At 32.6% G+C, this 72,089-nt stretch overlaps 1 long non-coding RNA gene and 2 pseudogenes across 5 annotated transcripts; 1 reads left to right on the top strand and 2 right to left on the bottom strand.

Moving 5' to 3' along the window:
• Positions 1-14,112: 14,112 nt before the first annotated feature.
• LOC111315201 (SCY1-like protein 2 A) lies at positions 14,113-56,265 on the top strand (annotated as a pseudogene). The gene is made up of 11 exons (XR_016330585.1): positions 14,113-14,209; positions 25,515-25,531; positions 42,833-42,930; positions 49,099-49,281; positions 52,177-52,303; positions 53,464-53,525; positions 53,650-53,761; positions 54,131-54,243; positions 54,606-54,854; positions 55,050-55,303; positions 55,368-56,265. The product of XR_016330585.1 is annotated as an SCY1-like protein 2 A (transcript).
• Positions 56,266-56,696: 431 nt separating this feature from the next.
• LOC149513192 (uncharacterized) lies at positions 56,697-58,931 on the bottom strand. 4 transcript variants are annotated; one of them, XR_016330819.1, is made up of 5 exons: positions 58,760-58,931; positions 58,575-58,644; positions 58,208-58,257; positions 57,816-58,062; positions 56,697-57,722 (listed from the first exon to the last, which is right to left on the bottom strand). It is a non-coding gene; the product is annotated as an uncharacterized LOC149513192 (long non-coding RNA). The 4 variants fall into 4 exon arrangements; XR_016330817.1 differs by having other exon boundaries at positions 58,557-58,644; positions 58,760-58,930; XR_016330820.1 differs by lacking the exon at positions 58,208-58,257 and having other exon boundaries at positions 58,760-58,925.
• Positions 58,932-67,296: 8,365 nt separating this feature from the next.
• LOC111315202 (mannan endo-1,4-beta-mannosidase 5-like) lies at positions 67,297-68,932 on the bottom strand (annotated as a pseudogene).
• Positions 68,933-72,089: the final 3,157 nt, after the last annotated feature.

Here is a 72,089-nt window from a genome sequence, read left to right as displayed (position 1 = left end):
TTGGATTTATTCCTAAAAAGCTTTAAACTGATCTTTACCGCTCAAAATATAAAACTCTGAATCATAAATCTATTGACAAAGTTTCAACTCAATCGGATCATGGATTGACTTTCGTTCAACCAACTCTCCCTTCTCCTTTTTCTATCTTTTTTTTTTTTGGCTTTTCTTTTTTCTTTTCTTAGTTTATGACACCACCTTAAAATAGTCCCGCCTTTTTTTATTAAATAGCTAGGGCTTTATGTAAAAAGAAAGACCAAAGTCCATGGCTTTTGATTTGTCTTAAACCAATTACATAGGGCTAGACCCTATTTTCCTAACAATCTCCCCCTCTAGCCTCATTAGGAGGAGATTTATCATTATAGCAGTTTAAATTGGAACTTACCTTAGCCAAGGAACTCATTCAAACTAAGTTACTACAGAGCTCAAACTTCTTCTTAAAAAGTATCTTAGTCAACATATCTACTACATTCTTATAAGATGGACTTTTTTCAATAGCATATGTTGTTCCTCAATCACTAAACGTAACTAGTGATATCTAACATCAATATGCTTCATTCTAGCATGGCACATGGTACATGACATTCTTACTCAAATCTAAAGCACTCTGACTATTACAAAATATCATGTACTCTTTTTTATTCAACCCCAATTTAAGAAGAAAATATTTCATCAAAAGCATTTCTTTACTTGTTTCAATTGTAGTAATATACTCAGCCTCTGTGCTTGACAAAGCAATACACTTCTATAACTTAGACTGCCAAGACACAGCTCCTATTGTAAAAGTGAACAAATAGCTTGAAGTAGATTTCCTACCATCAAGATCACTTGCTATGTCAGTATCGGTAAACCTTTCTAGAACTGATTGTGAAACTCTATAACTCAAGCATATTTTTGAAGTGCCCCTCAAATCCAGTAAACCTTTCCTAGATTAGAAAAAAATCTACTGAGTAATGTCAAGCCATATACAAACTATAAGATACATTAAAAAATCGACTGCAGAAGAATAAGGAATACTAGACATAGCTAGTTGCTCTTTCTTAGACACTGGATAAGATTTTTTACTCAAATGAAAATGGTTGGTAAATGGACTGCTAACTGATTTAGCATATTGTATATTGAATCTACTAAGCACCCATTCAACATATTTTTCTTGTGACAATCACAGCTTTTCAACTTTTTTATCTCGAATAATTTTTATACCAAGAACCTGCTTTGTTGAACCTAAATCCTTCATGTCAAAGGACTTAGACAATTGTTCTTTTTAACTTGCGAACCATACCAACATCTTGTCCCACAATTAACATATTATCAACATATAATAAGAAAATAATCAAATTACCATTAAAATTTTTTTTGACATACATACAATGATCCACTGTCATTCTTTTATAGCTATGGCTCACCATAAAAGAATCAAACTTTTTATACCACTGTCGCATAGCTTGTTTTAAGCCATACAAGCTTTTTTTCAATTTGCAAACTAAGTGCTTTTCTCTTTTATTTCAAAACTCTCAGGCTGATTCATATAAATATCTTCCTGTAAGTCACTATGCAAGAATATAGTCTTAACAGCAAGTTGCTTAAACTCAATATTCAAACTAGCTACTAATCTTAATACCATTCGAATGGAACTCATCTTCACAACTAGAGAAAATATCTCATCAAAATCAATGCTTGGTTTTTGAGAAAAACTTTTTACCATCAATTAAGCTTTGTACCTCACTAGTTTGTCACCATCCTTTTTCAACTTGAACATCCATTTATTTTTTAACAACCTCTTCCCTTTCGAAAGTTTAACAAGATTATATGTACCATTTTTTTGCAATGACTCTATCTTTTCTTTGATTGCTTTTAACTAATGCTCTCTATCCAAAGTAGCTTGTACATCTTGAAAGCTTTCTAGCTCTCTCTCACTAGTAACTAAAATAAAATCTGAACTTGGATATCTAGTAGATGGTTTGTGCTCTCTAGTAGATCTTCTAAACTGAAACTCTACACCACCTAATGCTAAAGGTAGCTTTTCATGCTAAACACTCTTTGGTGGAGAGAATTGTTCTTCATACTCAAAATTGATTGCATCTGGCTTATCACTAACTGTGGCTAGCTCATTCATATCCCTAAGTTTTGTTTCTTACTCATTTTCACCACCTATGGCTCTTTCCTATGGAACCCTTATCAATGTTGAAACATCACACTCAATACTAACCCATGTAGTTTTCTCATTTTTCTCAAGATCTGCTATGATTTCTTTTTCATGAAAGACCACATCTCTACTTCTAACTATCTTTCTCTTCACTAGATTCTATATCCTGTAGCCAAATTCTTCATCACCATATCTTACAAACACATACTATATGGCTTTATTGTTAAGCTTTGATATCTGTTCTTTTGGCATATGCATGAATGCTTTGCACCTAAAAATTTTTAAGTGAGACTATGAAGTATTTTTTCTTGTCCAAACTCCTTCTGAAATGTCAAAGCCCAAAGAAATTGTCAACATATATCTAACTTTTTTTATAATGGTGCGATTCATCCTTTCAGCTACACCATTATGCTATGGTGTGCCAGGTTCTATCAACTCATACCTGATCTCATGCTTTAAATAGTACTATTCAAAGTATTTGGCTATGTATTCCCTACCATTATCAGTTTGAATACACTTCAAGGGTAACCCTATCATCCTTTTCACCATGATATAAAATTTATGAAAATACTGTAGTACCTAACTTTTGTATTTCAACATATAGACTCAAATCTTACGTGAAGTATCATTAATAAAAAATATCTGCTACCACCTAATGACTCAATCTCAAGAAGACTAGATATGTCAGAATAAATCAATTCCAATCTATTTTCTTTTCTTTAAGAACTCTTACGAAAAGAAACTCTATGATGATTACCAAACAAATAATGATCACATGAATTGAGCGACATACCTTTGGTTAAGGAAATGAAAGATTACCTTGCCAAAATTTGTAACCCCTTTTCACTCATGTGTACTAGCCTTTTGTGCCACAAGTTTTTTGAAGCATCATCTTTAAAGGCATTTACCTGGTTGCCATTCAATTGCATCCATGTCTTATGCATTGTACAACATAATTTTTTCTTTGTAACTACCAAAGATCCTTTGATAAGCTTTCATTGTCCATTCTTTTGTCAACTTTCATATCCCTCATTATCATTAATAACAAGCAAGTTCATTCTCATATCCAGAATGTGTTTGACATTTCTCAAAGTCAACATGCAGCCTGTACTAGTTTATACAATAATATCACAAATCCTAACAATCTACGACACACTCTTATTTTTCATCTTGGTGCAACCAAAGTCTCCTGTTTTGTAAGTTGCAAACAATTCTCTTTTAGGAACACAATGATATGTTGCTCATATGTTAACTATCCACTTAATGCTAGGAACACTAATATGATTACAATCATCATGTGTATAAATCAAAGTAACTAAATCACTATCTAAATTCACTAATGCAACATAACCATTATCTGAACTCTTACCTTTCTTATCTTTTCGCTTTTACTTCAAGATTTTATAGTGTCATTTTATATAACCTGCTTTACCATAATGAAAACATTTTACTTTTTTTTTTACTTGGATCTATGTTTAGACTTACTATGATCTTTTGAGTTTTGACCTCTGTCGATGTTTCTACCTCAATTCTATTTGACCAGAGCTTGATTTATAGGGTTTATATCTTTTCGTCTTGCTTTTTCATTAAACATACTGTCCTTTATCATCTCCAATGTCAACTTGTAATCAGGAACTGAATTAAGAATAGTCATAATTAAAGTATTCTAACTGTCTAGCAATGAACCCAAAAGAAATAATACCTTCATTTCATCATCCATTTTAAGTTACATAGTAGTCATCCGATTAAATATATCTTGAAAATCACTCAAGTACTCTGTAATAGATCATCCATCCATGTACTATAAAGTTGTAAGCTTTTTAACAAGCATAACTTTGTTCATACCCATTTTTTCTCTCATACAATGTTGTCAATTTTTTTCAAACAGTGTGGGCATCTGTCTCTTGCGCTACATGATGGAACATGCTGATATCAACCTATTTTATGATTATAGCCAGTGTCTTTCTGCCTAACTTCTTTTATTTTTGATCTTTCATATCTATTGGTTTAGCCAAATCACCCAATATTGGCTTATACAAATCTTTGTAGTATAAATGATCTTCCATCATAGGTTTCTAAATTGAATAATTTAATTTTGTCAATTTTATCATGGAACCTTTATCACTTTTCATGATCTCAAACAAAATTTACTTATGTATTAGGCTGCTTCTGTATCGATGTCTCAAAATAACCTTTGCTTTGATACCACTTGTTGGGCCTGAAGCAATAAACACAATAATGAAGAAGCAATATGTTGTAATAACCTATGGTAATAAATAATAATCGATAATTAACAACGCAAGAAAAATAAAACACACCAAGATTTACGTAAAAAACCCTCCAGTGTTGAGGGAAAAATCATGGACCACCATAAAAATCTCCACTATCTATTTGATTATCAAATATATGGAAGAGTTTTCTTTTTTAAATGAAATAAAATGGAAGAATCCACATGTTTTATGCATGTCCATTCAATTCAAGCTATTTCCATTTTCTAGTTCTAAATAACTAGTTTTAATTTGACCATCATCTTCTGGTATGATCACTAACCAAGGTACTAGAGTACTAGTACTGATAATCAAGTCTAGCAATGGTTCAATCAAGTTAAATTTACTTATGACTACATACACTTACTCTTCAAATTAATGGTCAATTTGTCAGTTTTCATTTCCGGACCAAAATTCTTGAAAATTTTCAAAGGTCATATGAATTAGGAAAATATTCTAAAAAAATTGATATAATATATAGTTAAAAAATATAACAATTATACATCTGAAATATGTCTTATCTATTTATCAATCCAAATTTAATTTGGCAACGTAGATAGTTGGAGTGACATATCCGTAATTATTAGTATAAAGTTTTTTCTTTATGTGTTGAAATTGATAGTGAATTAATTTGGAGTTTGTACAAAAAAAATAAAAAACAAAAAAGCAATGAGTTCACACCAAAAAAATAAGGTCAAGGTAAACGCAAATGCAACAGATCTACTACTTCATTTTCCATTATCATTATCTAGTTAGATTCCCCACCAAAAAAAATTGAGTTCACACCAAAGAGGTCAGGTCAAGGTCATTGAGTAAATTCAAAGTCAGATTCTTGTTCAGTAGAGTGTTAAGATCTAGTTGTCTTTTTTTATAATACCTCGGCCTAAATGATAATTAAACTAAATTATTATTAAAGTTTATTAAATTAATTAAGATGTTAATTACTATAAAAAAAATGGTTGAGATATTTTATAAAAAAATCTAATTATTATGAAATAAAAAAATAATATAATATTCATAAAAATTATTATTTTATAAATAAATTACATTTTACTTATACATGAATATAATATTTTTATTAAATTAAGATATCACATAATAATTTTATTAACATAATATATATAATTATTAAATTAAATAAATAATAAAATATATATTTTTCATATACTTGAGATGGTATGAATATTCTAAACCCACCTCCAACTTGATCTACATATTTCAAAAAAAAAAAAAAAACGACTTAATCTTAAATTAAAAAAAAAACACACTTTTGGATCGTGACAAATCTAATCCATTAGATATATGTTATTTTTTCATCTTTATCTACATTGATTTCTTTTATAAAACTTATCTAATTAAAAAATTTTAAATTTTAAAAAAAAGAAAACAAAATAAAAAAAAAAGTCAAATAGAAGTGTAATGTGGACTTATTAAATTAAGGTATTAAATAATAAATTTATTAATGTAATACATATATAAATATAAAATTTAATAAATAATAAAATATATATTTTTATATATACCCTAGGCAAGTTAAAATACCTTAAACCTAATTTCGATTTGATCTCATTTTTAAACAAAAAAAACTTTGACTTAATCTCAAATTTAAAAAAAAATGCATAAATTAAATCGAGATGAATAAAAAATTATTGGAATACAGGTTGTTTCATTATCTCTATTTTCATTGAATTTTTATTTAAAAAATTTATCAAATAAAAAACCTGAAAAAGTAAACACAAGATAAACAAAAAAGGAGGGAAGTGTCATGTAGACATCCTCTTATGCTCTACAATCTACAATTTTAATTATATGATTATTTAAAACCTTAAAAAATTTTTAAAAAAATGAAAAAAAGGGGTGACATGAATAATCCCATTGCTCTCTTGCAAAATTAATTGTACGGATTATCTAATAAAAAATAAAAACGAAGATTGAATAATACTTTTTAATCAATAATACCAAGTAAGCCCAAGTAAAAACAATTTAAAAAATGAGACAATTTATTAAATATTTAGAAAAAAATTAAAATAGAAAATAGAAATTAAAATAAAATAAATTAAAAATTAAAAATTAAAAAAGAGAAAAAAAAAAGAAAAAAGAGAACAAAGGGATGTGACACTGATAACTCAATCATAAAATCAAAATTTACAAAAAATTATATTGACTTAAATGTTTAGGTGTTATTGATTATTACAGGGTTTACGAAAAAAGTTTTGATTTTAATTTATTTAATATTAAAATTTAAATTTTTTTAAAATTAAAGTTAAATCATTGTTAATATAAAAAATAAAAAATCATAAAAAAATAATTTTAAAATAGAAAATGTAAGAGTTTTAGAGATAAACAAGAGTTAAAAATGAAAGAAAGCTTTGGTTGAAGTTAACAAATGAGGAGTATTTGCTTAACAAATGAGGAGTATTTGCACTTTGACTTTTTCTCAATACGCTCAAAAAATTATATTAAAAATTTAATCTTTAATGAAATTATTTAAATACTTATTAGTTAATTATCTTTTTATCTTTCATATCTTTTTTCAAAAATGGATGTTGGAAAACTTTTAAAAGTTTCCATAAATGGATATTCAAAAGCTTTTAAAGGGTTTTGAGAATGGATGTTCCGAATTTCTTAAAAGTTTTTGAAAATTCATTTTCAAAAGTTTCGATTTATATTCGAATATTTTAATATGAAATTTTATGAAATTAAATACGAAATTAAATAAAAAAGTTTTTAAAAAAATTATTTACCTTTGATTTTATACTTTTTAACTTCAAATGAGTTAACTTTCTTCTAAATTTGATTTGATTAGACTTAAAATTCATTAAGATTTTTGATCGAAAAGAAAGAAAGGAGATGTGGTGTGAAAAAAAAAAAAAACAAGGAGATAGAGTGTTTGAATTTTTTTGATAAATTTGTATTTCCGTGTTAAAAGTACATGATGTGTTAAGTAATTGTTAGCTACAGATAACAACACTCCTTACAAATTTTCATCAGACACGAGTATTCAGTGTGCAACTGATGGTGTTGCCGTTTCGCTTTTCAATAAACATTCTCAGTACACTGCATCCATTTGTAATTCTCCCAACATGGTTTCGTTTCTGATTTTTTTTTTTCTTTCTTTCACCTCAATCTTTCCTTTTCTGTAATTCAATTCTTTCTTCTATACATATATATATATATATATATATGTATCTTTCATTTTTATTTCTTCCTTCTGCAAGCCAAAAACAACAAAATGTCAATCAACATGAAAACCCTAGCCCAAACTCTGGCCAAACGCTGCCGTCATCGAGAAAATCATTTAAACAACCGTGCAGGAGGTTACCAGACCCAAAGCTCTCCAGGACTATGAACTCCTTCACCAAATTGGCTCCGCAGGGCCAGGGCTTGCCTGGAAGTTGTACTCGGCCAAGGCGCGTGATGGAACGCGTCCCCATCATTACCCCACGTTTTGCGTATGAGTGCTGGACAAGAAAGTTGCTCTCGGAGGCACGCGCGCGTGCTGGGCTGTCCAAGGTGGCGGAAGATTCATTCTTCGATTTGATACAGGCGGATGTGGCGAGGCTGGTGAGGCTAAGGCATCCGGGAGTGGTTTACGTGGTGCAGGCTTTGGATGAGAATAAAAATGCCATGGTGATGGTTACGGAGCCATTGTTTAAGTCCGTGGGTAACGCGCTTGGAAATGTCGAGAATGTTGCCAAGGTTCCTAATGACCTGATACGAACCTTGAAGAAATTCCCCTGAAACCCAAGTCTAAATATCTCATGGCATTTGGCCGCTAGAGTTGTAACATCTGGCTCCATAGGAGCCTCAATAAGTTCTTGATCTTTCACAACCAAGTCAACGTGGTCATAACTAAAGTAACCAGATATAGCTCCAGAGCCATAATGAATAGAAGCAGATTTCCCATTCTTTTTATTTGCACTTGGCTCAATTGCCTTGTACTAGGAATGAACGTAACATGCAACCGAAAAGAACACCATAGCAATGAGCATCCATGTAATTCTTTAATGCAAAAATGTTAGTCTCTTCAGAGTGTCCAATATTGTTATAAAAGCCATACTTTTTATTAGATGCTCTGAGAACCTGTTGATCCTTGGACTCAAGCCTGGCAACAAGCCAGTTTTTGGGATCCAATTTCGGATTTTTCAATATAATTTTAACCAACCCCGCATTGGATACAGATACCACGGAAAACAACAGGCACGAAATGAGTAGCGACATTACAGCAAACGTTCCTATATTAACCAGCTTAAAGATCACCTGAGGAAAAGAATCTGGAACAACAAAAAACAATTTGCTAGCATTCCATTCAACCAGAACAACCTCATCAACCTGACTCTTATCAATCTTCAGGCCAATATATCTCTCAAACATCATCAAAATAGCTTGAAGATTGGTCTCGCTCTCAACCCATTCATAAACTGGTTAACTAAACAGACATCCAAATTTACACCTAAACTCTCATAAAACTCCGGATCAACTTGGCTATAAAACCCAATACTGATGGCATTACAATACATCACTATATCATTTTCCAAACTAATGTCAACTAAGGTTTCACCATCAATCCAGGTAAGTACATATAAAATGGAAGCATCTTTCATATGAACATAAACAATGGACCCTTGCGCAATGACACCAACACCTTTGCTCCTTAGTCCCATTACCAAAAGCCTAAATCGGTAGGGATCATGCATAGCAACCTCTGTATTAACTAGCTTTAATCTTGTAGCTTCTTCAAAGTCTTCCTTATCACTTGTTTCTTTAAATTGAAACTTCATTTCATCATTACTCCTCGTCTCTCTTGCCAAAGGTCTAAATCCATAATAGTCACGAACCTTAATCAAATTATGCTCAATTACAAACTTCACTGAATAACCCCTCTCCAACTTCCCATAAATATTAATCACTTGTCTAGTAGCCAATTTACTTGTACCTTCTTTTACCTCATGCTAAAATGCATAATTGATCACATAGCAAGGATGTGAATCATAAAGGTCACCAAAATTACCCACAACACCATTCTCTTCTTGAGGTTCATTGTCATCATCACTAAGGAAAGCAATATCTTCTTTTGAGACACTTTAGTTTGTTGACGCTAAATCAGAGTCATTTTTGTTTGTTGACACTAAATCAGAGCCATTTTTGTTTATTGACACTAAATCAGAGTTACGCTGAACATTATCATGTAAAGGAAATAGTGATAAGGGTTGGACAATAGTTTGAATGGTACAGGCTACATCCGGTATAGATGGTTCATAAAACCAAGACTTTAAATGTTTAACTAATATCAAAGCATGTGTCTAGGATTTTGGGAAAAATAATCTTAGTATTTTAGAGAGATCAAGCTTCAAATTGTTGATAAAGAGATTGGCAACATCTTCATAAGTTAATTGCAAAAATTCTATATAACCTTTGAAATCTTTATAAAACTCATCAATTGTTCTAGTTTGCTTCAAGTTTTTCAATCCAGACATGGGATCAAAGGCCATTTGCAATAGCTTCTTGAGCTCTTCTTTCAACTCGTTTTGCAACTTCTCAAACCGGTGTTCCATTTTTGAATCCAGCTTCTGCAATTCATCATGTAATTAAGCCACTTCTTGCTATGTTTGGCTGATGTCTTTCTGCAAGTGATTCATCACAGCGTCAGTCATGGTTCTTATAGTTGCCAGGAAAGAGGCTCGATACCATTGATACGAACCTTTAAGAAATTAACTGAGATTTCTAGAAAATAAAAAGAAAAACAAAGAATTGAAGAAGAAATTCTTAATGAGAGAATTGAAATTTGAATTTCTTAACAGAATACTATACAATACCTTTCTTCTCCCCTTTTGAACAGGTTTAGTAGACTATCACAATTGTTTACGACAATTTTGGATCACACAAGCAATCGTAAAATATAAGGGCCTTGACAAAACATGGACCTTACAAACAAGTAAAAGTAAAACAAACCCAATCCAACATACAACAACAAATCCAATCCATTAATTAATTGGGCACATAACATGACCTCAAAGGGATGGCACATGCATTACTGCCTTTTTCTTGATTGAATTTGAATTTGATTCAGTTTCAATTTTTAATTACCCAATGCTTGGTATCAATGGTTGAATCTTAAATGGTTATAGTTTTTATATTTGCAAACCAATTTGTGTACTACTATTAGGTAATACTGTGAATGTTTATTTTCAGTAAATGTAGTTCTTTATGATCATTTTTGCGAATGATAGTGGAAATGGAGTCGCTTTGTCCAATTTAGTAGATTTGCTATATATGGTGAATTGTAATTTCTACATAATTTACCAAATAAGTATTTTAAAGTTAGTTAACATACCCAATATCAATTTGGTACATAAATAAGTTAGCAATTTGCTTTCTTTTGCTTTATATCAATAGAGTTGTGGAAGTACCTGAGTTTTAATAAGAAAAGTTGCAAAAATTAAAGACTAGGCATTATGGACTAGGAGTGACAAATGTGATCAGTTTCAAGTGCTAATAGTGGGTTTGCTTGGTGATGAAACACTGTTATATTTGAGTGTAAAAAAGTGTCAGGCACTAAGGAAACAGGCTGCTAAAATTTTCTACCTTGTAGAATAATAGGGTTTAATGGAAATTTTGGGGGTTTGTTGGGAGGAATTGGTTAGAAACATGAGCAATGTTAGAGTCTCTGAAGGAGATAAGAAAGGTAGATTGCATATGAATTTCAAACGAAAGGGGAACATATGCTGAGAGATATGTTTTTTATCCTTATTGAAAGGAAATTCCAAAATCATGTATTTAAGTTCTCGAACAACTTGTCAGTATTCTATGTCATCATAAAACTCGACTAAATCTGCAATTTCAAGATAGAGATGGGGAAAGACTTACAAATATAGATTAGGTTAGGGATAAAATCTTTAATTTTTAGAAATCATAATCAACTTGTAAGAAAATAGTTAAATCATAGTATTAAGATTCTATAATCAAGGTTTGTTTAGCAAAATAGAAAATTACCAATACTTGTGGCTATCATAAACCATTTAATGAAATATTGAATCAATGATCTTAGTAACTACTGATAAGATTTGCCATTCTTCTTTCAAAGAAAAAGAAAACCCTAATTATAACCTCTAGTTTCGAAAGAGGAAAACTTTTTTTTAAAACAAGTTATTGATACACTATTATTTTAATTATGATTTTGAAGTATTATAGATTTTTATTTATTTTTTTTTTTTTTGTAAAGGCAATGGAGAAGAAAAGGAATAATCAGTTTGTTATAAAAAACTTTAAAAATTTGAAATGTACTTTTGGGAAAAATTAAGAACAATAAAGTAAGCAAAAGTTGTTAACAGTTGTTATCTAGTTAAAGCTTGTTTCCCAAACTGCCTGCAATAATGCTTACTCCTTGAGAGAATTTATATAAAAACTAAGTTTATTGATTTTGTTCGCAACTAGAATTAAAGAGACAATGGCTTCTTTAATTAAGATGAAAAACATTCACTTGCAAAGTTATTGTTTCTATGATGATTCAATCTTAAGTAAAAGTATAGATAGATCTAAGTCTTAAATGCCAAGCTCTTTTATGGTTGTTTAAATTTTAATATCTTAATAGCTACATTAATCTTTTTCATAATTAAACAAAAGGAAAAGCATAGAAATATAGTTTAAATTTCAGCTTAGGTTTTCATCATGCTTAATTGGAGTTTGGCCCTAGGTCGTTAATGTTGTATCAGACAACATTTTAGTTTTCTTTAAAAAATTGGCATATATCAGTACCAATTATTTTGGCATATTATTTTGGATTTTCGATTCAATATAAAAATATGTATAAATATATGAACTAATATACAATATTGCAAAATAAATATATAAACACATTTAACAATATCATAATAATTTCAACCAAGGTTATGTTTGGTATATAGGATAATTAACAGAATAGGATGATAATCATCCTATATTATGTTTCGTTTGTATTTAAAGAAAAGGATAGGATTGTAAGAAGGATTATTATCTTTTTGATATAGGATGATTTAATCATCTTAAAGTAAAGAGTATTATTTTTAATCCATGGGATTGAACTTATATATCCTATTATACTATTAAAATTACATCAATAATTTAAATTATATAACTTTAAGGAAGGATAATTTTGACCAATAAATAAATTATCCTATTTTAATCTTTACACACATTAAACACAAGATAGGATGATATTATTTAATCTAATCATATTTATAATATCATCTTATCTTATCTTGTGTAACAAAAATGACATAAGAGTATAAGAAATGACATACATTAAAAAATAACAAGAACTCTCAGATCATAAGAACCCCAAACTTGAATAAGCTCTATGTTTTGAATATACTTTCTCTAGTTCATAATAAAAGCATATGCTTGTTTAAGTGTAAGACAGATTATCAAACTTAATGCTTATTTTGTCACTATATCAATTGTGGGTTTTTAGAATCTCAATATTTTTGTCTATAAATTAAAATAAACCAACTCAAATTTGTCTTTAATGATATTTGAACATACAATTGTTAACTTGTTATATGAGTAATTTTCATTTTATGTAAAAATATATTTAAATAAAAATAAAGATATGAAAAAGAGATCAACCTTGGTTTTAAGATATTTAAGACTCTTAAAACTTAAAGACACAACATATTTTATAAAAAAAAGATTGAAGGAGATTTGAACTTTGGTTTGAGAAGTTTAAAACAATATAAAAGTTATAGTAAAAAAGGAATTCAACTTTTTAGAGCTTTTTAGATTTACTTTTTCATCAAATAGTCAGTGATAACATGAAAGTACAAAATATCTTTTACAACCATAATATCGGTTGAAACAACCTTTTTCATTAAAACTAGTTGAAAAACTTGAAACATATGAAAATCAGTAGGTTTTAATCAAAATCAAAACTGATACAAAAGGGTTTTCTAAATATACCATATTTTGTTAAAATTAGAACATTCCAACCAATATGATCAATAATAGAATGAAATTTACAACCATGGTTTGGCATGTATTTAATATGCCCAAATATTTAACTTCCAATCGATCTCTACCTTAATGCATCCAATAGTATGTTGGAAAGTTTGGAGGTGGCAAAGAGTAGAGTGAATGGGTAAAAAGATTAGTAGAGTGGGGTTGAGTATTAAAAACTATATTCTTTTAACTTTTCTCAAAATGGACCAAAAAAAAGGTTAAATTTGTAAGTTTATGGGCTATAACTACTGTAACTCGTTTTGAGATTATTATTAAATGACATTTTTAATGCTTTAAAGGGAATCACAAGCAAAAATCATTGAAGTGGAATACTTTCTAATCCTTTTTATTTTGGGGAATTTAAAGTGAAATTTTGAATAGTTTCACTGTTAAACAATATCTTCTCCCTTTTAAGAAAAAGTTCTCAAAATGGATAAGGGTAAAAATTTTGTCCCTTTCACTACACTCTCATTTATTTCCTCTCTATATGAATGCATTACAATAACATTGAGTGACTACTAGGTTGGAAAATGAAGCCACTTCTTTCTTTTCAATATTGGATATACATATGTCTTATATTTGGCTTGTCTTTATATAAGATTAAAAAGTTTTTCTTGAAGATTTCACTAGTAATGTTAAGTGATTGAATTATATACCATCATGTTATGTCTTCACCTTCATATCATTTCTAATTATAGTGAACTTAAAAATGTTTTTACTTTATAGGAAATGAGTTTGTTGGAGGTGAAGTATGGTGTGCTTCAAAGTGTAGAATCGTTGGATGTTTTTCATAATAATACACGTCTTATTCATCAGGCTACATCACTTGAGATTACTTCTTTACCCTTTTGTGGGAAAGCATTTATTTACAACTAGTTGTAATCTTGTAATCTGTATATTTATATTCGTATCTTTAGAATTAAGTATTTGTATTCTTAGAATCCCTAGAATTAAGTATTTGTATCCCTAGAATTAATGACAACAAATTAGCATAGATAATCCCTCAATTATAGGATCAATTTTTGGAAGATTTAATTTCCTAAATTACTCACTAGTTAGCTTTATATAAATCTAAAGTGCTTGTATAAATCTAAAGAGCAATTTTTCAATATACATTTAGTTTTATTCTTAGTTTTTCACACAATTTTATCTTTTAGTTTTTCACATAGTATCAGAGCTTTAGGCTTTTCTTGGGAAGCAAAATTCAACCTTGATTACTAACTTTTATTTTAAGCTTTACTGAACCTTATTAAGGCCTTCATAACCATTTATTTTTTTGTTCTTTAGCTTTCATTGCCAAGAGTTATTTCTAATTATATCTTAAAACTTATTTTAGTTAAAAAAAAAGATAACATTGTCAAAAATAACAAAATCTACTATCACTACTACCCAATTTGAGAAAGTTTCAACTGGTAAAACTATTAAAGTACTATAGATGTCTTGGTAACAAGAAAAGTTGAATAAAGAGAAGTTAAGAAGTTGATAAGCCTATTAAAAACCCTTAAAAAGCCTATTGAGGTATGTTTTTTGGGTAAGGTCTCAAGTTTAGGTCAAATCTTTGATTCTCATGGATTAAATTCTCACTTAAGCCTATTATGAGTTCTTGGGTCATTAACTCAAGAGCCACTAACCACATGACATATTCCTTATAAAAATTTAATACATATACCTTGTGTCCTACTAATAAAAAAATTGTTGTTGCAGATGGTTCACTTACTATAATGGCAGGATTAGGAGATATTCAAATTAATCCCTCATTTATTCTTAAAAATGTTTGTCATGATTTATCCTCCTATTGTGAATTTCAAGACCAAAGTTTAGGAAAAAAAAGTGGGCTTTCTAAGGAAAATGATTAACTATATCATTTTGAAACATCAAATAATACAATTAATATCATGAATAATTTACTTTTGTCATTTTTTTCTAAAAAATGTCCTAATAAAGACAAAATCTAGCTTTATCATTTTCGTATTAGATGTGTTTTTTTTGAAACTTTAAAAAACATGTTTCCTTATTTATTTAAAGGATTAAATGTTGAAAATTTTTATTGTAATTTTGTGAACTTGCAAAGGATAGACGTGTGTCTTTTTCAATTAGTAACAAAATAAGTTCTACTCTTTTTTACATGATTCATAGTGACATATAGGGTCCCTTTACAATTCTTAATATTTTTTGTGCATGGTGGTTTTTTTTTTTTTTTATAGATGATTGTACTAAGGTCTCTTGGATATCTTTACTTAATTCTAAATCAAATGTGAATAATGTGTTTTTAAGCTTTCAAAACATGATCCAAAATCAATTTGAAGTGAAAATCAAGAGATTTACATTTGATAATGTAAGAGACTATTTGAACCAAAGTCTATCTACCTATTTCTAAAAAGAATGGATTATATATGAGTCATCTTTTGTTAATACTCCATAGCATAATGGAATGGCAAAGAGGGAAAACAACCATTTACTAGCCACAACCTAAGCTTTACTTTTCAAGCAAACGTGCCTATATCCTATTGGGAGAAGTTATTTTCACTGCCATACACATTATAAATAGGTTACCTTCAAAAGTTTTAAGATTTAAAACTCCATAGAACTACTCTCATGAGTTATCTTTTGTTAATAATCCATAGCATAATGGAATGGCAAAGAGGGAAAACAACCATTTACTAGCCACAACCCAAGCTTTACTTTTCAAGCAAACGTGCCTATATCCTATTGGGAGAAGCTATTTTCACTGCCATACACATTATAAATAGGTTACCTTCAAAAGTTTTAAGATTTAAAACTCCATAGAACTACTCTCATAATTCTTTCCCAACTTTAATATCACAAATAACCTCACACCTAGGATATTTGGTTGTACATCATTTGTTCATGTTCACAATCATAATAACGGAAAGTTGGATCCTAAAGCAATTAAGTGTATTTTTGTAGGGTATTCATCAACTTAGAATGAGTATAAGAGTTATCATCCTTTTATCAAAAAATTTTATATGTCTGTATATGTCACTTTTGAAAAAAGTAAACCATTTTTCACTCAACTTTATCTTCAGAGAGAGATTTTATTCATAGAAGATAAGGATAAAGACTTCATTTTGTTTAACTTCTCATTTTTTTTTAAATATTTTCACCCATTAATTCTTTTGAGTCTAAATAGTAAACCATTTTTTACTCAACCTTATCTTCAGGGGAAGACTTCATTCATAGAAGATAAAGACAAAGATTTCTTTCTGCTTTACTTATCCTCTTTTTCAACATTTTCACCCATTAATTCTTCTGAGTCTAAACCTACTGTTTCCTTCTTAACATTCTTACCCATTAATTCTTTTAAGTCTAAACTTATTTCTTTTGAGTCCAATTTAAACACTGAATTTAAGTTTGAACTCATTCCAAACACAGAAGATGTGAGAAAAGATAATATTATTCTTGATTCATTGAAGAAATTATAGATGTACCAAAGAAGAAAAGTTTCAGCTTTTAAACTGATACAAGTCTAAGAACCTGATCCTAATTCTGGAAATAAGGTAACTACAATCTTTGACTCTATATCTCAAAATAAACATGAATCTCTTAAAATTATAACTAATAATTATGATTTGCCTATTACTATTAAAAAAAGAACCAGAGAATGTATTAAGCATCCACTATACCCAATCTCTAATTTTGTGTCATTTAAAAAATTCTCACCATTCCACAAAAACTTTTTTGTAAGCGTAAACACTATTTCTATTCCAATTACATTATCTGAGGTATTATCTAGTGAAAAATGGATTAAAAAATTCTCACCATCCCACAAAAACTTTTTTGTAAGCGTAAATACTATTTCTATTCCAATTACATTATCTGAGGTATTATCTAGTGAAAAATAGAGGCCTTAGAGAAAAATAAGACATGAAAACTGGTAGAATTGCCTAAAGGAAAAAATTCAATTGGGTGTAAATGGGTTTTCACTATAAAATACAAAATGAATGGTATTGTTGAAAGGTATAAGGCCAAGTTAGTAGCTAAAGGCTACACTCAAACTTTTGCTCTAGATTATCAAGAAATTTTTGCTCCAGTTGCCAAGATAAATATTGTTAGAATTTTGTTATCCTTGGCTGCAAATTACAATTGGCAGCTTCAATAATTTAATGTAAAGAATGCTTTTTTACATAGCAATTTGGAAGAAAAAATATATATGCAGTTTTTACCAAGATTTAGAGGTCATTTAAAAGCTAACAAAGTATGCAAGTTGAAAAAAGCTTTATTATATAGCTTTAAACAGTCTCTTAAAATCTGGTTTGAGAGATTTACCAAAGTGATGCTAGCAATGAGATATAAGCAGAGCTAAAGAGATCACACACTATTTATCAAACACGTGGATTTAGAGAAAGTGATAGTTCTATTATTGTATATTGATGATATTATTATAATCAGAGATGATGAAAAAGAGAAAAAATCTGTAAAATAATGTTTGGTTAGAGAATTTGAGATAAAAAAGCTAGGGAGATTGAAGCACTTTCGTGAAATTGGAGTAGCTCACTCATGGCATGGTACTTTTATCTCACAACAGAGATATGTAATAGATCTTTTGAAGGAAACTAGGAAGCTCACACTAAACCTATAAATACCCCTATAGATCCTAATCATAAACTTGGAGAAGCTAATCATTTATCTTTCACATATTAAACCTGGTATAACATATGCTATGAGTATTATCATAATGGTTTTAGAGACTGCTAAACGAATTTGAAAAACAAAAGAAATGGAGTCACACTAATCTTTTTTTACTAGGTGTGATTAGCCACCTATTAAAACTTACTTTCTTAGTAAATTAAAATTTATTAAAAAGATAATTTTTGGGTCTACTATCGTAACAATTTTGTGTCCGCCAAATGAATTTAGAAACGAAATAACAAATAACGGAGTCATCACCAATCTTTTTTGGCTAGGTGCGATTGGCCGCTTATTAAATCATATCCTTTTAATAAAATCTTAAAATTAATTAAAATTTATTAAAAAGATAATTTTAGGGTCTGCGCAACAATCTGGGTTCGGAAGTTGGTTACGTATAGAGAAGGATTAGCACCCCCACAACATCCGTTTAAAAACGGTACCAATTAACTATGTGTTATCCTTTGATTTTGATAAAAAATAGTCCTATTTTCGATGTTTGAAAAATAATTTTCTTGATTTTTTTATTAAATTTAAATTTATTTTTTATTTATTTTTATTCGAGAAAAATAAATTAAAACTTTTTTATTGAAATAACTCTTAAAATATTCTAGTACGTTGGTAACGTTAAAAGAACTATCTCTCACCTAAAGATTTCTTAGGCATCGCTTCTTAGAATACATTAGAATCTCATTTTCGAAGGCTTAAATTTAATTTTCATAAAAAACTATATCATACATGCAATGTAAAATATTATCACGTTGATGCACACATTTTATTCTTTTTTTAAAAATTTTTATTAATTTTTTATTTAATATTTATTTTTAATTTAAACTTTGAAGAAAAAGGAATTTTTACTATATTGAAGATTTTTCATAAATATTCCAATACACTGGTAATATTTTAAAAAAAATCTTATCACCTAGAGATTTCTTAAAACATTTATACTCATAATACTTTTAGAATCCCATCATCGTGTAAAATTTTATTTTTTCTTATTTTTATTACTATTATTGTTAATAAATTAGTTAATTTTTATTTAATGTTAAATAAAAGAAATTTTTTATTATATTGAAAAACTTTTTATAAATACTCCAATACACTGGTAGTATTTAAAAAAAATCTTCTCACCTAGAGATTTCATAGGCATCACTACTCGAAGTACCCTTGAATCTTATCGTCGGATAAAATTTTTTTTTTGATATTTTTTATTATTTTATAAGATTTATTTTAAAAAATTATCAAAATTTTTTATTATATTTTATTATTTATTAATTATTATTATAAAACAACAAAAATTTTTTCTAGTAAATTTTAACATTTTAACATGCATAAATATTAAAAATAATAATTAAAATAACAAAATAATATATAAAAAAAATTAAAAATTTTTTTTTTTACTTGAACCGAATCAGTCAACGGTTCAGTCAACATCCAATTTGGTCTGACGGTTCGATCTAGTTTAACGATTTGAAAACGGTTCGGTTCGATCTGGATCGGTTCAACTGGACCGGTCAAAGGGTGAAAGAGAAACGGGTCACCAGGTCAAGTGCACGAACTCTGGGTCAGGTCACGAGTTAACACACGGATCCTCAAGGCTTAAAATAATGTCGTTTTGGGCATTATTGAAACGGCGTCATTTTGGTCTTTGGTAATTTCTATAAAAGTAAAAAATTTTCTCTTTCTATCATTTTTTCCTTTCTCTCTAACTCTCTCCCATTCCCAGAGCCTTTATCTCTAGGCCGTTGGCTGGTCATAGTTCGTTGTCGGTGGTTACCGGCCAGTGGTCAAAAAAATTCAAAAAATACGAAAATGCTCCCCTCGACTCCCTGAACCTAAATCTAGCCTTCGTTTCACTTGAAATTGTCTCAAATGGTGCAGATCTAGCTTGAAAGTTTTAGCCAAAATTTTTTTTTTATGTTTGTGTGTCATTTTTTTTATGCTGGCGCTAAGTTCTCCGTTCCAGAAGACTCTATTTCTAGAATTTTTTACCTTTTTTATTTTTTTTGTAGGGTATTTTTTTGACAAAATGCTTTTTTTTTTACAGTTTTTTTTCGATTCCCTTCCATTTAGGTAAGAAGCTCTATTTATAGAGCTTTTTGGGATTCAAATTCTAGATTTTTTAAGATTTGAATCTCATATTTTCAACTGAAATCTATGCTGCCTAACGTGTCAGGTGATTGCCAGTGGTGGCGGTTGCTGAGATTATGGACTTTCGATGATGGTGCATTTAATGCACCTATACCTTAGTCAAACTGAATCGTATAAAGGAAAAAAAAAAGAAAAAAAAAAATAATACTAAAACAAAATGGTATTACAGCTACCCCTCTTTGCCTATTTCTGAGAATTAGGAATAAGGCAAAAACAAACAAACAACCATTTTGTTCGAAGAGAAGAAACATTAAGCACAAAATCTTTTTTTTTTAGGGCTTTAAAAATTCAACAACATTTTTGAAAATTTAAAATGCTCCTTTGAGTAAAGGCTCAATAACTTTTAAAAATTTAAAAAGGCTCATCTAAGCAGAGGTTCGACAATTTTAAAAATCCATCTTGAAAAAGGCTCATCTCAGTAGAGGCTCAACAACTTTAAAATTTTCATCTTGGAAAAGGTCTTTTAAGTAGAGGCTCAACAACTTTAAAAATCTCTTATGTTCTCGAAACTGAGTTCTCATATTTAAATAAGTAAATTTTTCTCTTTTGAAATCTTTTGTTTGATTATTATCTTCATCCAAGTATCAAGATCTTATTTTTCATTAGGAAATGGAAAGTCTCTGTCATTATTATAACTGCTCATAGATGCATGTACTAAGTGCTCTAAATGCAATGCATGTAATGTAATCAAAATTATTTATTGTAGTAAAAAGGTTCTCAAAGTCTCTCGCTTTTACTTCTTTTATCAAAATTCTCAACAATTGCCATATGATCAATCTGTTCTTAACATCTGATCATTGTGTTCTTCTTTAACAATCTTTTTCTTCTTCAAAAGTCTATAACATCAATGTCTTGTCATGCTTTTCTCATCTTTTTTTCATTTGCCTTTGTCAACTTCTAAAAAAGTAATGCAGAGATATTTGATATTTGTTTTTCTTTTCATCATTTTAAGTTCAAGACAAACAAAATGCAATCACACATTTCTTTCATTCATTTGTATAGTAAACAAAAATATCATATAAGGATAAAGGAATGGATAGGCATTATTTTCAAAGGAAAGATAGCATATTTTAGTAAACTGATAATAAGTGCATGGCAAAGTGCTTGAGTTGAAACAAAAGTGCCGTAAATAATGATCACAAGATAATCATGAAAAAAATATTCTCATATTTTTTTTTCTAAAACTAAATCTGATTACTTTCTTGATTCTTCAGAGTTCATCAAACTACACTTGCCCCAATGTTGTAAGTACATCCAAGTTACCTTTTTAGGTTTTCAGCTTAGATGAGTCATTATTTTTCATTTTTTGACTTTTTTTTCTTTTTTTTAAAGAAAAATATTTCTTCACAGCATCTGAATTTATTAGAGTAGGCAAATCACCTTCATCCATTTCTGTCAAAATTAATGCCCCACTAAAAAAGGCCTTTTTGACCAAGTATGGGCCCTCCTAATTTGGTGTCCATTTTTTTCGATTGTCATGTTGATTTGGAAAGATTCTTTTTAGCACTAAGTCTCCTTCCCTAAAGTGACGAGGATGAATTTTCTTATCATGTGCTCTCATCATCCTCTTTTCATATAATTGACCATGACAAAGTGCTGATAGTCTTTTCTCTTCAATGAGGTTCAACTACTCATAACAATTCTAAACCCATTCTGCTTCCTCTAACTTAACCTCTATCAGGACTTTCAATGAGGGAATTTTCACTTCAATTAGTAGCACAGCTTCTATTCCATATACCAAAGAGAATGGGGTGGCCCTAGTAAATGTTTGGACTAATAGTCTATAAGAATGCAAAGCAAAAGGTAACTTCTCATGCCAATCTTTGTAAGTATCAGTCATTTTCTCCAAGATTCTTTTGATATTCTTGTTCATAGCCTCCACTGCCCTATTCATTTTCGGATGATACGATGCAGAATTACGATGATGGATCTTGAATTGAGTGCACACTTCATTCATCATTTTACTATTCAAGTTTTTGGCATTATTAGAAATAATTGTCTCTGAAAGCCCATATCTGCATATTATCTCTTTTTTATAAACTTGCATACTGTAGATGGGTTACACTAGCATATGATGCAACTTTCACCCACTTGGTGAAGTAATCAATCATCACAAAAATGAATCTATGCTCATTCAAAGCTTTTGGAGTAATGGGACCAATGACATCCATGCCCCATATAAAAAATGGCCATGGAGGAGCCAGAACGTGTAATGCTGATGGTGGAGCATGAATCTTGTCAGCATAAATCTGACATTTATGGCATCTCCTAGCATAATCAATACAGTTGCCTTCCATCTCAACCAATAATAGCCAGCTCTCATGATTTGCTTAGCCATCATATAACCGTTTACATGTGCCTTACAGATTTCGTTATGTACTTTTTCAATAATTTTATTTGTTTCAGCTGCACTGATACACCTTAAAAGTACTTGATCTTGCCCCCTGTTATAGAAGACATATCCATCAAAGAAAAAACTCATAGCCAATCTTCTAATAATGCTCTTATCATTGTTTGTTGCATGCTCTGGGCATTGCTGGCTTTTAATGTATTATATAATGTCATGATACCATGACTTCCCATCAACTTCTTTTTCAATGCCTAAGCAATGTGCTGGTATATCCTTCATATCTTGCTTTATGGGTTAGATCTTGATATTCACATTTATTTTAATCATTGCAGCTAGAGTAGTTAGTGCATCAGTAATTTGGTTCTCCTCTCTAGGCAAATGTTCAAACTGAACTTCTTCGAATTACTTGACCAACTCAGAGATGTAATTATGGTATCATATCAACTTGGAATCGCTTGTTTCCCATTCTCCTCGTAACTGATAGATGACTAGAGCTGAATCTATAAACACATCCAACACTTTGATCTTTTTTTCAATCGTTGCTTGTAGACTCATAACACAGGCCTCATATTCAACCACATTGTTTGCACAGTTGAAATTCAACCTTGCTGTGATAGGATAATAATGTTCACTGAGCGATATTAAAATTGCCCCAATACCATGGCTTAAAGCATTAATGACTCCATCAAAATACATCCTCTAAGACTTTTCAACAAGTTTATTTTCTTCAATGGCCATCACATCTTCATTAGAAAAATCCAGTTTCATTGGCTCATAATCTTTGGTTGTGCTATCGATAAAAAACTCGGTTATTACACTTCCTTTAATAGCCTTTTGAGTTACATAAACAAAATCATATTCTAAAAGCATAACTTGCCATTGTGCTATTCTTCCTATTAGTGAAAGCTTCTCGAAGATATACTTAATAGGATCCAACTTTGCTATGAGCCAAGTAGTATGATAAAGCATGTATTGTTAGAGCCTTCGAGTTGTCCAAGCTAATGCACAACACGTCTTCTTTAATGGTGAATACTTGGACTCATAATCAGTGAATTTCTTACTCAAGTAGTAAATTGCTCGTTCTTTCTTATTAGTTTCATCTTTTTGCCTCAGCATATATCCCATTGAATTTTCATGCACTGTCAAGTACAAAATCAAAGGTTTTCTCAGGATTAGCGGCACCAACATAGGTGAATTTCACAAGTATTCTTTGATCTTATCAAAAGCTTCTTGGCATTCGTCATTCCATTCTCCTGGATCATGTTTTCTAAAAAGCTTGAAAATAAGATCACACTTGTACATGAGTTGAGAGATGAAACGAGCAATATAATTCAATCTCCCTAGAAAACCTTACACTTCTTTTAAGGTACGAGGAAGAGATAAGTTTTGGATGGCTTGTATCTTATTTGGATCAACTTCGATTCCTCTTTTATCGATCAAAAAGCCTAATAGTTTTCTTGATTTGGCACCAAATGTACATTTGACAAGATTCAACTTCAACTGAAATTTTTTCAACTTGTCAAACAGCTTTTTGAGATTGACTACATGATCCTCTCTTTCACGTGATTTTGCTGTCATATCATCTATATACACTTCTATTGTTTTATGCATTATGTCATGGAAAAGAGTTACCATTGCTCTTTGATATATAGCACCAATATTTTTCAACCCAAAAGGTATGGCTTTGTAACAAAATGTCCCCCACATGGTCACAAATATAGTTTTCTCCATATCATCTCGAGCCATCTTGATCTGATTATAACCTAAAAGCATTCCATAAAGGAAAATGTAGAGTGCCTGGCAGTATTATCCACTAGAGTATCGATATGAGGCAGAAAAAAGTTATCCTTGGGACTCACTCTATTCAGGTCTAGATAATCGACACACATTCTCACTTTTTCATCTTTTTTAAGAACTAGCACTATGTTGGCTACCCATTCAGGATATTTTACCACCTCCAAAAATCTTGCATCAAATTGCTTTTTCACTCTCTTTAATTTTCAGCAGCATCTCCGGCTTCATGCACCTTAACTTTTACTGTACTGGCTTGTATTCTAGTTTCAAAGACAATTTGTGTTTTACAATATCAGTGCTGAGTCCTGGTATATCCTAGTAAGACCACACGAACACATCTACATATTCTCGAAGTAGCTCTTCTAGCTTTTATCTTTCAGTTGGTAAAAGAGATGCACCAACTTTGACCTCTCTTTTATTTTCATCGTTCCCCAAATTCACTAATTCAATAATTTTTTAGTGGGGTTTAATTGGCTTATCTTCATGTTCTATTAATTTTAACAAATCAAGAGGTAGTGTGTAATTATTCGAATCTTCCTCATTATGAAGTTCATCAACATGAATTAAATTTTTAAAATCAAAATTGAGATTATTGCTATGATTATCTTCGTGTTCATTATTCGAGACCTTGCAAAGGGTAAGATGAAGAGTGAATTGGCACACGAAAATGGAATGACAAGAAAATGATGAAAATAGAAAATGGAAAGAAAAATGAAGATAAAAATAATAGAAGAAATATGGATGCATTTTCAAGTCTTTTATTAAAACGACAAACATAAAGACACCACATAAGATCACCCAATGCTCATAAAAGTAATTAGGGATTTAAAGTTTCACAATACATTACTTTTTAGAAGTTTTAAATATAACAGACAACTCTATAACTCTCCAGTTATTTAGCTCAAAATTTGAAGGATAAGGGTGCATGAACAGCTCTTCATCTCACTTATTTTTTTCTTCATCATCTACCATTTGAATGGTTAGCTCAAAAAATTTTTCTATGAATTTTACATTTAAGGTTATAGGCAGATCTGGGTAAATATATCCTCTCGAACGAAAAGAATCATAGAGGTATGGAATTATCATGAGCTTTGACTCTGGCTCATATCCTTCAAAATTAGCCATTCTCTTATTTTTCTTATCATTCACCATTTTCATTCTGTCCCTTCTTGTTAGCTTATATCCTAAGCTGAATCTATCTTTCTTGTCATATACTGCTAGTGGCTTTGTGATTCCTTACAGATCCTTCAGCCACATATGCTACGTTAGCGATCTCGAAGGATCTATAAGAGCATTTTAGTACTTCATCTACTGATTCCACATAAAGAGTATTTATCGGTTGAGTTACCAATAAATCTTCTTCTCTTGCCATACATATTAGCTTTCCTTCAACAATGAATTTGACTTTCTAATACAAGGAGAATGGAACTACACCCGTCATATGAATCCACGGCTTACCTAACAAGTAACTGTATGAGGAAAAAATATCCATAACTTGAAATTTCACATTGAAAGTGCATGGGCCAATCTGTAATGGCATTTCTATATCTCCCAAGACCTCTTTTTAGGTCCCGTCGAAAGCTCAAACTATCATATAACTAGGTTTCATATAAGATCCATCTACAAAAAGTTTCACCAGAGTAGTCATAGGCATAACATTGATTGATGAACCATTATCAATCAAAACCTTAGCCATTATATAACTTTTACATTTAACAGTAATGTGAAGGGACTTGGTACTTCCTCAACCTTTAGGAAGAATCTCTTCATCACTAAAAGGGATATAGTTTAAAATTGTTAGATTGTCAACAAATTGTTCCACATATTCAACAGAAGCATTGTGAGATACATATGATTGATTGAGCACTTTCAGTAGAGATTATGATGTGACTCTGAGCTTAACAATAATGATAATAACGAAATTCTAGCTGGCATCTTGTTCAACTGTTCTACCACGCTATACTTGCTATGTTTTATTAACTTTAAAAATTCACATGCTTTGTTTTCAGAAACATACTTCTGACATTTTTTATCTGGGATAATTGCAAGATTATTCTGACTTTTTTCTTCATCTCTTATCTTTTCTTTCTCTTTCTTGACTTTCTCTAAGGCTTTTGGAGTATGACATCTCCCACTTCGAGTTATACCTTTTACGTTCATTATGTTCGTCGTATCTGAATTGACTACAATATCACAATCATACTTTCATGGTATTGCTTTGTCATTCTGGTATGAAAAAAGGCTAGAAACTTTAATTGTCACCACTGGTCGGGAGACGGGCTTTTCTAGCTTTAATGTCAAATTCTCATCATAATAGATAGTTATCGGTCTATGCACAAACTTATTTTTTGAATCAATGGGAAACACTTTAGCTTTCACTAACTCTTTACTTTCTTTGTAAAACTTTATCCAACTTATATCTATCAATTTATACACCTCTTAATGAATTGACGATAATTCTTGATAGAATGCCCCAAAGCACCTCTGTGATAATTATAGCTCTTAGTTGAGTTAATCACTTCATAGCACTTTTGACATTCTATTGACTTTAACATGTCAGCTTTAACCAAGATTTCAAACATCTTAGCTCTCAGAGTCTTAACTTCATCTATTTTGTTCTTCACATGGCTTTTTTACCAATCAATTAAGGCATTTATTGATGGTTTGATATGGTTCGATAAAGGATTTCCATTAATATTTGGAGTCCCTTATTGGTTGGTATCAAAGTTTAATACCCTTTCATTGATTAACCCCTGCACTTTACCCTTCAAAGCAGTACAGTTCTCAGTGGAATGACCTAGATTCCATAGTGATAATCACAATACGCATTAGGGTTGTACCATTTAGGAAACAAAGGTTTTAAGGGTTCAACAATAATAAGAGCAAGTAAATGTTTCTCAACAAGTCGAGGATACAAATCTGTGTATGTCATTGGAATGGGGTCAAAAGTGGATTTTTCTTGGGTATTTCTTGAAGTTCTCAGACCACTATTAGGACTAAATCTCCATTTTAGTCTTGTAGGTATAGCAAGACGGTTATAAGAATAAGTAGGTGTCCGAAAAGATGGCTGAAACTGAGGTGGATAAGCTGGTTGTTGTAGTGGTTGGTATGGTTGATATGGATGAGGGATGGATGTAACATTGTTTATGGAAAGGTAATAGGTTTGGTATATTGGTGCAAAGTAGAGCATGAAACCTTTGAACTGTTGGCCACATAGTTTACCACTTGTGCTTCATTCTCTTTCTTTTTGAGAGCTCCACCTTTCTTTGCTCCACTCGTTTCTCTTACATCAAACTTGCCATTCTTTATGGCACTTTCGATAATCTCACCCGATATCAGCATATCTATAAAGTTTTTGGTTGCATTGCCTATCAACCTTTCATAATATGGTGCTTTCAAAGTATTCACAAATAAGACAGTTTTCTCTTTCTTAGTAAAAAGAGGTTGGACTTGTGTAGCCATATCTTATCATTTTTGTGCATACTCCTTGAAACTCTCAGTTATTTTTTTTTTCATACCTTGTAAAAATAGACGATCTAGAGCTAGATACCTAACATGTTGATATTATGTAAGGAATGCCTTTGTAAGCTCTTACCAGGAACGAATACGAGTCATGTCTAATTGAACATATCATCTAGCTATAGAACCCATAAGGCTATCTTGAAATATGTGCTTTAACAACTTTTCATCACGAGTATTTGCTACCATCTTTCGATAGTACATGGTGATATAGATCATCGGACATTTTGTGCTGTCATATTTTTTAAATTCAAGAACCTTAAATTTAGGTAGAATGACCACATCAGGGACCAAACAAAGCTCAGTTGCATTTGTAGAACCATAAAAATTCTTTCCTTCCATTACTCTAAGCCTTTTTCCTAATAGCTTCATCTTTTCCTGAGCACTAATGTCTTTCACTTTCTCAAGTATCTTTATCCCTAGCTTTTCTTTTTTTTTTTTTGGATCATCCAAATCAAGAACCAAGATTAGCTCCGGTGGAATTTTCGTCATAACAAGATTAGAAAAATTTTGAAACTATCTTAGAACAGGTCTGAATGTCATTCCTGGATAAGGATTGAGATATCCATCGAGAGTAAAAATTTGTACTCTAGTTCCTTGAAAAGGTTAGGTCAGTCGTGGCTCAAATCCTGAAGGGTAAACAGGATCTACCATATCTGACGATTACTCTTGAAAGCTGAGATTTTCTTCCACCATTTTTTCTTTGTCAAGTTTCCTGAGCATATCCATTATTATACTAAGATCCCCTCTTAGTTCTTTTTGAACTTTCTCAATTCTCTCAAATCGATTTGCTTGTTTTTGCTCCATGATTCTTGTTTGAGTCCTGGTGTTGTATGAATGGCAAGTAAGTTGAGTCAAAATTTTTGAAGAACAAGTTATTCTTGAACCTTTTACCATAAAATTTTTTAAAAAATTCAGAATGCCATGTGTCAAAAATTTTATTTTTTGTTATGTTTTTTGGAAGAAAATAAGATGATGCATGAATGTAAGTATAAAATATTTTCTCTTGGACAAATTTCAACACTAGAAATTTTCATTGATTCTATACAACTTTGGTTACATAGAATTTATCATCCTAGAATTATATCCATAGAAGCGTTTGATTTGCTCATAATAGTCCTTCGTCTTGTTTAAAAAGTTTACTAGGCACTGTCCATGTTCTCTTATAGGATTAACTTCTCTTCTTAACACTTCTATCTTTTCAACTATCTTCCATGCTTTCTTTACTGCCTTACAAACTTGACTGGTTACGTGCTCTATGTACTATTGCCTTCTTAAACTTTCTGCTTTCCATATCATGCAAGCACTCTTTGTGAATCACATATGAAGATACAATCTTTTTTTTTTCTCTGCCTCTTATCTATTATTGTTGAAATATGGTTCTTGTGGTCTTATAGTTGTAGCTCTAACCCTTGGATGATTTGGTGAAATGATTTTTTCTCATTCAATACTTTTAGGTGCTTTTTTCCCTCTTTTGTGACTATAGCCTTTAACTTTTCCTTTTCTTTCTGACATTGTACCAATCTTGCTGAAGCCGTAGTATACAACACTTTTCAATTCTGGCATTCTTGAAAAATTTTGGTGACCTCCTCTTGCTTTTTTTGAGCTTTTTCCTTCTATTGGTTCATTTTTTCTCAAAGCTCATCCACTTCACGTTGTCGACTAAGGTAAAACTTAGTGACCTTTTCAATCTTGAATTGGACTCATATCCTCTTATTTTTCTGGTGTAGATTTTTAAATCATTATTCGCCACATATCATTCTTTTATGGTTTTTTCCAATCTGCTCCCTTGAATTTTTGCTTCATATTTTAATTGTCCCACCTTCTTGCAAAGTCTTAAATTTTCTCTTTTTATTTTTTTTCTAATTCTTTCTTAATAAACTCAATTTTTGATAATTACGCTTCTGTTAAAAGATTAACCGATTGGTGTGAGCTATCATCAGGAAAGAGTACTATGTCTCTAAGTCACCTTGCTTTCTAAATCTGGTAATCAGGAATGACTTTGTCGATGAGAAGCCCTAATCTCATTCTTTGTGTTTTATTCCATACTTGAATCAACTGCTCTGAGGTTTTTGGTGGATTCGATTCCCCGTAAATGAATTCTACTTGGGCCAAGTCATGCTGGCAGGAACAAATTGCTTTGCACCAAATTACCTAAGCACCATTAATAGAGCATAACTTACAAAGCCCCATAGCCCTAATAGCGGCATCCACGGCTCATTTCTTCCATGATACAACAAAGGCACTCGAGGCATCCAAAGTGCCATCCATTCAATTTCATCATCGGTAAGCCTTCGCAAGAAAATGACCCACTCTTCCTTGGTCTTTAATTTTGGCCATTGGCTTTTGTAGAACTCTTCAATTGGTGCTTTGTTTCATAGATACGACTTTGAAAATGCATTCTTCCCATACTTGAAATGACTTCTAACCAACACATCTAATAATGTTGCACATCCTATGAACCATCCTTTTCCATTTCATTGACAGAAATTCAATGATTGGATGGTTTTTACTAGAATTGCTGATGCAAGATCAATTGCTTGGGTTTCAGTTTGCTCAAAAAAGTCTACCATAATTATCTCAATGTAACCCAAAGTCTTCGAAAAAATTACCATGTCATACAATGATAGAGCAAACATAGCCATGCCTTAATCATCATTTAAATGCTCTTGAATAAAATTTTGGAGAAAGTCCCAACGAATGTCGAGATGTTCATCTTTAAGCTTTGCGAATGAATCAATGGTTTCCACTTTAAGCCACATAAGCTTGGCCAACTTTTTGTGATAACCTGATTTCGACTTTCGAGTAAACACTTTATCTGGACATTATAGTTCTATTCCAGGCAAAATCGAATACTCTTCAATAGTTGGCATCAAATCTTCCTGATTAAAAGTGAAACATCTATAGGATGGATCCCAAAATTGTATAGTTGCCCTAATCAATTGTTCATCCATCACTACCAAAATAAGGGACGTAATTTGCTCGTACTTCTTACAAAAGCTTTTTTTTTTTCTTCACTTAATTGACCCCAGATAACGGCTAAGTCTTCTAAATTATTTTGTGTAAGATCCAAATGAACCTTCTCAAGTAACTCAGACACATAGCCAATAGACAAGCAATCTCTATTCTTTTGTTAAGCTTCTTTCGACCAAACATGTACTTTATTATACGGCTCACATAGGACACTGATTGAGGATGAGCAAATTTGTAGTTCTATAGGATCCATGAAAACTTCTTGAGAGAAATATGTCTTAGAGTAAATATCTTGATGCAGAATTGTATGATATGATTAATGCAAAAAAAGAAAAAGAAAACAAAATAAAATTGAGTTAGTGTGAGGATGCAATTAGAGAAAAAACATTTTTTTTTTGTTTTGGGAATTTTGTTTTGTTTTGTATTAGACACAACCTTTATTCTTATGTGCTTTGAACTTAGGTATTTTCTACAAGAAGGTGGGCAAAGTTCTACCTAAGGTTAGTTTTTAGGTTTATTACATATTGGGTTTAGATTGACACGTATCTAAAGGTTCCCAAATTGTTCCTCACTGTCGTCCACATTGGACTAGTAAGGCACCCCGATCTTCACCCATTATAGGCTATGAACGGAAAGAGTTTAATTTGAGTGAAAGTATTTCACTTGCCATTACGGAGGTTATCACCTCACGAGGGCATAGGTACTTTACTTCTTCCTATAAAAGATGAAGCTTGGGTGTAGAGCTCATGTATGAGATGCATCTTGTTATTGTGTGTGCAAATATATCCAAATTTATTGAGAGTAATATATACAAAAATAATAATAATATTAAAGCATAAGAGGCATAATAAAAGAAACATGTGTGAATTTTTTGCTTTTTCTTTTTGATTTTTTTAGGCTTTTTTCTTATTGACAGTGAAACATTAAAAATTAAAAAAAATAATTAGGACTATTTAAAAAAAATTAAGGATAATACATAGTTAATTTTAGCCTGACTCTCGAAAATAAAAGGCGTCTCTAATGGAGTAACCAAGCTGTTGTAACGTTTTTGTGTACGCCAGACGAATTTGAAAACGGAATAAAAAATAACGGAGTCGCTACCAATCTTTTTTGGCTAGGTGCAATTGGCCACCTATTAAAACATATCCTTTTAATGAAATCTTAAAATTAATTAAAATTTATTAAAAGGACAATTTTAGGATCTGCACAACAATCTGGGTTCAAGAGTCAGTTACGTGTGGGAAGGATTAGCACCCCCACAGTGCCCCTTTAAAAACAGTACTAATTAACTACATGTTATCCTTTTATTTTGATAAAAAATAGTCCAATTTTCGGTGTTTGAAAAATAATTTTCTTGATTTTTTTATTAAAATTTTTTAATTTATTATTTATTTTTATTCAAGAAAAATAAATTAAAACTTTTTTATTTAAATAACCCTTAAAATGTTTCAGTACGTTGGTAACATTAAAAGAATTATCCCTCACCTAAAGATTTCTTAGGCATCGCTTCTTGGAATACTTTAAAATCTCATCTTCGGAGGCTTAAATTTATTTTTCGTAAAAAACTATATCATGCATGCAATGTAAAATGTTATCAAATTGATGCACACATTTTATTCTTTTTTTAAAAATTTTTATTAATTTTTTATTTAATATTTATTTTTAATTTAAACTTTGAAGAAAAAGAAATTTTTATTATATTGAAGATTTTTCATAAATATTCCAATACATTGGTAATATTTTAAAACAATTCTTCTTACCTAGGGATTTCTTAAAGCATCTCTACTCGGAATACTTTTAGAATCCCATCATTGAGTAAATTTTTTTTCCTTATTTTTATTACTATTATTTTTAATAAATAAGTTAGTTTTTATTTAATGTTAACAAAAAGAAAAATTTTATTGTATTGAAAATTTTTTTATAAATACTCTAATACATTGGTAGTATTTATAACAAATTTTCTCACCTAGAGATTTCATAGATATCATTACTCGAAGAACCATTGAATCTAGGATAAAATTTTCTTTTTTTGACATTTTTTATTATTTTATAAGATTTATTTAAAAAAAATTATAAAAATTTTTTATTATATTTTATTATTTATTAATTATTAATTATTATTATAAAACAACAAAATTTATTCTGGTAAATTTTAATATGCATAAATATTAAGAATAATAATTAAAATAACAAAAATAATATATAAAAAAATCTTTTAAAAAAATTCAAAAAAAAATAATTTTTTACCTGAACCGGATCGGTCAATGGTCCGATCAACGTCTGGTTCGATATGGCGGTTCAGTCTGGCTTAGCAGTTCGGGAACGATTTGTTCGGTCTAGATCGATTCAGTTAGACCAGTCAATGGGTGAAGGAGAAGCGGGTCGTCGGGTCGGGTCATAGATTGACACGTGGATCCTCAGGACTCAAAACGACATAGTTTTAGGAATTATTGAAATAGTGTCATTTTGGTCTTTGGTAATTTCTATAAAAGTTAAAATTTTTCTCTTTCTGTTATTTTTTCATTTCTCCCTTTCTCTCTAACTCTCCTTCATTCCCAGAACCTCTCTCTCTAGGCTGATTAGTCAATCGTCGGCCGTAGTGCCAGTCGCTGTCGATGGTCGAAAAAGTCCAAAAAACACTAAAATGCCCCCTAACTCCTTGAACCCAAATCTAGCCTCTGTTTCACCTGAAATTGTCCCAAACGGCGTAGATTTGGGTTGAAAGTTTCAGCCAAATTTTTTTTTTTTTGTGTTTGTGTGTCATTTTTTTTTAATGTTAGTGCTAGGTTCCCCATTCTAGGAGACTGTGTTTATGGAATTTTTTACCTTTTTTATTTTTTTATAGGGTATTTTTTTTACAGAATGCTTTTTTTTGGCAATTTTCTTGGAAGTTTTTTTTCAATTCCCCTCCCTTCAGGTAAGAAGCTCTATTTATAGAGCTTTTTAAGATTCAAATTCCAGATTTTTTGATATTTGAATCCCATATTTTCAATTGAAATCCATGCTACCTAACATGTTAGGTGGCTGCCGGTGGTGGCGACCGCTGAGATTGTGGACATTCGGTGATGGTGCATTTAATGCACCCATACTTTAGTCAAACTGAATCAGATAAAGGAAAAAGAAGAAGGAAAAAGAAAGAAAGAAAAAAAAAGAAGAAAAAGAGAAAATAAAAATAAAAATAATAATAGTAATAATACTAAAAAAAATGGTGATTACATTTACGAAAACAATTTGGGTTCAAGAGTCAATTACGCATGAGAAATGAGTAACACTCCTACAATACTCGTTTAAATTGGTACCAATTAATTATATGTTATTTTTTAATATAGACTAAAATGATCTTAATTTTTGGTATTTAAAATTTAATTTTCTTGATTTTTTAAAAAAAATATATCTTTTATTTTTAGTAAGCTGAAAAAATAAAAGGAACCATCTCACCTAAGAAAATTTTAAGAATCACTACTCGAAATTCTAAAAATTCCTATCCCCAATGGTTCATACTCATTTCCAGCATTTATTTTTGAAAAATGAAAAATATAATATCTATGAATAATATTTTCTAAGACTTATTTTTAAAAAATGAGAAATCATTATTGAAAATTAATCTATACGCTACAAATCATTTGCGACATTTTAGATAAATTTTCTTACCTAAAGATTTCTAAAGAATCACTACTCAGATTTTTTTAAAATCTCATCATCAGAAGTTTCTTTTTGTCTGATTTTAGAAATTATTGAAAGTCATGTAATAATATAATTATATATTATTTCTTAAAAATCACTATCTTATTTATTAAGAAAAATTGTTCAAGTTAAAAAAAAAGATTATAAAATGAAAATTTTTCATATTGAAAAGAAACTTCTAAATATTTCAATACTTTGGCAATTTTTAGTAGATTTTTTTCACTTAGAAAATTCTTGAGAATCACTACTCGGACTTCCTAGAGTCTCATCATTGAAAAAGTTTTACTTCCAAATCATGTAATAATATCATTATCTATAAACAAATTCATTTCCAAAAATATATTTTCATAAAAAAACTACTCAAATTAAGAATAATGATAAAATGAAAATCTTTTATATTGAAAAAAAACTTCTAAATATTCCAATACTTTAGTAATTTTTAGAAGATGTTTTTCAACTAGAAAATTCTCAGAAATCAATAGTCGAACTTCCTGAAGTCCCATCATTGAAAATTTCATTTACATTTAAAAAATACTATGTAATGCAAACAATATAGTAGAATATTATACAAAAAAAAATAACACTTATTATGTTTTAATCTTCTTTAATTATTTTTCAATTATCATTAAAAAAAACAAATAGAACGAAGGAAATAAAAGTTTAATTGAAAATTTTCCTAGATACCCTAATACTTTAATAGTGTTTTAGAAAAATTTTCTTACATAAAGATTTTTTGAGAATCTTTACTCGACCTTCCTTAAAATCCCATATTCAAAAATTTTATTTATAATTATTAACATTATTATAATTTTATATTTTTTTGCATGAAACTAGTGTGCATTTCCAAAAATATATTTTCATAAAAAAGCTACTCAAATTAAGAATAATGATAAAATGAAAATCTTTTATATTGAAAAAAAACTTCTAAATATTCCAATACTTTGGTAATTTTTAGAAGATTTTTTTCAATTAGAAAATTCTCAGAAATCACTAGTCAAACTTCTTGAAGTCCCATCATTGAAAATTTCATTTACATTGAAAAATTACTATGTAATGCAAACAATACAGTAGAATATGTATACAAAAAAAAATAACACTTATTATGTTTTAATCTTCTTTAATTATTTTTCAATTATCATTAAAAAAAATCAAATAGAACAAAGTAAATAAAAGTTTAATTGAAAATTTTCCTAGATACCCTAATACTTTGATAGTGTTTTAGAAAAATTTTCTTACATAAAGATTTTTTGAGAATCTTTACTCAACCTTTCTTAAAATCCCATATTCGAAAATTTTATTTTTAATTATTAACATTATTATAATTTTATATTTTTTTGCATGAAACTAATGTGCATGGAAAATAAATTGGATAAAAAATAATTTACAATGTAAAAAATGAATAAATTGCATGGAATTAAATTTAACATAAAGGTTCAAACAACAAAAATATCATAATATATAAGATTTAAGCTTGAATTAAACTTAATGGCACGAAAGAGATAAACATATAATATATAACATATAAAAGATAAATATACTATAAAATTCATTAACCTATAAAGTCTAGGCTATGAAATATGAGTGATGGGTCTTGAAATAATGTCTAATTTTTAGGCTTTCTCTACTATGTAAGATGAAAGCTTTAGCTCTCTTAATGATGGGACTCTTTTATTATTATATTATTATTATTATTATTATTATTATTATTATTATTATTATTATTATTATTATTATTATTCATAAAAGGAGACCAAAACATTTCTAGAAACCAAATCAAAAAGTAAGGACAATGAGCCATAAAGGTATATCCTCATGAAAAACAAGAAGAAAATAATACAGAACTCGTCAAAAAGCATGAAGGAAATAAGAAGCTATGAACCCGAGAAGAAACAAATGACATATATACAAGATGGTTTTTGGTTCCCATGAATAAACTACATGCAAAACATTCTATGTTTGTTGATAGCCTATATGTAGGAGAAAGTAAATTGGAAACTATAAAAGACACAATGAAGTCTTAAATTTTAGCCAGCCATGTGCAGAGAAAAAAACAATATGAAAGTGATAAAGAGAAAAAAAAATCCATAAAAAGGGAACAACAATCATGAACAAAATGCACCGTTTGACATCCATACATAGCGTATTTGCAAGAAATGATCAACAAATGCAAAAAGGTGAAATTTTTACTCACACAATCCACGTACGGTAGGAAGCAAACTTTTGTTTTTGCAAAGCCTTCCTTCTTTTATGTTGTTTTGCTTAAAGACCCTACTCTTTCTTCTTTATTCTTTGTATTCATTACTTTTTTTCATTTTGGTCAACTTTTCTGTCTTAGGTTTTTTTTTTTGTTTTCTTTGTTTCGAGCTTTCTTTTCCACTAGTTTTGGCTTTTTCTCTTATCACCCTTTTTTTTTTTTTTATGTTCATTTTTTCTCCAATAGCTTTTTTCTTTTTTTTTTTCAGCTCTTCCAGCTCTTTTTCAGCTTTCCCAATCTTTTCCTCTTTTTGTTTTACGTTAGCTCTCTTTTTTTCCAGTCTTCTAGCCCCTTTCAACCTTTTTAACCTTTTTTTTCTCCCTTTCATTTTCTTTCTCTATTTGGCTTATTTTTTTTTAGTAGCTTTTTTCCTCTTTTTTACTTGTTTATTTCTTTTCTTTTGAACCTTTCAACCTTTTTTTCTTTTTCTTTTCTCCCCCTCATTCTTCTTTTTTATTTGGCTTCTTTTTTTAATTTTTTTAGCAGTTTATTTCTTCTCTATTTTACATTTTTTCTTCTTTTCTTTTCAGCCTTTCCTCTGGCCTCCCCTCTAACACTCCCCCCCTAATTTTTTCAGTTGGTAGCCCCCTTTAAGAGTCAGCTTAAAAAAAATTTCATTCTTGATAAATAGAGACCTTAGATGAAATTATCTAAGGGTGAAAACTTGTCTTTTTATTATTTCAAGGTGCCACCTTTGACCATTGGATCAAGATCAATAAATGATCCAATGGTCCATATTATTCATTACAAAAGTTGAACTTTTATCCTCCAAACACATGAAAAGACTATTTTACCCATAATTTAAAGTTTTCAGTATTTAGACCATTGTCTTAGAAATCAATGTTTTCATACTCATTTTTAGGATTTTAAAACACAAAAAATCATGAAATATTATAAAATTGAGATTTGAAAAGTTTCATGAGAATTCAAGCTTAGGAAAGTCAAATTATGAAAATACCCTTTGTATTTTGGTAATTTCACATTTTCAGGGTACTACTATGATTTCAAATGCCCCAAAAATCATGAAATATTATAAAATTAAGATCATAAAAGTTTCATAAAAATATGAGCTCAGAAAGGTCAAATTATGAAAATACCATTATAGAGGTATTTTGGTAATTTTATACTTTTTCAAGTGCAATAACAATTTTTAGTGTTTTAAAAATCACCAAATTTAAGTTTAAACTACATTGATTCCAATTAGGTTTTAAACTTTGAAGATTAATCCCAATTATATTCATTTTGATCAAGTTTTGTGTAATTTTGACTAGGATTAACTTTGGGATTTATCCATTTTATTTATTTTTACTTCTCATGCATTTATGTGAAAATGTATCTTTCATGTAAATCTCATGCAAAAGAATTTAACAGTAACCACATGAGTTTCTTTTCTTTATTTATTAGGTTTAAATATCGATATAATTTATGGATTATTAAATGGGCTTTTTTACGGGCTTCAAATAGGCTTTGTTCAATCATGTTAAAATGTCCTGGATAAAATTCGGTGTCTATAAGTATGATAAGTCAATTTATATGTAATCCTAAAGAAGTGCATTTACAAGCTATGTATCGTGTATTACACTATTTGAAAATCAATCCTAGGAAAGGTATCTTGTTCAAAAGAAATGCGAAACTGGTTTTAAGAGCATATATGAATGCAAATTATACAGGTTTGGTAACTAATAGAACATTTACCTCAGGCTACTGTACTTTTCTAGATGATAATTTTTTGACTTGAAAGAGTAAAAAATAGAATATAGTGGCAAGATCAAGTGCTGAAGCAGAGTTCAGAGTAATTGCTCAAGGAATTTGTGAACTACTACGATTAAAGATTATCTTAGAAGGCTTAAAGATCAAGTGAGATGAACCAATGAGACTCTACTATGATAATGAGTCAGCAATAAGCATTGCACACAATCTTATGCAACATAATAAAACAAAACACATTGAAGAAGATAGGCACCTTACAAAGAAAAAACCAGACAATAGGTTAATTTGTACATTGTATGTATCAACCAAGAGTTAACTTGTAGATGTTTTGACTAAAGGTCTCAACAGTGCAACATTTCAAGAAATTATTTCTAAGTAAATTATTTTCAAACAAGGAATGGAAAACACCTATTTACTAGCTTGAAGGGGAGTGTGAGAAAATAATTATTCATAGCTGGTTGTAATTTTGTAATCTGTATATTTATATTTATATCTTTAAAATTAATGTTTGTATCCCTAAAATCCCTAGAATTAAGTATTTGTCCTAGAATTAAGTATTTGTATCCTTAGAATTAAAAATAGAAAATTATGATAGACAATCTCTCAATTATAGGATCAATTTTAGAAAGATTTAGTTTCTTAGTTTACCCATTAATTAGTTATATATAAACCTAAATTGCTTCTATAATTCTTAAAAATAATTTTTCAATATACATTCAATTTTACTTTGAGTTTTCTAAACAATTTTATTTTTTTAGTTTTTCACACTTTTTTTTAAAAAAAATTTTCATAAAAATATTTTCTTGATTTCTACTAATGTGACCATTAATAATGCTTGGAAATCCTTGTTTCCCTTTATGCATAATTATTTTGATGTGTTGTTATAGAGTAGTGACAATTTATGGGTTGTAATGTAAAGTGTTTTATCCTTATATTAGATTTTTTTACCCTTGCCATGTATGGAATTTTTTATTATATTTTTTATAATTTAAAATTTTAATTCATACTAAATTTTAGATTATATATAGATAAATAAAAATATTCCTAATCATCTATAATTTGTAGTTTAAAATTACAAAAGTCATCTACATATAAATTAGTGTTAATAGCACGTATGATCCCTAAATTTTAAAAAGTTTTACTTGAGTCCCTAAACTTTAAAACGTGTGTCAATGTGGTCTCTTCATCTGTTGAACCATCTAAATTGACAACAAATCCTACGAGGCATGACACATAATCTTTCAAACTTTTATTATGTAGTAAACTTTGAAGACTAAAGAAACAAACTTTGACCAGACAAAAATAAAACTAAAAAAGAATAAATTTTACTGTGAAAAGAAAAGTCTTTTTCCTAAATCGAAGGCCTTGGATTCTAAGGGAGAAAAAGTTTGAACAAAAAGAAGGAAATACGAGTTAATTGTATTGCAAGGAAACAAATTGAAAGCATGTTTGGTCTTGGGTGATGGCTATATTTATGAAAAAGATAAGCCTCTCACTATTCTTAAAACATCTCTTTTTTCACCAATGATGGCTTCCTTATTTATAATTGTAAAGGCCTTTTAGTGTTTTGAGTTAACTCGTATGATCCTGACTGTGATAAAGGTGAAGTTGTTCTTATGGATGCTCATGGAATATGCCTAGTTACTATGAAAAAAAAAGTATTTTCTTTTTTTTTTCCACTTCAATGATTTGGTTTTGATTTTTGTTTAGTGAAATGTGAAAAAAATTGGATTTTTTTTAATAGGTTCTTTTATGATCTGATTTGGATAAATGGGTATAGATTTGATTTCCTTATTGTTTAAGAAGCTTTGATAACTCATTCATCGAGGCTTTTGAATTATGAGTCAACTTGCCTATATATATATTTTTTTTTGTAGAAGTGATGGGTTTTATAGCCCATTTCTCATTACAAAATTGAAATTATACCATGCTTATGCCATACCAAAAGCTCTCAAATGTGAATAAGAAGATAAGTTGCATAACACTGTTTTAACAACGAACCAAAATCTTTAAAGTTTAAATTACATCAATTTACCACTGCAAACATCTCTCTCAAACTCTTAGCTCAAGCTCTTAAAATGGCAAAGGCATGTGCAAAACTTTAGTATGCATTCTTCCTCTAAGAAATACTGATCCAATGCAGTTGCTCCTCCTCCATTCAACTACTTTTTTATCTTAACCCCACCAACCTTCAGCTTTTTGTAAGTAGTTTCTTTAGGGATATTCTCTAGTATTTCCTTCCATTCAATTGGTGTAGATGTGTTAGCAACTAGCTTAAAAAATAACTCTAGTTGGCACTATGATGACTTGTTCTTGGTTGCTTTAATTTTTTCTATTGCCTCTATCACTCTATCACTATTGAACCCATTTTCATTCACTAAAAAATGTCCTCCTGATTTCTAGCCTCCATGGCTTGTTGTAAATCCTCAGTAGCATCTAACCTCAGAGGCTTTATTAAACCCTTAATGCCCATTACTGGTTGAGAAAAAATAAGGAAGCAAGAGTAGCAACACCTACAACTGCAACAGCAAGGGTTTAGGTTTTAGGCTTTTGAACATACTTTTTCTTATTTATATGCCACATAAGAAAATTTTGAAAGATTATGTGTCATGTCACGTAGGATTTACCATAAATTTAGATGGTCCAGCAAATTGAGAGATCACATTAACACACGTTTTAAAGTTTAAAAACTCAATTATAACTTTTTAAAGTTTAGGGACCAATATTCAATATGGCCTAAAGTTTAGAGACCATGTATGCTATTAACCCTATAAATTATTATGGAAGAATTTAAAAACGTATTATGAAAGCTTTGAATTATAAAAATAAATTACATACAAATGTTAATGTGAAAGTTAATCTCTTGTTTACAATTACACACACTCTTAAAAGTATATATTATTTTGATAAGAAAACTAAAATTTACACATGTGATATTTTATGTTTTATTTTGAAAGACTTTTTCATGTTTTATTTTCAAACTTTATCATGTCAAACTTTGTGACAAAAATCTAATTGTTCTATCTTTTATAAAGATGAATATATTGATTGTAAGAAGAAATCATAAATATGTATTTGATAATTATTTAATTTTTAAAAAATTTTAAATTTTTAAAAATATAGTTTATCTAAATTTAATTTTAATTAAGATAAAAGAGGTTAGTATAATTTTAAATATAAATATGTGTGTAATTTTAAATTGAGATAAAATATTTTTCTCTTTTATTTTAAATCATAGGAAAATAATGTTTCAAAAAAAAGTCATAAGAAAATAAAAGGCAAAAAAATTGGTAAAAAATAGTGGTTCAACATCAAACTTTATTTATTTAAATTTATATAGGTATTGATTTAGACACTATATGATTTTTTATGATTCCTAAGATTTAGAGATTTAACTTTTAAAAATTATTTGAATTTTGTATTTCATGTATATGGGTAAAAATGAGGTATGAGATATATTTTTTTGTTTAAATTAGGATAAAACTTATATATTTTGAAAGATTTGAATAAATGTAAATTGTGAAACCTTAAAATTTTTAAAAATTGAATAATTGATTGAATAGAATTATTTAAAATTATTTTATATGTTAATAATATAAGTTATCAATTCAAGTATTCACGTAAATAAATCTTATCAAATTTATATTTTTTTTTAATATAATATTATATATGATTCATTTTGATTTTCAAAGTTTTCGTCTTTTTAGTAGGTTTATGCCTACAATCGTTGGTACATTTTTGTTTGCTTCTTTTGATTATTTCTCGATTGTTGAAAAGAGATTATTTTGTGCCTTTTGAGACTGCATGATAGATCGTTGTGGGTAGGGAACATAACTACTATGTAGGTGTGTCTAGGGGTGTAAACGAGCCGAGCCAAGCCGAATAGTGAGAAGCTCGAGCTCTAGCTTGACTCACAACTCGGGGCTCGATACTCAGCTCGAGCTCGATCAAGTTTTATTTTTCAAGCTCGAGCTCGATTCGTGATCGAATTCGAGCTACTCGATTAAGCTCGATTAATATGTAAAAATAAGCTCGATTCGTATATTTGACAAGAGTTCGATTATTCATGCTTGAATTCGAACTCAAACTCGAAATATTTTATTAATTAAAATAATAAAAATATATTTAAATATAAAAGCTCGATTAAGCTCGCGAGCTACTCGAGTTAGATATAAGAATACTCAAATTCAACTCGATCGATAAGTCGAGCTATTCGAGCTCGAGCTCAACTCGACAATAATCGAACCGAATTCGAGTTTTTTTCGAATTGAACCCGAGTAGCTTGCGAGTACTAATGTATCATTTACACCCCTAGGTGTGTCTAACTGCTGAGTTTGTACTTTACGGAGTGCGCTGATTACGTCAAGTGGAGCTTGGGAGCTTGAAAGCTTGGTGGGTTTGGTTTTGCTATCTCAGCAGATAAGCCGCTAGTGATTTGGCTAATGCGACGGCCTTCCATTATGCTGTAAGTGAAATATTCGATACTTCAAGGGCTTAGCTCAAGTGTTATGGGTAGGTGGAGTTTGGGAAGGAATGATAGGCTCGAGCCACAATACTCTTTCTTCTATGCAAAGAAAAATGAGAATGTATTTCATATTAGTTCAGTTCTTTACATTTGACCCACCAGACTGAAATCAAAACATGAAGTAAGGGACACAAGTATGAAGAAAAACCCATTAGCTCTCGCTATGTTGCTCCAACTTTTCATTTTTGAAAAAATACCTGTGTTTGACACATATGACGTGTTGCGCCTGAAGCAATAATCACAACAATATAGAAGCAATAGACAACAATCAATAATCAAATACGTAGGAAAAATAAAGCACATCAAGATTTACGTGGAAAACCCTCCAGTGTAGAGGGAAAAAACCATGGGCCACCAGAAAAATCTTCACTATCAAATAATAGTTATACAAAGTTCTTCTCTAGCTAAAACTAGAGCTAATCAACAACTAGAGAAACAATTGGAGAAATCTCACCAAATAAGTGACTCAACAAATACACCCTGAATTTGTTCCTAGAGAGCTTCAAACCCGATCTTCACCGTTCAGAATGTAAAACTCTTAATCATAAACCTCCTGACAAGGTTCTAACTCAATCGGAGCACGGATAGACTTCCATTCAACCAACTCTCCCTTCTTTTTTTCTCTCTCTCTACTTTTCCTGGCTTTTTTTCTTTCTCTGCTTAGTTTTCGACACACACCTAAAACAATCCAACCTCTTTTTTATTAAGTAGCTAGGGCTCTGTGTAAAATAAAAGATCAAGGCCCATGGCCTTTACTTGGTCCAAAACCACTTACATGGGACTAGACCCCATTTTCCTAACAATCTTCCCCTTCAGCCCCATTAGGAGGAGATTCATCACCATAGTAGTTTCATTTGGAACTTACCTTGGCCAGGGAACTCATTCCGGCCAAGTTACTACAAAGCTCAAGCTTTTCCCTGGGAAGTATCTTAGTCAACATATCTGCTACATTCTTATCAGTATGGACTTTCTTCAATAACATCTGCTGTTCTTCAATCACTGAACGTAACCAATGATATCTAATATCAATGTGCTTTGTTCTAGCATGGTACATGGTATTCTTACTCAAATCTAAAGCACTCTGGCTATCACAAAATACTATATACTCTTTCTGATTCAACCCTAATTCAAGAAGAAAACGTTTCATCCAAAGCATTTCTTTACATGCTTCGATTGCTGCAATATACTCAGCCTCTGTAGTTGACAAAGCAACACACTTCTACAACTTAGATTGCCAAGATACAGCTTCTCTTGCAAAAGTGAACAAATATTCTGAAGTAGATTTCCTACCATCAAGATCGCCTGCCATGTTAGCATCAGTAAACCCTTCTAGAACTGGTTGTGAAACTCTATAAGTCAAGCACATTTTTGAGGTACCCCTCAAATATCTAAAAATCTATTTCACTGCTTCCCAGTGAACCTTTCCTGGATTAGAAAGAAATCTGCTCACTACACCAATTACATGAGCAATGTCAGGCCTTGTACAAACCATAAGACACATTAAAGAATCGACTGCAAAAAAATAAGGAATACTAGACATAGTTAGTTGCTCTTCCTTAGACACTGGACAAGATCTCTTACTTAGATGAAAATGGTTGGCAAGTGAACTGCTAACTGATTTAGCATGTTGCATGTTGAATCTACCAAGCACTTGTTCAACATACTTTTCCTGTGACAACCACAGCTTTCTAACTCTTCTATCTCGGATAATGTCCATACCAAGAATCTGCTTTGCTGGACCTAAATCTTTCATATCAAAGGACTTAGATAATTGTTCTTTCAACCTGTAAATCATACTAGCATCTTGTCCTACAATCAACATATCATCAACATATAATAATAGGATAATGAAGTTACCATTAAAAAATTGTTTAACATACACACAAGAATTCGCTGCTGTTCTTTTATAGCTATAACTCACCATAAAAGAATCAAACTTCTTGTACCACTGTCGCGGAGCTTGTTTCAAGCCATACAAGCTTTTCTTCAATTTGCAAACTAAATGCTCTTTCCCTTTCACTTCAAAACCCTCAGGCTGATTCATATAAATGTCCTCCTGCAAATCACCATGCAAAAATATAGTTTTAACATCAAGTTGCTCAAGTTCAAGATTCAAACTAGCTGCCAATCCCAGTACCACTCGAATAGAACTCATTTTTACAACTGAAGCAAAAATCTCATCAAAATCGATGCCTGGTTTCTGAGAAAAACCTTTTACTACCAATCGAGCTTTGTACCTCACTAGTTTGTCATCATCTTTTTTCAACTTGAACACCCATTTATTCTTTAATGGCCACTTCCCTGTTGAAAGTTTAACAATATCATAAGTACCATTATTTCGTAATTACTCCATCTCTTCTTTCATTACTTTTAACCAGTGCTCTCTATTCAGAGTAGCCTGCACATTTTGGAAGCTTTCTGGCTCCCCTTCACTGATAACTAAAATAAAATCTGAACTTGGATACCTAGTAGATGGTCTGTGCTCTCTAGTAGATCTCCTGGGCTGAGACTCTACATCACTTGATGCCAAAAGTAGTTCCCCCTGCTCAACACTCTCAAGTAGAGAGGATTGCTCCCCCTGCTCAAAACTAATAGCATCTGGCTCATCACCAACTGTGGCTGGCTCATTCATATCCCCAAGTTATGTTTCTTGCTCATTTTCACCATCTGTGGCTCTTTCCTGTGAAATCCCTGTCGGTGTTGAAACATCACACTCAACAGTAACTCGTGTAGTCTTCTCATTTTTCTCAAGGTCTGCTATGGTTTCTTTTTCATGAAAGACCACATCTCTGCTTCTGACTGTCTTTCTCTTTACTAGATCCCATACCCTGTAACCAAATTCTTCATCACCATATCTTACAAACACACATTGTGTGACTTTACTGTCAAGCTTTGATCTCTGCTTTTTCGGCACATGCATGAATGCTTTACACCAAAAAACTTTTAAATGAGAGTATAAAGTATCTTTTTCTGTCCACACTCTTTCTGGAATGTCAAAGCCCAAAGAAACTGATGGTGACCTGTTAAGTAAATAACAAGTTGTGTTGACTGTTTCACCCTAGAATGGCTTTGGTAATTTTTCCATCCTCAACATACATCTGACTTTTTTCACAATGGTGCGATTCATTCTTTCAGCTATACCATTATGCTGCGGTGTTCCAGGTTCTGTTCTCTCATGCCTGATCCCATGCTTTGAGCAATACTCTTCAAAGCCTTTAGATGTGTATTCTCCACCATTATCAGTTCGAATACACTTCAAGGTTAACCATGTCATCCTTTCAACCATGGCATGAAATTTTTGAAAATACTGCAGTACCTGACTTTTATATTTCAACATATACACCCAAGTCTTACGTGAAGCATCATCAATAAAAGTAACAAAATATCTGTTACCACCTAATGACTCAACCTCAATGGGACCACATACATCAGAATAAATTAATTCCAATCTATTTTCTTTTCTCTGAGAACTTTTACAAAAAAAAACTCTATGATGCTTACCAAACAAACAATAATCACATGAATCGAGAGACATACCTTTGGTCAAGGAAATGAGAGACTGCCTTGCCAAAACCTGTAACCTTTTTTCATTCATGTGTGCCAGCCTTCTGTGCCACAAGTTTACTGAAGCATCATTTTCAATGATATTTACCTGGTTACCGTTCAATTGCATCCATGTCTTATACATTGTGCAGCATAGTTTTCCCCTTACAACTACCATAGATCCTTTGAGAAGCTTCCACTGTCCATTCTTTTGTCGGTTTTCATATCCCTCCTTATCAAGGACATTAATAGCAAGCAAGTTCATTCTCATATCTGGAATGTGTTTGATATCCCTCAAAGTCAACATGCAGCCTGTACTAGTTTGTACAACAATATCACCAATCCCAACAATCTGTGACACACTCTTGTTTCCCATTTTGGTACAACCAAAGTCTCTTGCTTTGTAAGTTGTAAACAACTCTCTCTTAGGAACACAATGATATGCCGCTCCTGTGTCAACTATCCACTCAATGCCGGGATCACTAACATGATTACAATCATCATGTGTACAAATCAAAGTAACTGAATCACTATCTGAATTCACTGCTGCAATATTGCCATCATCTGAACTCTTGCTTTTCTCATTTTTTTGCTCTTACTTCAAGATTTTACAGTTTCATTTTATATGACCTGCCTTACCACAATAGAAACACTTCACTTTACCTCTAGACTTGGATCTATGTTTAGATTTACCACGACCTTTTGGGTCCTGACCTCTGTCGATGTTTCTACCCCTATTCTTTGTGACCAGAGCTTGATTCCCAGGGTCTACATCTTTTCGCCTTGCTTCTTCATTAAGTATACTATCTTTTGCCATCTCCAATGTCACCTTATAATCAGGAGCTGAATTAAGAACAGTCACAACTAGAGTATTCCAGCTGTCTGGCAATGAACCCAAAAGAAATAATACCTTCATTTCATCATCCATTTTAAGCTCCATAGCAGTCATCCGATTAAATATATCTTGAAAATCACTCAAGTGCTCTGTAACAGATCGTCCATCCCAGTACTGTAAAGTTACAAGCTTTTTAGCAAGCATAACTTTATTCATACCTGTTTTTCTCTCATACAATGCTGCCAATTTTTTCCAAACAATGTGAGCATCTGATTCCTGCACTACATGATGGAACACGCTGATATCAACCCATTTTTTGATTGTAGCTAGCGTCTTTCTACCTAGCTTCTTCCAGCTTTCATCTTTCATATCTGCTGGTTTAGCCGAATCACCCAATACTGGCTCATACAAATCTTTGCAGTATAGATGATCCTCCATCATAGGCTTCCAAATTGAATAATTCGATGCTGTCAATTTTATCATGAAACCTGTATCACCCTCCATGATCTCAAACATAATTTACTTCTATCCTGGGTTGCTTCTGTATCGATGTCTCAAAATAACCCTTGCTCTGATACCACTTGTTGCGCCTGAAGCAATAATCACAACAATATAGAAGCAATAGACAACAATCAATAATCAAATACGTAGGAAAAATAAAAGCACACCAAGATTTACGTGAAAAACCCTCCAGTGTAGAGGGAAAAAATCACGGGCCACCAGAAAAATCTTCACTATCAAATAATAGTTATACAAAGTTCTTCTCTAGCTAAAACTAGAGCTAATCAACAACTAGAGAAACAATTGCAGAAATCTCACCAAATAAGTGACTCAACAAATACACCCTGGATTTGTTCCTAGAGAGCTTCAAACCCGATCTTCACCGTTCAGAATGTAGAACTCTGAATCATAAACCTCCTGACAAGGTTTTAACTCAATCGGACCATGGATCACTTCCGTTCAACCAACTCTCCCTTCTCTTTTTTCTCTTTCTACTTTTCCTGGCTTTTCTTCTTTTTCTGCTTGGTTTTCGACACACACCTAAAACAACCCCACCTCTTTTTTATTAAGTAGCTAGGGCTCTGTGTAAAATAAAAGATCAAGGCCCATGGCCTTTACTTGGTCCAAAACCACTTACATGGAACTGGACCCCATTTTCCTAACATGACGGACATGGGCATGAAGGTTTGACCATCCAAATATAGGGAAAACATGAAAATTTTGAATGTATCCATGTTGGGCACATGTGTGCATTTGACATTCACCTTCGAGTATAAGTAACATAGTCTAGTTCACTATTGATAATTTACTTAATGTTATGCCATCGTTCATTAGGTTATCCTAAGAGATGACGATATGCATGTCATGTCTGTTTTTATGTCCTAATATGATATGTCATAGATACAGTATATGGTTTTTCATGATTATCTTATTTATTACTGTCTGTCCATTTTGGAATGCCATTTCAACTCCATTCTTGAACCACCTTGTTGGCTTTGGCATAAATGCTTCTATTCTTAAGTAATTTTCTTTGTATTTTTTAGGCTTTGCTTTCTTCTGTGTTTTATTCTTTTTTGACTTGTTGGCTACGTGGTATTTTCTCTTCTGAAATATGAGCATGCTCCTTTTGATATTTTTATCAAGTCATTCATCATGATGGATGGATTTACCATGTTTGTGATAATGATCCGCAGTCAGTATTATATTCTGATTTGATATGGTCTGTGCAGGAATATGATACTGAAGATTCTAGCATGCCTCTTCAGCCGTTATCGAATTACACTGCACCTGAATTGGTTCGTAGTAAAGCATCTTCAGTTGGATGTCGTTCTGACATTTTCAGTTTTGGATGCCTCTCCTACCATTTAATTGCTTGAAAGCCTTTGTTCGACTGCCACAACAATGTCAAGATGGTACTTACTAATTTAAAATTTTATCCTTTTGCCATTTCCTATAAAATAGATCCAGTTTTTGTTTTCTCTAAGCAAGAAAAACTCTTTCCTATCTTGTTTATATTCTGGCAAGGGGTTTTTCTCTGATTTTGGGCTGCCTGTTGCTTTGCTTTTTATATAAATGAAATTCATTAAGATCAACCTAAATCAGGATTACAAAAGGAGGCAGGGATAGATCTCTACCAAAACCTTAGTTCCCCTACATCACATGTAAGCTAAATTATGATCAAAGAAAGTAGAACTTTTGCTAACATGAGAGAATTGACAACTACAACATTCCAAAGGAAAATCCAAAATGCCTGAAATAATACCACCCCATTCCCAAAAGGTTGATCTCGTTTTAGAAATTTGCTTGATAGCCCGCATTGAATCTCTTTCAAAACATAACGACATAAATCCATGTTTCCTCACCAACTCTAAACCATAAAGTACCCTTCATTTCTGCATGGATGGCCATTTTCAGTAATAGCACAAAACCATACAATGCCCTCTGAATCTCGTTTGACAGCTCCCAACTTTGCGCTTCTATTCTCAGAATTATAAGCTGCAACCACATTGACTTTGATCGAACCTACAGGAGGACGAAACCATCAATGCTCACCAGACTCAACCCTTCCCTTTGTTTCCTGCACTCCCTGCATCGCTTGGAGCTCCTCCACCAAGCTGCTTGCTGATAACTTGCAGGCATTATAATGAAAGCTATCATTCCAGTTAAGCCATATTAGCTAAGATATATTCATACACAGCTCTAGCTCACCCAGGCTGCTTGCATGAGACAAGTAAAACTCCCAAAAATCTGTAGATGACAGCCATGAATCAGCAAATGATTCTACTCACGAACATACTCCTCTCCATACTGCTTTGCTAAATTCACATTAAAAAAAATGCTGCATGATACCTTTTAACATAGATGATTATGTCAATTCAACCTTCAGGTTATCTTTCCCTTTATCTTCAAGAATCCTACATCAGGAAACAGGGATTATTATCATGATAAGCCGCATTATGAAATTTTCTGAATGTTGTATTCTTTTAGTGGACATCAACATTTTGCATGAATGTGATGAACCTTGAATTCCCTCAGCTTACGATCATACATTTCAAAACCGACAATTCCCATACCAACAACCCGGAGAGGTGAACCAGCACCTAAGAAAACTATTTCTTTTAATGGTTTCATAGGGAACAAACCACTCCCTGTTACCACATGTGATAGGGACATATTAGCTTGTCAAGAACTCAAACCTTTTGTCAGTGGTAACAGAAAGAACTAAACCATCTTCCCAAGAACTGCAAACTGTAACTATATTAGCTTCATCATCCAACTTATCATCCTTGAGTTTAGGACAGCTCCACCTACCTTGACCTTCTCTCCACACTTGAAACATGTCAGAATCCTTTTTGAACATAACTTAGATTTAGTCTTACCTCAATCACCACTTCTTCCTTACCTTTTTCCTGGCATTACTAACCCATGGCGATCACCAATATTAGTATACCTCTATTCCTCCATCACCTTGTTTTTCAACTCCTTTGAGTTCCAATGCATTTAATAACCCTTGTTATATAAGATCTGCTCTAAAATTTTTTCTACCATTGAATTTCTTGATATTAGAAGCCATGAATAAGAACGAGATCAATGAATTTCTAAGAAAATTGCTCTTAATACTTGTTTGTTGTGATTAACACCCTTTTCCAAATCACTTAGTTGCAATGGAAGGCGATCAAATTAACCAAACTTAGAAATTAGACTAATCGAAGTAAGGCAACAAACAATCACAAAATGGTAAACGAGAACACCAACCATATAAATGGTTTATGTACCTACTTCTATGTCCATGAGCACAACAAAGAAGGAATTAACTATCTAAGATTCAAAATTACAATGGTAATGCTCTTCCCAAAACCCACGTACAGTCAGTCTTTTATTGCTAGTTACTCACTTAGGATATTTGTTTTCCCCACTTTCTTGATGGTGGCAACAGATCCAATCCCCCAAAAGAACCCTTATACCAACTTTAGGCAAACCCTAAAGCTAGTCTTGGGCCTTATAAAATCAGATATTGAAGCTTAAGAATCAAGACACAAATAAAGACAGTTTATACACATCTAGCAATACTTGACCATAGGGATTGGCTTTGCAGTGATGTTGCCAATGTTTCAAACATACATTTGGCAAAATGAAAAAGCCTTTTCTACTGCTGTCCATTTGTTCTCTCATGCAAATTAGAGAAGTATGTGTCAAAGACCGTTTTAGAGACTAGGAATTCAACAAGTTCAATAAAACATGTTGAAGGTATATCCCTTTGCCACATACAACACTTACATTATGCTGTTTTTTCTTGATTTATCTTTTAAATTTTTTGTGTATAATAATTAGGGATGGCATCAAGTCGGATCAGGACGAATTTTTGTTTGACTCAAATTTGACTCAATAATTTTTTTTTATTTTTTATACTTAAAAATAATTTGATCCGATATTATATAAAATTATAATCAATTCGATCAAATCCAAAATTAATAAAACATTATTTTTAAAATATAAAATATTATTTTTTTAATATAAATATAAGTTTAAAAAAATATAAAATTAAAAAATTAATTATATATATATATATATATATCGGATCAAATTAAAATGAATTTTTCTAAAATATGACTTCAACCCGACCCAAAACTCAATTAAAAAAAAAAATGAACCCTAAAAAGTTTAATCAATCGAAAACTTTTCAGGCACCGGCTATCCCTAATAATAATAAAGTTAGCTTATTAAAATATTTTAGCTTCACTTCTTTACACTATTTCCTAATCTATTTTATAGTACTAGTGGTTGATTGCTGTGTTTCTTTCCTGCAGTATATGAATACATTGACATACTTAGCCAATGAAGCCTTCTCCTCTACCCCACTAGAATTAATCCATGACTTACAGAGGATGCCTTCTGCAAATGAATCTATCAGGCCATCAACACTGGATTTTACTGGTAATAATGGGAGCGTTGTAGACCTTGTCGATTTTTTATAGGTCAAAAGAAAGAGAAAAAGAAAAGATTTTCAAATTGGAGAGCTTGTTTCCCTATGCAAGTTTGTTTAGAGTTAAACCATTTTAAGAGTATTTTGGGGTTCAACTCATCTCTCTATTATGAGTTGTACTGTATGTTCAGTGATCATGGAGTTGCTGCGAAAAGCAATTAAGCATGCATCAAAATTGCTGTTTATTGTAAAATATAAACTTCCATTCAAAAGACAGTGTCTCTGTTTTGAATTGGATGCTGTGAAGCACGGACAAACCGTGTACCCTTGCATAATGGTGTCCGATACATGTTCGATAGGAACATGCCTCCAACACGGAGGTACGCGCCAAAAATTAAAAAAAAAAAAAATTTGGACACGTCGGGACACACCTCCGACACGGCAGATGACATGGCTGGACACAGCCTGGACACGGGATGAAGGTTTTTTTTCCCAAATCTGGACAGTCTCCACTTTCAAGCTCATGTGAACCTCTTCCTCCTACAAAAACACTCTCATCCACAAAACATTCCCAGGACAGTTCTTGAAAGCTAGATGCCAAGGCCACAGCTAAGAGTAGGGCGACGTCCATCTTGTTCCTGCCTAGGACCTGCCTTGGAACACTGAGACTGTTGACCCTCAGGCCATCTTGCTTAGACTTTCAATGGCTGGTATTGTTTCGCTTTGTTTGTCAGCGAACGATGATAATGAGGTTAAGCTAGATTCTAATTATAGGAATGTTGAGTTCTTGATCAATATAGGGCCTGGCCCCTGCCCTCAGCTGGATAATAACAACATTGTTTTTGGGCCTGTGAAAAATATTATGAATTCCCTAGGGACTTTGAAACTTAGATATTTGATCTTAATGGGTTTTTAATATTTAAATTTTTAAATTCAAAACTGTTTTGAAATAAAAAAGTTATGTACATATTAATATTTGATTGAAAAGTATTAATATTAATATTTTTATTATTGACACTCAGTAGACATGTTTAATTTGGATGATGCGTTGTTAAATTAAAGCAAACGACATGAAGTATCCCGTTAGTTCCACATAGTTATTGAATTGGCATTTTAACTCTACTATTTGGATTAATTTATTGATTTTGAATTTTATGTAATGTATTTGCAGGTTCTCCATTTTTCCAGGATGATACTAGGTTGCGTGCTCTTCGCTTCCTCGACAACATGCTTGTATGCATTTGACTTCTCGTTTGTCTAACACGTGCTCATTAAATGCAGTCATCTAGAAGCAACTTGCTTGAAATAAGTGCTATGAAAATGCTAAATTCCTGGGTGACAATTTTGTTCCTTGCAGGAAAGAGATAACATGCAGAAGTCCGAGTTTTTAAAAGTGTTATCTGATATGTGGAAAGACTTCGACTCCCGTGTGTTGCGATATAAGGTTTGCGATTTTATTTTGCCTCTGAGTGCTGCGTTCCTAATTTTGCTTAGCGTGTAATACAAATTTGAATTTTAAGTACTGTTGTAGTTATTGAACATGGGTCTGGCTTTATGGATATTTGGGAAACTAAACGAATAAATATTCGAAAGGGCTGTTGTTGATTTTGTAAAGTGATTTTCACATGTGCATTCTCCTTCCCTCCCAGCTTATTTTTCTCTCATGCTGTGATGCATTTGATATTCTTCAAGATCTTCTAAGTGTCATCTATCTCCTTTTTTATTTGTTGCTATTTCTGGATCACCAAGCTCAATCAGTTGATATTGGTGGTTCGGTTATATTAACTATTGCATTTGGCAGACAAGCAGATCAAGTGAATAAGATTTTCTAAATGCAGGTACTTCTCCTCTTTGTGCAGAACTAAGGAATTTGGTTATGCAGCCAATGATTTTGCCGATGATTGCAGAGTCACAATTCAAAACACTCTTTGCAAAGAGAAACATGATTTTAGTACTTCCTTTTTGCTATTACATTCTTGTTGGTATTTCATTATGATGAAGGTACTAACAAGTTACTTAAAATTATTATTTTATGCTTTATAACTTGTGGGACAAGTTGTTCTGTTTTACAATGAATTTTATTTGAAAATCTTTAAGCTGTTTTTAGCGTATTGTAACGTTTTTAATTGTTTATTTTAATATATTAAAATAAGAATTTGTACAATATGAAATTTGAATTTACAATATGATATTAAACATCTTGAATGTTTCATCTATATTTTTGAGTTTTTTTTTTTATTATTATATTCCTGATGATATTCCGTACATTAAGGTACTAAGTTTATGTTTCAAATTATTTTTTATGCTCTTCAGCTTGTGAAAGAAGCCATTCTGCCTCGTGTTCATGTTTTAGCTGTGTTGCTTAAGTTGTTTTTCATTGCTATGTTGGGAACTCCTGGTGAGTTGCATCTCATTATCCGTCTTGTCCATTCATCTTGTTCGGTACGGAGTCGAATTCACCACAGAGCATGTTCACCCTCTACTCACTCCTCTTCTTACAGCCCAACATTTGAATGTTCAGCGGTTTGCCAAATATATGCTCTTTGTCAAGGATATTCTCAGGTATAGCTATTGTTGTGCTTGTTGAATTCCCTCAGAACCTATTTCTCTATATACCTGTGTAATTTCATGGCAAAAAATGATTTTTTTTTCTTCTTCTCTTACACTCACTGAACAATAATAGTCAGTACTAATACTATTGTTATTTTACCACTTTCTTATGAAGATATTGTGATTCCTAATTTTATTTTAACTCAGAAAGATAGAAGAAAACCGGGGGTTTACTTTAACTGATTCTGGAGTCCCAGAGGTAAAACCTGCTACTACTTTCAATGGGCTTCAGTCTCGAACTTTGTGCAAAGCAACTGAAACTGTGGCTTCAGCGCAAAACAGCCCAGCATGGGATGAGGATTGGGGTCCTACTACCAGAGGAGCTGCCAATGCGAGTGCCAGTGCCAATTCTACTTTCCGCCAGCCTCCAAAAAACAACTTATCCCTTCTCTCTATTTTAGGTGATAAATCAATTCAATCAGCACCCGGACAATCACAGTCTTCCTTGATATCTACCGTATCTAGCCAGCAGACGTGTTTCTTGCCATCCGGTTGACATTGAATGGCCTCCTCGTGCATCTTCAGGTGTTAATTCAGAGTCAGGCAATGGCGAGTAGCAAATGAATGCTGGCACATCACCATCTTCAAATTTTGATGATTTAGATCCTTTTGCAAACTGGTCTCCACGGCCTAGTGCCTCAAATGATCCTGGGACCTTCAACAATAGCACAATGGGACCAGCCACGAACAATTAAAGTTCCTGTTCTATCTCAAATACCCCAAGCAACATGAACTACCGAACAGACAAGAGCAATAGTTGGGCCTTCAGCAACCGAAACTCTGGGGAGCTACTAAGACCTAATCATGGGAGTTCAACTTCGAATGCAAGTATTTTGAACAGTAGGAGTCTCCAGAACTCTATTGGATTCGTGAAACAGAACCAGGGGATTTCAGCTTCGATGAGTTCATCATACAATAATCATAAAGCAGCAGACCTTCTATATTAGGTCCCAGCAAGAATGAGCAGACTGCTCCAAAACTTGCAGCACCACCCTCAGCTGCTGTGGGTAGAGGAAAAGGCCGAGGGAGGGGAACAAATTCAGCCTCGAGCAATTCATGCTAAACGAACATATGAACAACCTCCTCTTTTGGATTTACTTCGATAGGTGGGGATTGCACTTATTAGAGCAACACAAGATGAGATTTTTTTAATATGGTTTCTAACACTGCCATCCCACGTTGTACAGAGCTTTGCCAGATTCTGCTAAAAGCTGTTGACCCTGAAAGTAAATTTATTCATCCGGCCATTGTGGGTTATATTATAGCTTTGTAGCAGGGTACGTGTTTTTTATGCTATAAAATTTTGTTGTAATTAGTGTTGTTTCTTGAATTTTTTTAATATATCTGCAGCTGCATATTGCAATAGTTGAAGCATTTCAGTGATTTGGTTGGGAAATAATTAACAAAGGAAGTTGAAATATTTGATTCATTTAAGACCTTAATTTTGGTTTTGAAGGTGTCTAAATTGTCATTTGCTGAAGGGTTTTGTTCCCGGTCTATTTTTAACATTTAATTAACTTAATTTGTAAGAATGTGAAAACATTTAAAATAATAATAAATCTCACTTAGTAAAATTAGACTACGAACAATAGCATGCTCATTATGACAATGTAATTGATGTCATATTTTCAAGCAACTATTGAAGATAGTATCAAATGACATCAGGAATATTCCTTTTTTTTTTTTTTTTTAATATTTAAATCAGATCAATGATACTACCAGCAAATTCCAGTTTCTGACAGAAAATGATTTGCTGAATAGCATAACTCTGATATATAAAATTAAAATATTACTCGCAGATATGTTTTCTTACCCCACTCCATATTGATAACCTTCAGTCATTATCAACAGCAACTTTAGTATTCATACTATTTTAATTAAACAGTTCTATTTTAAACCTACATAGATACCATCATTGATTTTAATTGTGACACCAAGAAAGAAAAGAAACAGTCTCCAAGCTATATAAAAGGTTACTAATAGCAATTAAAGAACAGCTGACCATCTCTCCTGATTTGGGTAGTAGACCATACCATTTTGGTATTGCCTGTGCGCACATTCCACATAAGCTGCATTTGATCCAGTACCAAGGATCACAGTAGCAATAACATCATTGTTGGTATACATACCTCCAACTACTGTTCCAACAGTGCCATTGACCTAGCTTCAAAGACATTGCAGCTAGACACTACGGGAAAAGAATAACCATAATGATAAGCAAGATAGTTATTTTGTATTAGGTCCACAGCTCAAATTCAAGTATATAAAGGTCCTATAAGCAAAAGAAAACCCATAACATAAACCTACCAAAGTTGAAACGCGCATGTCAAGGCCAAAGAATCTGTTATGTTATTTTACACAATGAATCTGCCAATATATAACAATTTCATGTGATAATAAATTTACTAATAAAAATTGTTAATCATTTACTCTTTGTGCCCATGTTAGATCAGGGCCTAGCTGAGCTCCCTTAACACTTTTTCTCCCTGCATTAAAATAATAATAATAATCTTGCAATATTAACATCACGACATGTAAATATTACAAGCTAGAGATTTTGTTTCCAATAGAGAAAGAAACTTTATAATTCAATTTTATAATAGCATCACTAAGAGGTCCTTACTTCAAGCATCGTTACACTCGTCAATAGTTTTCAGCTTTGTATAACCGGAGCAATGAATGAAGCATCATCACACATACCACGGAGAATATCATCCATTAGACACAAACTTGTAGGCAAAGTATACAGGAGCTCCCTTCAACATAGTAACCAAGTAATTGAACAAAGTTTTCATGGTTCAACCTTGATAACATGGAAACCTGAAAATCCATGCATCAATGGATACAAATCTTAAACTCTAAAATTAATATTGAGATGCAGTAAATGCAATGAATTATAGCTGTCAACTGAACCTGGACTAAAAACTCATCATTAGGTTGCTTGCTGGCATTTAACTTTTTGATTGCTGTTGCCTGCCACTTTTAAAAACTCCATAGTAGACTCTACCATATGAATCGTCTCCAATCAAAGAATTTGTACGAAAGTTATCTATGATTTCCTTCAATTCATCCGCTGAGATAGCAAGGACTCCAATAGACTGAACCTTCACAATCTGAGCACTTTTTGATGCAGTTTTAGATGTAAGATAACCTCCATTTCCTAAATGGTCAAATTCAACCCATATTACACCAATAGATTCAGTATAGCCAACATAAAGTATAGCCAACCATAGCATGCAAAAGAAAAAATTAGAATAAACAAGCAAGTGTTTCTAAACACAAAATCCTTTCAAGAGATAACACACCTGGGTGAAGAAAACAAAATCCTTTCATGAAAAGAAAAGAATAAACTCACCTGGGTGAAGAAAACAAAAAAAAGAAAATCAAAACTCTGAAAAACGTATAAAAGAAAAAGAAGGGGGATATACTCCATTTGCCCTATTATAGGATCTAATATCACCCACCGTTCATTCCATTTCTTTAACTGCTAAACCAATGTACAGTACATATATTAAATCACCAAATTTCTTGAAAATTTATGAAAAAAATTACAAATTGATGAAAGCAATAATTGATAACAAAATCGAAAATTTAACTAGAATTAGCACAGTAAATTTAAGGGTTCATATGGTCTCTGATGCTTGAAAAGTGGACCTTGGAGCAAATTACTACTAGAGCCAAAGGCCAGTTGCCATTTGATCTTTTCCAAAATGTTCTCCATCACATCCCTAACACCTTGTTCCTTTCAAAATTAAATACAAAAATTAAAAGGAAAAAAAAAAAAAGAGAAAGAATCAACACCAATTACTATAAAATGGAAGAAAAGAAAAGAAAAAGAAGATTTACAGTAGAAGCACCATTGGAGGCCATAAAGGATGAAATTCGAGGGAAAAGCTTTAATGTTTTGTGGAGAAGCTTCTGCAGAAAGCTTTTTTCCAACAATTATCCTTAATTTTTTTCTTTTACATTGTTGAGCTGTCCCTTAGGGGGATCGCTTTTATTAATAGTCATAAATTTTTATTTCCACAACAGATAAAAGCAAGTGCTCGTGTCACGGGTTTCAACCTTAGATTCAAAATTCGTGTGATCTTAGGTTTAGAATCTCTTTTTTTTATGCCTAAGTCAACTTAAAACACAAGCGTACGGTACTAGAATAATGAGAAGGGTTAATTACGTAAGTTAAAAAAAATAAGATAACAAGGTAAAATGCTGGAATATGCTGTGTATTAACTGAAACAGAAGTGTTTGATGGTGTACAAATGAGGGTGGAGTAGCCCTCTATTTATAGTTGAGGCTCCAGCTACACTTAATGGCAATATCCATAGATTAAAGGCTAAAATCATGAGATTATGCAGATTATAATCAATCAGGATTCTAACTCCTAATTTCTATGGTCAACTAAATCTGTCAGGAGGCTCTTGCTGATCCTGCAAGTTTCCAAAAGCTTCCCTTGCGTGTCCAGCACCTTGGGCCCTTCTGAATGTGGTGCGAGCAACTTGCATGCCAGGCTTGGCCTCATGGGCTGGCCTGCAAGCTGGGTAGGCGTTCTGGCCTTGTCTTCTAGGCCTTGCGTGCAAATACCCACCAACGCGCCTGGTCTGCAAGCTTCAACCTCTGGCTCGCCTACTAGTGCGCCTGATGTGCCTGGCGCGCCTGCCTAGGATGTGACATTCTCGCCCACCTGATTGCACAACGCCCTCATTGCGTCTTGTGCATGGTACTACCTGATCTAGTCCTCGAACTGCCATAAGTCCTCTATTGGTTCCCAGCTCACCTCACTGTTTGGAAGTCCCTTCCAGTGCACCAAGTACTCTTGTCTTAGTTGATAGTTCTTCCATCTCATCTCCCGATCAGCTATGATGCTGTGGACCTCCTTCTCATATGAGGCCCTTACTTTTAATGGCGCACGCGTTGACTTTGCCCGTCCTGGATCTCCCTTATCCTCATGGAATGGCTTGAGCATGCTCACATGGAACACCAGGTGTACCCTCAACTTGGGTGGCATATTCAGCTTGTAGGCAACCTTGCCTACCCTCTTGACTACTCGAAAAGGTCCTTCATACCTCTGGACTAGGCCTTTGTGCAGCCCCTTGTGGCGCACAATGGGATGTAGCTTCACCAACACCAAGTCTCCAATCTGGAACTGTACGTCCCGCCTATTCTGGTCTGCCCACTTCTTCGACCTCTTGGCCGTCTTGTGTAGACAAACTCTGACCAAGTCAGTTTGCTCCTGTCATACCTTGGTAAACTTGTATGCTGCTGGATTCGGCCTTGTATAACCTGCAGCAATTGAATCGGGTGTTAGTGATTGTTGCCCTGTCACAACCTCAAATGGGCTCTAGTTCGTTGCCTCGTTCTTTTACAAGTTGTAGGAAAATTACGCAACATCTAGCAGCTTTGGCCAGTCCCTTTGTGTGGCACTTACATAATAGCTGAGGTAAACCTCTAATAGTCCATTCACACGTTCTGTCTGCCCATCGGTCTATAGATGCATGCTAGTGGAAAAGTTCAAGTCTGACCCCAATAGCTTGAACAACTCAATCCAAAACCTGCCCGTAAAATGCCCGTCCCATCACTAACAATGGTCATCGGCACTTCCCAGTACTTAACCATGTTTTTCAGGAACAATCAAGCTACCTCTTCGGTTGGGCACTCCTTAGTTGCTGGAATGAAGATTCCATACTTGAAAAACCTGTCCACCACTACCATGATGCTTCCAAACCCCTTTGCTTTGGGTAGACCGACTATAAAGTCCAGAGAAACACTCTTCCATTGTCGTTCTGGCACTGGCAATGGCTCTAAAAAATGGCCTGGTTTCTTGAGCTCCACCTTGTCCTGTTGGCACACAAGATAAGTCTTCATATAGGCCTTCACATCGTCCCTTATGTGCGACCAGTAGTACCGGTCCTCAATCAACGCTAAGGTACAGCTCACTCCTAGGTGTCCAGCCCACCTTGAATCATGGCATTCTTGTAAAACTTTCTTACGGAGCTTTCCGTGCTGTGACACAAACAGTCTATTACCCTTGGTGTACAATAAACCATCCTGCATCCAAAATCGCCTAGTCTTACCTTACTGGGCGTACTCCATAAGAGCTTTGGCTGTAGGATCATACGCAAGTCCCTCATTGATGCGCGGTACCAGTGACCCCTCTGGTTGGCTAATGACAGTAAGGTTAGCCTTTCTGCTCAGGGTGTCTGCCATTAGGTTCACCCACCCCGATTTGTACTCCATCTGAAAGTCAAATTCTATAAGAAAATCTTACCATCTCGCCTGCTTGAGGGACAACTTCTTCTGCGTTTGGAAGTAGCTAGTTGTTACATTGTCCATCCTAACCACAAACCTCGACCCTAATAGGTAATGGCGCCAAGTGCACAAGTAGTGCACCACTGCAGTCATCTCTTTTTCTTAGATCGTGTACTTACACTCAATCTCGTTCAGCTTTCTGCTCTCGAACGCGATTAGATGTCCCTCATGCATCAACACGCCCCCTATGGCAAAGTCTGATGCATCCGTATGCACCTCATATGGCTTGGCATGGTCTGGCAAGGCCAAGACTAGCTCCTCGGTCACAACCTGCTTTAACCTGTCAAAGGCTTCCTGGCACCCTGCGCTCCACTCTCATGCTCTCCCTTTCTTGAGCAAGTCAGTCAATGGCATGGATATTGCTGAGTGACCTTTGATGAAGCACATGTAGTAGTTAACCAACCCAAGGAATGATCTCAACTCAGTAACCTTGGCTAGCGGTTGCCACTCCTGGATGGCGTGCACCTTACCTTCATCCATGCGTATCCTGCCACCTCCCACTATGTGGCCAAGGAACGGGATCTCCTGCTGGGCGAATGAGTACTTCTCCCTCTTGACAAACAGCTTGTGCACCCGCAACACCTTGGACACATGTCTCAGGTGGTTTACAATGTCATCCAAATAAACCACAACAAATCGATCAAGGAACGACTAAAGTACCTTGTTCATAAGGGTGCAGAATGTTGCTGGGGTGTTCGTGAGTCCGAAAGGCATCACCAAGAACTCATACGAACCATACCGAGTGACACATGCTGTCTTTGGCTCATCTCCCTCTGTGATCCTCACTTGATAGTAGCCCGACCTCAAATCCAACTTGGTGAACCACCTTGCACTCTCAAGTTGGTCGAACAAGTTCGCAATGAGTGGGATAGGGTACTTGTTCTTAGTGGCTTGTTCAAAGCTCGATAGTCTATGCACAACCGCAACGACCCATCATGCTTGTGCTGAAATAAAACTGGTGCACCATATGATGCCTTCGATGGCCTGATAAAGCCAGCATTAACTAACTCTTTGAGCTGCTTCCTCAACTCTTCCAACTCTGGTGGGGACATTCGATAAGGGGCTCTAGCTGGTGGCTTGGCCTCGGACACCAGCTCGATCTTGTGGTCTACCTCTTTCTTAGGTGGTAGCTGGCTAGGCAGCTTTACGGGCATCACATCACTAAAGGTCTACAGCACCTTTAGTACCTCCAAGGGTGACTCGGTCTCCTTATCTTTTGGCTCATCATATTTCAGGGTTGCCAAGAAGGTGTCTTCTTCCTTGCTTACTGCCTTGGCAAATTGGATTGCTAACACCACCCGTGACCCAACTCCAGACCCTCTCCTCAATGGCACTAGGCATTAGCACCATGCATCCAAGATGTAAACACAATCGATAAAAGGCACAATGAGGGCATTAATCCGAACAAGAAAATCCAACCTAATCATAAACTCATAATCGTCAAGGGGTATTACCTCTATGGTCTCTTTGCCTTTTCAGTCTTCAAGCTGTAACTCCACTCCCTGTGCTACTCCAATGGCTGGAACCTCCTTGGAGTTCACCATTTTAATGGTACCGATCCCTTTTTACACCTTTAGTCTGAGCTTTCGGGCTTCATCACCTAAAATGAAAAGATGTGAGGCATCTGTGTCCATCAGTGCGCTCACCTTTTGACCCGCAACTATCAGATGTGCAACCATCAAGCCCTTTGGCTTGCGACTCCCCTTACTCTGGATAGCATTGAGCACCAACGACCCAAGCTTTGCTGGCCCTGACTCTGGCTCCTCGTTAGACTCCTTGTTTATAGCAACCAACTTGCCCTTCTACGGGCAATTGCGCGCTATGTGGCTCCCTCCACATAGGTAGCATACTAGTGGTTCTCGATCCTCTTTTGTTTTCCACTTGCCTACTGGTGGCTTCCTCTCACCATTCTCGGTTCAACGGTCTCAGTCTCCATCCTTGGACTCCCGGTCACGGTCTTTTTTTTTAGACTATTTTTTTCGATCCTTTTTCTTACCCTTACCCTTGGGCTTGGAAGACTAAAACTTGTTCAAAGGCTTGAACTCTATCAAGGTCTCAATAGTAGTCATGGCTTTAGCCAAGTCATAAACTCCCCTCCGTTGTAGCTCATGCTTCACCCACGGTTTCAGCCCATCCATGAAAGTAAATAAGGTATCTTTCTCATCTAGATCTAAGATCTGTAGCATCAGTTTAGAGAATTTCTAGACATAAGTACTCCCTTATGTCCCCTTGCTGGCTCAGCCTGCGTAACTTTGCCCGTGCCTCATCATCAGTATACTCTGGGTAAAATTGCTCTTTGAACTTTTTTTAGAATTCTGTAGGTTCCAATCTTAGCGCTCTTACGCCTGACATCATCACACCTACGCCTTCAACACAATAAGACTATATCAGTGAGATACATAGCAGCAGTGCTTACCTTTATCGCCTTGTCTTGCATGCCCATGGCCTGAAAGTACTGCTCCATACCTCATAGGTAGTTGTCTACTTTCTTGGCCACCCTACTCCCCTTGAACTCCTTAGGCTTGGGGACATCCATTCTGGACTTGGACACTCCAACAAACATGCCATTCCAAATGGCAATCTTGTAAGTAACGAGCTCACTAGCAAGCTCTTCCATCCGCTGACGCATGGCCTTCATGCCATCGCGTAAGGTCAGCATTTCAGCCTTCAAAGCCTCATTCTTTTGGGTGATCACGTCCATGCCTTTGTTGAGAGCAGCTTGCAGCTCACCTTGGATCTCCTCCCCCATGGAGTCTAGCAATGCAATGTGAGTCTCCACTTCCCCAAGCTTCTCCCCCATGTCGCCCATGGTCACCTCCACCTTGGCTAGCCTACCGTCCATGGTAGACCATATATCTCTAAAACTGGCTTTCCTACATCTTCCACGTCCCTGCTCCTAGGCCTCTGGTTGTTGGTTAGCAACGTCGCTTTGGGATGCCATCTCCTCAATCACGATCTAACCTGCACAACACAAACACGTAGAATCGAACTTGCTCTGATACCAACTGTCACGGGCTCTGACCTTAGACTCAGAATCCGTGCGGCCTTAGGCTTGGAATCTCCTCCTTTACGCCTAAGTCAGCCTAAAACACAAGTGTGTGGGCACTAGAACAATGGGAAAGGCTAATTACGCAAGTTAAAGAGAAACAGGATAACAAGGCAGAATGCTAGAATATGCTGTGTATTCATTGAAACAGAAGTGTTTGATGGTGTACAAATGAGGGTGGAGCAGCCTTCTATTTATAGTTGAGGCTCCAGCTACACTTAATGGCAATATCCCTAGAATAAAGGATAAAATCATGGGATTACACAAATTACAATCAATCAGGATTCTAACTCCTGATTTCTAGGGTCAACCAAATCTACCAGGAGGCTCCTGCTGATCCTACAAGCTTTCAGAAGCTTCTCTTACATGTCCAGCACCTTGGGCCCTTCTGGATGTGTTACGAGCAGCCTGCATGCCAGGTCTTGGCCTCACGAGCTGGCCTGCAAGCTGGGCGGGCGTTCTAGCCTCGTCTTTTAGGCCTTGCACGCAAATACCCGCTAGCGCGCCGATCTATAGGCCTCAACCTCTGGCTCGCCTGTTGGTGCGCCTGATATGCCTGACGCGCCCACCCAAGGCATGACACTTGATCATGTTAGTTATTGTAGGTAAATAAAGACTCTTGAAAAGCATATCTAATGGTTTATCTCAATGCCTTGGGACATTGATGATATACTGGTTACTGGGGAATTAAAAGTATTTTATGCTTGATAATATGCTCTTTATTTCCTGTTTTACCACTTGTTGCTCGACCTTAAGATGTAAAAGGGCAGGTGAACAGAAAAGTATCATTGTAGAGATATCTTGAAAAGTGAAAAGACGGGTACTTATAGTAGTTAAGATATCATTTACTCTGATACCACTAATTTCAAGTTACTACAACACCTTCAAGCTACTAAATGTTTCCAACGTTAAATTTTAATTTCTTTTCGGCCTATTCTTTACTAGGGGAAGATTTTTGAAGGGCAGGAAGAGTATATGACAAACTTCTTCTAGCTTGGAGATGTACTTGAACCATTAGATAAGAACTCACAACTTAAATGGACAATCAAGATAGAGCAGCACGAGTTCTCCACCACAATCTGGATTGCCACATGCATTTTGTAGCTCAGCTAACAACCAAGCAAAAGTTGCAAATCCTTTTGTAGATCCCAATGACGAGGGTAAGCTATGAAGTTATTTTCTTTTGCGTTTTTTATTATGTAAAGAAAATATTCTATCTAAACACTCTTTGATTAATGGATAACCAGATCAGGACCTTGGAAAAAAATATATTCTGAATTAGATCTAAAATATTATCAACTCTCACTGAACATAACTCAAAAGTATTAGAAAATATAGAAATGCTCTATTACAAATATATGTAAGACTTTAAACAACCCAAAAGAATAAAATATCTCATTTCCACATATAAATCAAAAGTATACAGCATAAATTAAATAAGATTATGTGATAACCATCACAAGGCATGTTTAATGAGATAAACTAAATTGAAGAACTACATTGCTATCCATATCTGCTTTCGTTTGGAAAAATGATCATGAAAATTTTGACATTAAAGAGACCATTATGGAAAATCTAGAGATGAAATTAATTTCATTTGCCAAACACATAATGGCAAGACAAATTTTGTCTTTTCAAGATTTTTTTGGTTATATTAAAAGTCTACTTGCTGCAATTTTAAGGTAATTTGTTTGGGCACTTCTCAGCTAGTATTCGGACATTAAATCTTAGTAAAGCTTTTTTTACTTAGAGTCAACTGAAAATTTCTCAGAATTAATATAGCTTTCCCAAACCGAGAGCTTTGAAAATTTAGAAATTTCAAAATTCAGAATATTCTCAATATTCAAATCTGTATAGCAACAAATATAAACAAACATGAAACGAAATGCATACCTTTTTTATATCACATAATCACTGTTATAGTGACTAAATTAGTTACCAATAATTTCCAAGTCAATCCACACAAGGGGTAACTTGTAGTTCTCCGAGAGCAATACCGAATTCGATTCACTCTGTTTCTACTATTTAACAATCGCTGCACCAGTTAAACCCTTTCTGTTGCTCTTGCTCTAACTTATACTGATGGCAAATGTCATTCAATAATCAAACACTTGCAATTACAGTCTTCAACATGAAACCTTTGGTGGGTTCATCACCATTTTTTTAAAGCCCTAAAGTAGATATTAAAAGCTTCCATACCAACACCACAAGCTTGCATAGAATCATAAAAGAATAAACTTAAAAGCAAATAAATAAAAGTGAAACCTATAGTCCAAATGATTCAAAGAAATAAAATTTAATTAAAACCAAACCTAAAGGCAAGTAAATGGGTGTTTGAAACTGAAAGATGAAAGTGGATAGATGGACCTAAAGTTTTGGAAGTGGAAGAAAAGGCAAAAGGGGATTGTTGGTCTTTGATGCGATCTTCAGCACTAAAAATGCATTTAAAAGCCAATTTCAAAAACCTTCCAACATATAACTACTTTCAATTACTAACTCATAATAAAAAAACATGGCTTAACAAAAGGAAAAAAAAAGAAAACCTAAACACAAAAACAAAACCTAAAAATCACAAAAATAATAATCTATACAATACATGAAAAATAGAAACAATAAATCAAACAATACCAATACGCACAAGAAACATCGTAAAAATAACTTGAATTATGGGTTAAACTGTATTTAATTTCTTCATCCACAAAAAAAAAATGAAGAAATCAACATGAGAAAAAAAAAAAAAAGAAACTCACCCAGGACGAACTAAACAAAGAAAAGAGGAAAAACGCTGAAAGCCTAAAAGAAAGAGAAGTGAAAAGAAAAAAGAAACAGATACCCAAACTCAAAAACAACATCCATCCCAAAATTTCCCCTAATCATATTGTATGAAACAGATACCCAAACTTAAAAACAACATCCATCCCAAAATTTCCCCTAATCATATTGTATTACATTGCTGAACTGTCAACCCAAAATCTATTTGGGGACAGTTATTATATAATGTAATAGATAATTGGATAAGAGCTTCTTAGCAAGCATGGCCATCTTCTTAGAATGTTGATAAGGAACATTGCCTGACCATCTGTCTTGAGATAAAACAATCTCGTATCCATCATATTTTATGACTCCATGCCTTTGTGCTAATATTTGCCAAACCAAGCCGCCCCCAATGCTGAATTGTTTATGTTCATGTATACCGTATTCAAGATCCTGCATCTTTCTTTGATTTTCCAAAGTCGCTTAAAAATCAAAGGCTTCTTCAATATCATTCTTTATAACATTTTTGCTAATAAAATCTGTGCCAACTTGGTAACCAGGATTGAATTGTTTTCTACTTGGCATTGACTCTCCATATAGAAATCTTCCATGCCAAGTGCTTGTTGTCAATGGATTTTAGATATGTTGCCATCTCTTGAACCCATTCCTGTCATATCAGCAAGTGTAGTTTAGTCAGAGAAAGAAGCAAAATCCATATTGAAAGACACATTAATATCTGTTCTGGCAGGGCACATATATATGTTCCCTCAAGTTTTATGGACTACTCGCAACTTACACTATTTATGGTTTTACCAGAGTAATCAACTTGGCTGCGTGGTTCATTTATTTGTTCCCATGCCATAATTGTTTGGTCATCTTTATGTGGGATTCTTTTGATTAACGTGATCCTTGTTAGCACTTTCTGCAACACAAACATAGACTTCTCATAAAGCAGTGGAGTTAATTTCAGCATTACTCTGGTAACAAGGAGCTATGTACTTTAGTTTTTGGTTAATCGAGTTTTCACTCTATACCTGCACATGGTTCTTGTAGTATCCATTCACAACTGCATTGCCGTCAAAATCATCATCATTATTCACCATGGATATACGTATTCCTGCAGCTCTAGCCCAGTTCACATACTGTCTTCTTCCCCTTAAATCTTGCTAGTTGTTGCTCAAACTCAAAATTAAGCGGATTCCATGCTGTCTTGCCTCTGAAATCACGAAATCAAGAGCCTGGAATTGCTCGGAACAGTTAGTCTTTGCCATAATTGGGCTAACTTCTATGTCATTAAGCAACGGAACTGCCATGGAAAACCATAGATCACGGGACTGGCACGATAGATTCTCTTTTCATATATGTATTTTCCCTATGGAAATTTTTTAAAAGAGTAACCTATATATCATGATTTGGCTTGTATTTAATGGTGGGTTCGTTCCAGGTTCAAATTTTTCATAAAAATTTAGTTGTGCTTAACCCTTTATTAAGGAAGAGTGAACAAAAAGAGTAGGGAAAGAATAAATACAACAATATTCTAAGATTAGTTGAATCAGAAATAAACACCATTGTAGAAATGTGTGAGAGTATTCTTGCATATACATTAGGCAAACGGGAAAATGGAGATTTGGAGATAAAAGAAACCTGAAAGACTCCTTCATTGTAAACACCAGGAGAAATCTGCAGAGCGTTGTCACCACCATCACTGAAAGCCCACGTTCGGCAGACGCTAAGACCGGCAGCTGTAGCCTCAAGAAAGACATTGGTTATTTTGTATCTTTCGTCTTTCACTTGGCTGTGATGCCACGTTCATCATCCAATAGGAGTTGAAGCCATTGAAGAGTAATGTGGAACCATTTTGGAAAAACTGGGTGCCTTTAGTTCGAATGAAACCTAAGGGTTCAGGTTTTGGATTCACAAACATGGAGTAAAAGAAGCAGTAACCCACAAACAGAGGTCAGACGCCTAAGGTCAGCCACCTTTTTATTTCCTGGATGCATGTATTTTTGAGGAATTCATATTAAGTTTATTGGTTATTTATAGGTATTTCTGTTTGGGTTTGTTATAAATGCATGTGAAAATGGCTTTAGCGGAAGAAAGGATGAATGTTGGTTTGAAATTATGAGAAAAGTGGGCAGAGAAATCTATACAAGATTGTTGTTGAAACGGTTGGTAAGTGAAAATAGATCATTATTTTATTTATTTTATAATTAATGAAAAAGACTAAGAACTGAGGGATTCCAATTATGATGATGATTTATCAATCAATATGTAATCGAAGCTCCTGAGAATATGGCTGCAAATGCATGTGATGATATTTCATCAGGAGTCGGCCCTTACAAGTTGCTTTTGTTTATTTTCCCTCTTATTTCATCTCTTACTCGCAATCTAATGACATAGCAAAGTATTATATAATAATAGAAAGTTATCTAATATACCATCGCTTTAGTCGGTGAGATTTTGGCAGACAAGGAGGAAGTTATAGACACCAAAAATTTGATAAAAATATTTTAATTAATTAAATTAAATATTTAATTACTTAAATAAATTAATTGAAAATTATCTTAAATGACAGTAGTATAAGAGATGAATTACAAAAATTATTTTAAATTTTATACAAAAAATTCCTGATTGAACCATATATTTTTGAAAAGTTTATTGAGTTTATTTTTCAACTAAATAAACAAATTTGTATTATGAGTCTACTATGAATAAATATTTAATTTTGACTAAAAGATATTTGATAGTAGCATATGACATGGATTGCAAAAGTTATCATAATTAATCTACAAGGAATTATGAGATGATCCATATATGGTTTAAAAGTTTATCAAGTCTAGTTTTTAACACATGAAAAAGATTTCAATTTTGAATAGTATATCCTGAGATATGATTATTTAATGCAAACTGTCAGTATTAGTTAATTGAGTTAACTTTTATATAAATGAGTTGTTTTCATATAAATTGTCTCAAAAAATATTGATTAATTTTTTACATGTTAAAAAGCCTTGAATAGGTCGTTAATTATTTTAAGGAAAAACTAAGTGATGAAATTAAAAGAAGGTAAGTAAAATTTAATACACTTTACTTGTTTCTAAACCTATGTATATTTCTAAATAAGTAAATGTTTTATTTCTTTATTTCGATATATGAAAATAGGATCAAACATATGATTATTTTGTATTTTACTATGTAAATGATGGATCATACTTATAAATAAAATGAGAAACTAATTTATACTTAAAGAACAATTTTGTGATAGTTATAATGAATCTTTAAGAAGTAGGATAATCGACACCAAATCTAGTTTTATGACCCTGGTTAATGGGTTGTAGGAGTTAGCATAAGGCTTTAACTAACGGGTTATAGTAGTTAAAAATGATCATGAGAATTAAATTATCGATACGGTCATTGTCATGGGTTATAATAGTGACTGTAGCTAAGGATAAAATAATAATGAAGATGATTTACAATTTATGAAGTATGTATTTGACCATGATTTATGATTTATAATTGATGAAATGATATGTTTTGATATGATATCAATCCTTTGAATGCTTACTTAAAAGTTTTGGAAGAGTAATTAAATGATATTTCTGAATGAGCTATATGTATGTATGAAAACAATACTTGATCCCAAAAGATGTGTGAGCCTATACTTACTGAGCTATGTTTACTCAATCCTTTTTTACTTTTTTTTTTTATAGATAAGTAAGTGATAAGTTTATTTAGTTTACGAGAAACTAAAAGATCAAATTGGAAAGATTAGTTGAGCATTGAAGACATTATTAGCTTGTGAGATCGTATGAAGCGGTTTGTATTTTTATTAGTTTACATTTAGGTATATGAAGAATTATCATTAGTTGAATTAAAAATATGAATTTTACTTGAACATATTATTTTATTGAAGGATTTTAGAATGATTAAGAAAAAAGACTTTGGATTACTTTGAGATATTTAATTCAAGGTAATATGGCCATGTTGCTTCTCGGTCTTAAGACGTGACAGATATTTGATTTGAAAAATATGTTGGAAAAATGTTTTAGAAGCTTGGTCTTAATATTTGTATCAAAAATAAAAATGTCCAAGTTTGACAATTATTTGTAAAATATTTCTCAAAGTTTAAATAAACCTTTCTTTATATTTTTATATTTCTCAAACCATAACGTGCTTTAAAAATTATTTATTTAACCTTAAATATAAGTGCAATTGTTTTTTTTTTAAATGAACTTGTTCATTTTAGATTAACTTGAGAAAGATTATTTGTAAGAATAACGTTTTTCAATAATGATTTTGCTTTATTTTTATGTATTAATTTATTAAATTTTAAATTGTACATTTTATTTATTTAGGTAACAATTTATATATTTTCTCAAAGTTCAAAAGCTCTATTTCATATTCTATATAACCATAAGCATTTAATAATGATATTACTTAATAAACAATTATTTTTATATTAATAATAAGTAAAAAATGTCAAAATAAAGACATATTATATATTTATCAATTTTAATAGGAAAAGATATTTATTTCTTTTGAAATTTCACTTTAAATATTTTGTTATATTTAATTGCTTTTAGAACTCCAATTTAGCTTTTCAATTAGTATTTTGATTATTACTTAAATTTTATTACTATGAAAAAATATTAAACCTATTTCATTATATTAAAATTTTGACATATCATTCTGTAACATAAATTCACATACAAAATATATACGAACATAATTATATACACTTACTTATTAAGTAAAAGCGAAAACCCTACTTGAATTACTGGTCATTGGACAAGATCACAATATAAAAATAATTCAATTCCACAATGTAAGTCCTTTACACCGATGCAAGAATTTCTTCACTGAAAGTTATTGAAATGCTTGCCCTACTCTCTCTCATTTTTCTTTTTCTTTAAAAGTCTTTTTTTCTCTATTCTCTCTATTTTTTATGTTAATGGCCAAATGTTTGTTAAAAGTCAAATGGCTTTCTTGTTCAAGCATTAAGAGATGGGTGGGTTTTTTTTTTTTCCTTTTGTAAACTACTCATGGTAGTTTTTCATTCAAAAAAAAAAACTGCTCAAGGTAGT

This window comes from Durio zibethinus, chromosome 20 (genome assembly GCF_047325235.1).
Source record: "Durio zibethinus cultivar Kanyao isolate XHJ-2024 chromosome 20, ASM4732523v1, whole genome shotgun sequence".
NCBI lineage: Eukaryota > Viridiplantae > Streptophyta > Magnoliopsida > Malvales > Malvaceae > Durio > Durio zibethinus.
This window is presented reverse-complemented; position numbering and strand designations above follow the sequence as displayed.